The sequence below is a fragment of the Procambarus clarkii genome, chromosome 49 (assembly GCF_040958095.1).
Source record: "Procambarus clarkii isolate CNS0578487 chromosome 49, FALCON_Pclarkii_2.0, whole genome shotgun sequence".
In the NCBI taxonomy this organism is placed as follows: Eukaryota; Metazoa; Arthropoda; class Malacostraca; order Decapoda; family Cambaridae; genus Procambarus; species Procambarus clarkii.
This window is the reverse complement of record NC_091198.1, coordinates 23602616-23674704: the sequence shown is the minus strand read 5'-3', so window position 1 is coordinate 23674704 and position 72089 is coordinate 23602616. Positions and strand designations below refer to the sequence as shown.

Below are 72089 nucleotides of genomic sequence, written 5' to 3'. Positions count from 1 at the left end.
TTATCTACAATCTAAGAGAGCTAGAGGAACACACATGGCAAAATAGGAGAAAGACTACAATGAAATACAACCTCTATACGAAATTTCTATTAAAGAGGACATGTGAAGAACTCAGCAAGAGACTTCAGATCTTTACAATGGAACCAACGATGAAACCATGATTGGAAATCTGGGGGAAATTGACAACATTGTCAATTTAAGAGGGTAAAATACACCAAGACGAAGCAAATATATCAAAATCTGTCCGAGCTCCAGACATAGTCTCACCAGGTCAGGGAGGCTGCAGAAATAATCTATCACCTGCTACACCAATTTATAATAAAACTTTAAAGGCAGGAAATCTCCCACAATTTTGGAAACGACAAACACAGTCCCAATGTTTAAAATAAAGGGGGACCAACAGGAGGGTTTAAATTACAGACCAGTTTTATTGACAAATATTCCGTGTATAGTGCTGGAAAAAGTCGTGTCATCAGGTTGAGAAAGGTGGAGCACCTGGACACGACCGGATTGGTAACGAAAGGGCAGAATAGATTTAGAAATTGAAAGTCGTGTCTGACAAACTTAATTGAGTTCTATGACAGGGTTACTAAAATAAGACAGAAAAAGAGGAAAGCTGTGCACACTATATTTTCCCAAATTGTCGGAAAGCCTTCGACACTCCTCCCCATAAAAGGCTGCCGGACAAGACGGAGAACCAGGCTGCGATAACTGGAAAAAGACTGAAGTGAGTGAGGGAGAATCTGAAGGACAGAGAGCACAGAGTCACAGTCAGGAAGGAGAAGGAGGATTCGAACTGGAATCGAAACCAGTTCGATTCCAGTAACAAGTGGAAAAGCCAAACGAGTCGAAGAAATGTAAGGAAATGCTCGTATACTGTTCAACGAGAGCTCGTCAAGTGACACACACTAAATGACGTTGTAGAAGCCACCTCCATCCACAACTTTAAGGCCAGATTCGACAAAGAATTTGAACGTTAGGAAAGTTATATTATATCACTACGGGACGAGCAGGGCGGATAGCAGGCACAGGAAGAGATCTCACCTTCTCTTATACACTGTAATACACAGCTGGGAACATCCACCACCACATCACACAGCTGGGCACATCCACCACCACCACACACAGCTGGGCACATCCACCACCACCACACACAGCTGGGAACATCCACCACCACCACCACACACAGCTGGGCACATCCACCACCACCACCACACAGCTGGGAACATCCACCACCACCACCACACACAGCTGGGCACATCCACCACCACCACCACACAGCTGGGAACATCCACCACCACCACATCACACAGCTGGGAACATCCACCACCACCACATCACACAGCTGGGCACATCCACCACCACCACCACACAGCTGGGAACATCCACCACCACCACCACACACAGCTGGGCACATCCACCACCACCACCACACAGCTGGGAACATCCACCACCACCACATCACACAGCTGGGAACATCCACCACCACCACCACACACAGCTGGGAACATCCACCACCACCACCACACACAGCTGGGAACATCCACCACCACCACCACACACAGCTGGGCACATCCACCACCACCACATCACACAGCTGGGAACATCCACCACCACCACATCACACAGCTGGGCACATCCACCACCACCACACACAGCTGGGAACATCCACCACCACCACACACAGCTGGGAACATCCACCACCACCACCACACACAGCTGGGAACATCCACCACCACAACACACACAGCTGGGAACATCCACCACCACAACACACACAGCTGGGCACATCCACCACCACAACACACAGCTGGGAACATCCACCACCACACACACAGCTGGGAACATCCACCACCACCACCACACACAGCTGGGCACATCCACCACCACCACACACAGCTGGGCACATCCACCACCACCACACACAGCTGGGAACATCCACCACCACAACACACACAGCTGGGAACATCCACCACCACCACCACACACAGCTGGGAACATCCACCACCACCACCACACACAGCTGGGAACATCCACCACCACATCACACACAGCTGGGAACATCCACCACCACAACACACACAGCTGGGCACATCCACCACCACAACACACAGATGGGAACATCCACCACCACCACACACAGCTGGGAACATCCACCACCACCACCACACACAGCTGGGCACATCCACCACCACAACACACACAGCTGGGAACATCCACCACCACAACACACACAGCTGGGAACATCCACCACCACCACCACACACAGCTGGGAACATCCACCACCACAACACACACAGCTGGGAACATCCACCACCACAACACACACAGCTGGGAACATCCACCACCACAACACACACAGCTGGGCACATCCACCACCACCACCACACACACAGCTGGGCACATCCACCACCACCACACACAGCTGGGAACATCCACCACCACCACACACAGCTGGGAACATCCACCACCACCACATCACACAGCTGGGAACATCCACCACCACACACAGCTGGGAACATCCACCACCACAACACACACAGCTGGGCACATCCACCACCACAACACACACAGCTGGGAACATCCACCACCACCACCACACACACAGCTGGGCACATCCACCACCACCACACACAGCTGGGAACATCCACCACCACCACACACAGCTGGGAACATCCACCACCACCACATCACACAGCTGGGAACATCCACCACCACCACCACACACAGCTGGGAACATCCACCACCACAACACACACAGCTGGGAACATCCACCACCACCACCACACACAGCTGGGAACATCCACCACCACCACCACACACAGCTGGGAACATCCACCACCACCACCACACACAGCTGGGAACATCCACCACCACAACACACACAGCTGGGAACATCCACCACCACCACCACACACAGCTGGGAACATCCACCACCACAACACACACAGCTGGGCACATCCACCACCACAACACACAGATGGGAACATCCACCACCACCACACACAGCTGGGAACATCCACCACCACCACCACACACAGCTGGGCACATCCACCACCACAACACACACAGCTGGGAACATCCACCACCACAACACACACAGCTGGGAACATCCACCACCACCACCACACACAGCTGGGAACATCCACCACCACAACACACACAGCTGGGAACATCCACCACCACAACACACACAGCTGGGAACATCCACCACCACAACACACACAGCTGGGCACATCCACCACCACCACCACACACACAGCTGGGCACATCCACCACCACCACACACAGCTGGGAACATCCACCACCACCACACACAGCTGGGAACATCCACCACCACCACATCACACAGCTGGGAACATCCACCACCACACACAGCTGGGAACATCCACCACCACAACACACACAGCTGGGCACATCCACCACCACAACACACACAGCTGGGAACATCCACCACCACCACCACACACACAGCTGGGCACATCCACCACCACCACACACAGCTGGGAACATCCACCACCACCACACACAGCTGGGAACATCCACCACCACCACATCACACAGCTGAGAACATCCACCACCACCACCACACACAGCTGGGAACATCCACCACCACAACACACACAGCTGGGAACATCCACCACCACCACCACACACAGCTGGGAACATCCACCACCACCACCACACACAGCTGGGAACATCCACCACCACCACCACACACAGCTGGGAACATCCACCACCACAACACACACAGCTGGGAACATCCACCACCACCACCACACACAGCTGGGAACATCCACCACCACAACACACACAGCTGGGAACATCCACCACCACAACACACAGCTGGGAACATCCACCACCACCACCACACACAGCTGGGAACATCCACCACCACAACACACACAGCTGGGAACATCCACCACCACAACACACAGCTGGGAACATCCACCACCACCACCACACACAGCTGGGAACATCCACCACCACCACATCACACAGCTGGGAACATCCACCACCACATCACACAGCTTGGAACATCCACCACCACCACATCACACAGCTGGGAACATCCACCACCACCACATCACACAGCTGGGAACATCCACCACCACAACACACACAGCTGGGAACATCCACCACCACAACACACACAGCTGGGAACATCCACCACCACAACACACAGCTGGGAACATCCACCTCCACATCACACAGCTGGTAACATCCACCACCACATTACACAGCTGGGAACATCCACCACCACCACAACACACAGCTGGAAACATCCACCACCACATCACACACAGCTGGGAACATCCACCACCACACACAGCTGGGAACATCCACCACCACCACAACACACACAGCTGGGAACATCCACCACCACCACCACCACCACACACAGCTGGGAACATCCACCACCACAACACACACAGCTGGGAACATCCACCACCACCACACACAGCTGGACACATCCACCACCACCACACACAGCTGGGAACATCCACCACCACCACAACACACAGCTGGGCACATCCACCACCACCACACACAGCTGGGAACATCCACCACCACCACCACACACAGCTGGGCACATCCACCACCACCACCACACAGCTGGGAACATCCACCACCACAACACACACAGCTGGGCACATCCACCACCACAACACACACAGCTGGGAACATCCACCACCACAACACACACAGCTGGGAACATCCACCACAACACACACAGCTGGGAACATCCACCACCACCACAACACACAGCTGGGAACATCCACCACCACAACACACACAGCTGGGAGCATCCACCACCACCACCACAACACACACAGCTGGGAACATCCACCACCACAACACACACAGCTGGGAACATCCACCACAACACACACAGCTGGGAACATCCACCACCACAACACACACAGCTGGGAACATCCACCACCACAACACACACAGCTAGGAACATCCACCACCACATCACACACAGCTGGGAACATCCACCACCACATCACACACAGCTGGGAACATCCACCACCACATCACACACAGCTGGGAACATCCACCACCACAACACACACAGCTGGGAACATCCACCACCACAACACACACAGCTGGGAACATCCACCACCACAACACACAGCTGGGAACATCCACCACCACCACCACACACAGCTGGGAACATCCACCACCACCACATCACACAGCTGGGAACATCCACCACCACATCACACAGCTGGGAACATCCACCACATCACACAGCTGGGAACATCCACCACCACCACCACACACAGCTGGGAACATCCACCACCACCACCACACACAGCTGGGAACATCCACCACCACCACATCACACAGCTGGGAACATCCACCACCACATCACACAGCTGGGAACATCCACCACCACATCACACAGCTGGGAACATCCACCACCACAACACACACAGCTGGGAACATCCACCACCACAACACACAGCTGGGAACATCCACCACCACATCACACAGCTGGGAACATCCACCACCACAACACACAGCTGGGAACATCCACCACCACATCACACAGCTGGGAACATCCACCACATCACACAGCTGGGAACATCCACCACCACATCACACAGCTGGGAACATCCACCACCACAACACACACAGCTGGGAACATCCACCACCACATCACACAGCTGGGAACATCCACCACCACATCACACAGCTGGGAACATCCACCACCACATCACACAGCTGGGAACATCCACCACCACCACATCACACAGCTGGGAACATCCACCACCACATCACACAGCTGGGAACATCCACCACCACAACACTCACAGCTGGGAACATCCACCACCACAACACACAGCTGGGAACATCCACCACCACATCACACAGCTGGGAACATCCACCACCACCACATCACACAGCTGGGAACATCCACCACCACAACACACACAGCTGGGAACATCCACCACCACATCACACAGCTGGGAACATCCACCACCACAACATACACAGCTGGGAACATCCACCACCACAACACACACAGCTGGGAACATCCACCACCACATCACACACAGCTGGGAACATCCACCACCACATCACACACAGCTGGGAACATCCACCACCACATCACACAGCTGGGAACATCCACCACCACAACACACAGCTGGGAACATCCACCACCACATCACACACAGCTGGGAACATCCACCACCACATCACACAGCTGGGAACATCCACCACCACAACACACAGCTGGGAACATCCACCACCACAACACACAGCTGGGAACATCCACCACCACATCACACACAGCTGGGAACATCCACCACCACATCACACACAGCTGGGAACATCCACCACCACATCACACACAGCTGGGAACATCCACCACCACATCACACACAGCTGGGAACATCCACCACCACATCACACAGCTGGGAACATCCACCACCACATCACACACAGCTGGGAACATCCACCACCACATCACACAGCTGGGAACATCCACCACCACATCACACAGCTGGGAACATCCACCACCACATCACACAGCTGGGAACATCCACCACCACATCACACACAGCTGGGAACATCCACCACCACAACACACAGCTGGGAACATCCACCACCACATCACACACAGCTGGGAACATCCAACACCACATCACACAGCTGGGAACATCCACCACCACATCACACACAGCTGGGAACATCCACCACCACATCACACAGCTGGGAACATCCACCACCACATCACACAGCTGGGAACATCCACCACCACATCACACACAGCTGGGAACATCCACCACCACATCACACAGCTGGGAACATCCACCACCACATCACACAGCTGGGAACATCCACCACCACATCACACAGCTGGGAACATCCACCACCACATCACACAGCTGGGAACATCCACCACCACCACATCACACACAGCTGGGAACATCCACCACCACATCACACAGCTGGGAACATCCACCACCACATCACACAGCTGGGAACATCCACCACCACATCACACAGCTGGGAACATCCACCACCACATCACACAGCTGGGAACATCCACCACCACATCACACAGCTGGGAACATCCACCACCACATCACACAGCTGGGAACATCCACCACCACATCACACAGCTGGGAACATCCACCACCACATCACACAGCTGGGAACATCCACCACCACATCACACAGCTGGGAACATCCACCACCACATCACACAGCTGGGAACATCCACCACCACATCACACACAGCTGGGAACATCCACCACCACATCACACAGCTGGGAACATCCACCACCACATCACACAGCTGGGAACATCCACCACCACATCACACAGCTGGGAACATCATGACACTACAACCACTACCTTGGGACTCCAAAATATTTACATTCTTTAAGACTTTTTCAAATACTTTTATAAGTGTATTCTGTTTTGAACATTCTCGAGTGTGTAAATAACTCTTTTTATATATATATATTGAACATTCTTAAAAGTAAGTTTAACACCTGTAGTGTATGTTAATAGACAGTTGCCTGTGAATGTTCTCAATAGACATTTGTCTCTGAATAACCATCAATATGTTCAACCCAGCATCTTTTTTATTAATTAATCTGTATAAATAAAAATGTAAATGTTCGTTTGTTAAAAAATCGTTAATCTCCGAAAGTTCTTCACCGATTGGCGCGTGTTTTTATATACCTTCTATATACATGCCTCACCTATGACAGGAAAAAAGAAGTTTTTTTTTGTATACAGCGCCATCTGTTGAACGTAAGAGCAACACACGCAGTAATCTACAAAAGTTCTTCATTGATTGCTTTCAAATTTTGACAGAACGTTCCATTCTAATATGCGCGTGTTTGTATACACCTATTATACAGATGCCACCCCTGTGACAGCTATACTATATATGTTACAATTCTATTTCAATGTTTCTAATTGCATTGATAAATATAATTTTCATTGATTTTGATTTATTTTCACTTTGATTTAATTATTTTGTGTGACATTGCGTTGGAATTGAGCTGTGTTGTTTACCATACCGTTCATTTCCTGAGTATACTTTATTTGTGTATTTTTTTCATTTTTTTCATTTCGTTTTTAGCTGTTCTTATTTTTCAGTGATGGGACCATCAGATCATTTGATGTTCCCATTTTTCTGATGGGAACATCAGATCATTTGGGAACGCATCGGACGAGGGAGTGGAGAAAGGTGGGGAGGACGAGGGGACGGGGAAGTGGGGAATGATGGGAAGGACGAGGAAGTGGGGAATGATGGGAAGGACGAGGGGACGAGGGAGTGGGGAATGGTAGGGAGGACGAGGGGACGAGGGAGTGGGGAATGGTTGGGAGGACGAGGGGACGAGGGAGTGGGGAATGATGGGAAGGACGACGGGACAGGGGGAGGTGGGAATGGTTGGGATAACAGGGGGGGGGGGCAGGGGAGGGCTACTGTGGCTCAGCAACGGGCATGTATTGTTGAGTTACAGCAACACGTGCCCGGGTATAGCTAGTTTAAAATATATATGTTCAAGAGTTTAAAATTTTAGTTTAAAATAAATGTTTTCAAATAACTGAGCTATGGGTATTGTTTCATCCATAGTGTCCTTGTTATTGTTTCATTCATACTGTTCTTGTTATTGTTCCATCCATAGTGTCCTTGTTATTGTTCCATCCATAGTGTTCTTGTTATTGTTCCATCCATAGTGTTCTTGTTATTGTTCCATCCATAGTGTTCTTGTTATTGTTCCATCCATAGTGTTCTTGTTATTGTTCCATCCATAGTGTTCTTGTTATTGTTCCATCCATAGTGTTCTTGTTATTGTTCCATCCATAGTGTTCTTGTTATTGTTCCATCCATAGTGTCCTTGTTATTGTTCCATCCATAGTGTCCTTGTTATTGTTCCATCCATAGTGTCCTTGTTATTGTTCCATCCATAGTGTTCTTGTTATTGTTCCATCCATAGTGTTCTTGTTATTGTTCCATTCATAGTGTTCTTGTTATTGTTCCATCCATAGTGTCCTTGTTATTGTTCCATCCATAGTGTTCTTGTTATTGTTCCATCCATAGTGTTCTTGTTATTGTTCCATCCATAGTGTTCTTGTTATTGTTCCATCCATAGTGTCCTTGTTATTGTTCCATCCATAGTGTTCTTGTTATTGTTCCATCCATAGTGTTCTTGTTATTGTTCCATCCATAGTGTTCTTGTTATTGTTCCATCCATAGTGTCCTTGTTATTGTTCCATCCATAGTGTCCTTGTTATTGTTCCATCCATAGTGTTCTTGTTATTGTTCCATCCATAGTGTTCTTGTTATTGTTCCATTCATAGTGTTCTTGTTATTGTTCCATCCATAGTGTTCTTGTTATTGTTCCATCCATAGTGTTCTTGTTATTGTTCCATCCATAGTGTTCTTGTTATTGTTCCATCCATAGTGTTCTTGTTATTGTTCCATCCATAGTGTTCTTGTTATTGTTCCATCCATAGTGTTCTTGTTATTGTTCCATCCATAGTGTTCTTGTTATTGTTCCATCCATAGTGTCCTTGTTATTGTTCCATCCATAGTGTCCTTGTTATTGTTCCATCCATAGTGTCCTTGTTATTGTTCCATCCATAGTGTTCTTGTTATTGTTCCATCCATAGTGTTCTTGTTATTGTTCCATCCATAGTGTCCTTGTTATTGTTCCATCCATAGTGTCCTTGTTATTGTTCCATCCATAGTGTTCTTGTTATTGTTCCATCCATAGTGTTCTTGTTATTGTTCCATCCATAGTGTTCTTGTTATTGTTCCATCCATAGTGTTCTTGTTATTGTTCCATCCATAGTGTTCTTGTTATTGTTCCATCCATAGTGTTCTTGTTATTGTTCCATCCATAGTGTCCTTGTTATTGTTCCATCCATAGTGTCCTTGTTATTGTTCCATCCATAGTGTCCTTGTTATTGTTCCATCCATAGTGTTCTTGTTATTGTTCCATCCATAGTGTCCTTGTTATTGTTCCATTCATAGTGTTCTTGTTATTGTTCCATCCATAGTGTTCTTGTTATTGTTCCATCCATAGTGTTCTTGTTATTGTTCCATCCATAGTGTTCTTGTTATTGTTCCATCCATAGTGTTCTTGTTATTGTTCCATCCATAGTGTTCTTGTTATTGTTCCATCCATAGTGTTCTTGTTATTGTTCCATCCATAGTGTCCTTGTTATTGTTCCATCCATAGTGTTCTTGTTATTGTTCCATCCATAGTGTTCTTGTTATTGTTCCATCCATAGTGTTCTTGTTATTGTTCCATCCATAGTGTCCTTGTTATTGTTCCATCCATAGTGTCCTTGTTATTGTTCCATCCATAGTGTTCTTGTTATTGTTCCATCCATAGTGTCCTTGTTATTGTTCCATCCATAGTGTCCTTGTTATTGTCCTGTGGGGAATTTTCCCAGCAGAATTTTTCTTGTTCATTAATTATTGATAAAATTATTAATTTAGTAAACTTTTTTTAATTTATTATTATTAATTCAAAGCGGATTGTATATGTAAAATTGGACTGTGTATTCTGAGATAGTCCTGCCAGGACTATCATGTTCTCTTCTGTCATGTTCATAGAAAACGGCACCATCCGTTTGTAAGCGTTGCGGGTCAGACGCCAACGGTAGATACACAACAGAGAGCGTACAGGACGCCCGCCAAGCTTGGAAGTTGGTAGTCATGTATCATTATAAGTATTAAAGTCAGTAACCAAGTTATGGCTTTATATCAACCCTACAACCAAGACTTCCTCAGCAACACACAACACCACATTTTCCTGCTCACATATATGGGAAATATGTGATACATCCATATCACATGTTTGTTTTCCTGCTCACATATTTATGTATGTATACTACCTATCAAATACTTGAATTAATAGAATATATGAGTTAGTATTGTACTAAGTACTAGTACTATTGTTCCTTTTAGTACCATTGTACTAAAATGGGTTAGTACAATAGTAAATGCAGCTGTTATATAGAATATATTTGGTTATCCAGCCGTGTAGATGTACTGATATAAATTTTTTAAATTTTTCCCAGAGGGGCGAGTTTATTGGGCAGCGCCACTCATCCTGTGAGTGGACGTACCGCTTTAGCAGCATGTACTACACTCCCCAATAGGAAGAAAACCCGCTGGGTTGTTCATCTTGTCACTCCTCAGCGGGTTTACTTCCTACTGGGGAGTGTTGTTCATGCTGCTTTGGCGGTGTGTTCACTCACAGGTGTTCTGATCGTGTGCGCCGCGTGGCCTGTGGTCGAACCAATATGGCGTCAAGACAAGTTATGGACAGAACCATTATGGCGTCAAGACAAGTTATGGTCAGAACCAATATGGCGTCAAGACAAGTTATGGACAGAACCATTATGGCGTCAAGACAAGTTATGGACAGAACCAATATGGCGTCAAGACAAGTTATGGACAGAACCAATATGGAGACAAGACAAGTTATGGACAGAACCATTATGGCGTCAAGACAAGTTATGGACAGAACCAATATGGAGACAAGACAAGTTATGGTCAGAACCAATATGGCGTCAAGACAAGTTATGGTCAGAACCAATATGGCGTCAAGACAAGTTATGGACAGAACCATTATGGCGTCAAGACAAGTTATGGTCAGAACCATTATGGCGTCAAGACAAGTTATGGACAAAACCATTATGGCGTCAAGACAAGTTATGGACAGAACCATTATGGCGTCAAGACAAGTTATGGACAGAACCATTATGGCGTCAAGACAAGTTATGGTCAGAACCATTATGGCGTCAAGACAAGTTATGGTCAGAACCATTATGGCGTCAAGACAAGTTATGGACAGAACCATTATGGCGTCAAGACAAGTTATGGTCAGAACCATTATGGCGTCAAGACAAGTTATGGTCAGAACCATTATGGCGTCAAGACAAGTTATGGTCAGAACCAATATGGCGTCAAGACAAGGTATGGACAGAACCAATATGGCGGCAGGACAAGTTATGGTCAGCCTTAACATAGCAGGATACATAGCCTTAACTCTCCAAGTGGACAAACCACTTGAGTCAGCCCCTATTCGTACCCGACATAACATTCGTATCTAGACCCGTATCTTCTCGACATTTCACAACGTCCCTAAACTGATGTACTAACTTGCCCGAACCTAACCTAACAGAGGACCACACCAATAGAAAACGGGACATCACATCAATTTAGCGAGTCGCGATACTTATCAGACACACTAAGTTGTATCGGATTTATTCATTAAAATACAATGTACTATCGAAAGAGAATGTGTTGGATACTTGGTTATGATAAATTCCGTTTGGTCAGTGTGAGGGAGGTGTCACTGGTCAGTGTGAGGGTGGTGTCACTGGTCAGTGTGAGGGTGGTGTCACTGGTCAGTGTGAGGGTGGTGACACTGGTCAGTGTGAGGGTGGTGTCACTGGTCAGTGTGAGGGTGGTGACACTGGTCAGTGTGAGGGTGGTGTCACTGGTCAGTGTGAGGGTGGTGACACTGGTCAGTGTGAGGGTGGTGTCACTGGTCAGTGTGAGGGAGGTGTCACTGGTCAGTGTGAGGGTGGTGTCACTGGTCAGTGTGAGGGTGGTGACACTGGTCAGTGTGAGGGTGGTGTCACTGGTCAGTGTGAGGGAGGTGTCACTGGTCAGTGTGAGGGTGGTGACACTGGTCAGTGTGAGGGTGGTGACACTGGTCAGTGTGAGGGTGGTGACACTGGTCAGTGTGAGGGTGGTGACACTGGTCAGTGTGAGGGTGGTGACACTGGTCAGTGTGAGGGTGGTGTCACTGGTCAGTGTGAGGGAGGTGACACTGGTCAGTGTGAGGGAGGTGTCACTGGTCAGTGTGAGGGAGGTGTCACTGGTCAGTGTGAGGGAGGTGACACTGGTCAGTGTGAGGGAGGTGTCACTGGTCAGTGTGAGGGAGGTGTCACTGGTCAGTGTGAGGGAGGTGACACTGGTCAGTGTGAGGGAGGTGACACTGGTCAGTGTGAGGGTGGTGTCACTGGTCAGTGTGAGGGTGGTGACACTGGTCAGTGTGAGGGTGGTGACACTGGTCAGTGTGAGGGTGGTGACACTGGTCAGTGTGAGGGAGGTGTCACTGGTCAGTGTGAGGGAGGTGTCACTGGTCAGTGTGAGGGGAGGTGACACTGGTCAGTGTGAGGGTGGTGTCACTGGTTAGTGTGAGGGAGGTGTCACTGGTCAGTGTGAGGGAGGTGTCACTGGTCAGTGTGAGGGAGGTGTCACTGGTCAGTGTGAGGGAGGTGTCACTGGTCAGTGTGAGGGGAGGTGACACTGGTCAGTGTGAGGGTGGTGACACTGGTCAGTGAGAGGGAGGTGTCACTGGTCAGTGTGAGGGAGGTGTCACTGGTCAGTGTGAGGGTGGTGACACTGGTCAGTGTGAGGGAGGTGACACTGGTTAGTGTGAGGGAGGTGTCACTGGTCAGTGTGAGGGAGGTGACACTGGTCAGTGTGAGGGAGGTGACACTGGTCAGTGTGAGGGTGGTGTCACTGGTCAGTGTGAGGGTGGTGACACTGGTCAGTGTGAGGGAGGTGACACTGGTCAGTGTGAGGGAGGTGTCACTGGTCAGTGTGAGGGTGGTGACACTGGTCAGTGTGAGGGAGGTGTCACTGGTCAGTGTGAGGGAGGTGACACTGGTCAGTGTGAGGGAGGTGTCACTGGTCAGTGTGAGGGAGGTGTCACTGGTCAGTGTGAGGGAGGTGACACTGGTCAGTGTGAGGGAGGTGTCACTGGTCAGTGTGAGGGTGGTGACACTGGTCAGTGTGAGGGAGGTGTCACTGGTCAGTGTGAGGGGAGGTGACACACAAATACAGTACCACCACCTGACACAGAAATACAATACCACCACCTGACACAGGGATACAATACCACCACCTGACACAGGGATACAATACCACCACCTGACACAGAAATACAATACCACCACCTGACACAGAAATACAATACCACCAGTTGACACAGGGATACAATACCACCACCTGACACAGAAATACAATACCACCAGCTGACACAGAGATACAATACCACCACCTGACACAGAGATACAATACCACCACCTGACACAGGGATACAATACCACCACCTGACACAGGGATACAATACCACCAGCTGACACAGGAATACAATACCACCAGCTGACACAGGGATACAATACCACCACCTGACACAGAAATACAATACCACCAGCTGACACAGGGATACAATACCACCACCTGACACAGGGATACAATACCACAACCTGACACAGGGATACAATACCACCAGCTGACACAGGGATACAATACCACCACCTGACACAGGGATACAATACCACCACCTGACACAGGGATACAATACCACCACCTGACAGCTCGAGGCTCCACTACTATTTGTCATATATTTTTCTTACCGATTCTGAGTCTCTTCCAGAACCAATATTTATTGTAAGAGCCGTCTGTATACCACGGAACTCTGGGGCAAACACATTCACAAACAGACAAGGATATATTTGTAAATATCCACGTACACAAACCCACTAGTCTAATTGACAAACCTCCGGTTTTATATATATATATATATATATATATATATATATATATATATATATATATATATATATATATATATATATATATACATGTAACAGCAAGGAGAAACATAACAGATTTCAATCTTAACACAGCATATCTCACCCAACACTTAAAAAGGGTCAGGATAAGGATTTGGGATGGGATGGGAGGAGGGGAATGGTGGCCAACCACTTGGACGGTTGGGGGACAGAGCGTCGACCTGCATGAAGCGAGACCGTCGCTCTACCGTCCAGCCCAAGTAGCTGCGGGGGTGAGGTGAGAGGAACATGAAAAAAGACTTTAATACAGAGAAAGTATCAGCGGAGGGGAAGTTGAACGAGAGAAAAGTTCATAGTGCTGGGCGACTTAAACAACGAGATGTTTGACTGGGAAACAATGTACGAAGATGGTACACGGAGAGAAAAACAAGTGAATACTTCAGATGGGAACTTGATATAGTGAACCCAAGAAGGTAAAGGATAGAAAACGAACAATAAGTTCCATACGCGTAATTTACGCAAACCGCGATATATGAATCAGTGAACAATTGCGACACTCGGACCACTTTTCCAGAGTTTTTTGCACTACATATCAGCCGCTAAAGATGGTAACGAATGAGTACAACGAGCTAGGAATGGAGATAGTTGAGGTTAACTCCATACGTGGATGCTAATGAAGTTAAAACGAAGCAAAACTAATAAAATATAGATGCTAGCCCAGGAACTGAGGCTCAACCGCCGCGTACACACCAGAGTAAGCACACACACACACACACAGTCACACACAGTCACACACCATGATACTTAGACTGTTATGCACAAGATGCAAGCAAAGGCAACGTTTCATATAGCCGGCACTAATCCTTACAAGAATCTAATGTTGCTTGGTATAATCCTAGTAAACGTTTACTTGAAATGATTCTAACCAACGTTCGTCAAAGCTGGAAATTATTCTAATCAACGTTTGTCAAAGCTGAAAATGATTCTAACCAACGTTCGTCACAGCTGGAAATGTGTTCTAACCAACGTTAGTCACAGCTATAAATGTGTTCTAACCAACAAAGAGTCAAGGCGGAACAATCTATTCTCATCGTCAAGGGACCGGTCTATTGAACCAGAATTTTTTTCTTCAGGTGTTGCAGCCAGAAAATATTTGGAGCGGGTTTGTGAAGGTGGTTTTCGGGCGGGCGTTCGAGGCCCCGAGAGGACAGGGTCCTAAATTATCTTTTCCATTACCTGACATTTTAACCTTTAAATTTAAGAATATGGTAACGTGAGAATTAATGACACTATAAGAGGGACTTTTAGCCCATTTAAGGCAACTCAAAAAAACAAAATAAAGAATGTGCTGTAGGCCTATTGGCCCCTTACTAGGCAGCTCGTATATAAAGTTTATTTGAATTTAATATTTATAACATTGTGTATCTTCAATAGTTTGTCGGTTCAACAAGCAACAAATAAATAACTCGTGTCGTTTTTTTGTGTGAAATTTAAATAGAATGTTAAGCAATTTTTGCACCGAAGTTGGTCTTGAAATTGTAGATTAGCTTAGTTTTCAGGGCGGGGTAAAAATAGTTGGGAGTTGTTGGAGGGCAGAAATGGCTTTCTCTCGTGTGCACTCCTGCTAAATTGCCTTTGTCAACAAGTAAGGATGTGCGCCAGACTGGGGACAACGGCCCACACACACCACCTATTTATTTTAGTTACTCGTCCAGTTAGTCTGGGAATGATCGAGCCTCGGTGATCTAACTTACTCTGCGTGTGTGTGTGTGTGCGTGTGTGTGTGTGTGTGTGTGTGTGTGTGTGTGTGTGTGTGTGTGTGTGTGTGTGTGTGTGTGTGTGTGTGTGTGTGTGTGTGTGTGTGTGTGTGTGTGTGTGTGTGTGTGTGTGTGTGTGTGTACTCACCTATTTGTACTCACCTATTTGTGCTTGCGGGGGGTTGAGCTTTGGCTCTTTGGTCCCACCTCTCAACTGTCAATCAACTGGTGTACAGGTTCCTGAGCCTATTGGGCTCTATCATATCTACATTTGAAACTGTGTATGGAGTCAGCCTCCACCACATCACTTCCTAGTGCATTCCATTTATTAACTACTCTGACACTGAAAAAATTCTTTCTAACGTCTCTGTGGCTCATCTGGGTACTAAGTTTCCACCTGTGTCCCCTTGTTCGTGTCCCACCCGTGCTGAAGAGTTTGTCTTTGTCCACCCTGTCAATTCCCCTGAGAATTTTGTAGGTGGTTATCATGTCTCCCCTTACTCTTCTGTTTTCCAGGGATGTGAGGTTCAGCTCCTTTAGCCTTTCCTCGTAGCTCAATCCTCTCAGTTCCGGGACGAGCCTGGTGGCATACCACTGAATCTTCTCTAACTTTGTCTTGTGTTTAACTAGGTATGAACTCCAGGCTGGAGCTGCATACTCCAGGATTGGTCTTACATAAGTGGTATACAGGGTTCTGAAAGATTCCTTACACAAGTTTCTGAAGGCAGTTCTTATGTTGGCCAGTCTAGCATATGCCGCTGATGATATTCTTTTGATGTGGGCCTCTGGGGACAGGTTCGGTGTGATATCAACCCCCAGATCCTTCTCTCTATTTGACTCTTGCAGGATTTCCCCTCCCAGATGATACCTTGTGTTCAGCCTCCTGCTCCCTTCGCCTAATTTCATCACCTTACACTTTCCTGAGTTGAACTTTAGCAGCCATTTTCTAGACAATTCCTCCAGTTTATCCAGGTCATCCTGTAGTCTCTGTCTATCTTCATCTGTCTTGATTCTTCTCATAATTTTTGCATCATCAGCAAACATCGAGAGGAATGAGTCTATACCCTCTGGAAGATCGTTCACATATATTAGAAACAGGATGGGTCCAAGTACTGAGCCCTGTGGGACTCCGCTGGTGATATCTCGCCACTCTGATGTCTCCCCCCTCACCGTTACTCGCTGTTTCCTGTTGCTTAAGTACTCCCTTATCCACTGGAGCACCTTCCCTTTTACTCTTGCCTGTTGCTCCAACTTTTTTAACAGCCTTTTATGGGGTACTGTGTCAAAGGCTTTTTGGTAATCCAGGAAAATGCAGTCGGCCCACCCTTCTCTTTCCTGCCTAATTTTCGTTGCCTGGTCATAAAATTCTATTAAACCTGTGAGGCACGATTTACCATCTCTGAACCCATGTTGGTGGTGCGTTACACAGTTATTTCCCTCCAGATGCTCTACGAGCCTTTTCCTCACGATCTTCTCCAGCACCTTGCATGGTATACAAGTTAAGGAAACTGGCCTGTAATTCAGTGCCTCTTGCCTGTCACCCTTTTTGTATATTGGGACCACGTTAGCTGTCTTCCAACCTTCTGGTAAGTCTCCTGTTTCCAGTGACCTGTTATACACCATAGAGAGTGGCACACTTAGTGCTTCTGCACCTTCCTTTAGTATCCATGGTGAGATTCTATCAGGCCCAACAGTCTTTGTCACATCCAGCTGTGTGTGTGTGTGTGTGTGTGTGTGTGTGTGTGTGTGTGTGTGTGTGTGTGTGAGTAAGCGTGTGTGTGTGTGTGCGCGTGTGTGTGTGCGTGTGTGTGTATGTGTGTGTGTGTTTTTGCCCGCCTCTCAAATGTCAATCAACAGGTGTATAGGTTCCTGAGCCTATTGGGCTCTATCATATCTACACTTGAAACTGTGTATGGAGTCAGCCTCCACCACATCACTTCCTAATGCATTCATTTGTCAACTACTCTGCTACTGAAAAAATTCTTTCTAACGTGTCAATGGCTCATTTGGGCACTCAATTTCCACTTGTGTTCCCTAGTGCGTGTGTCCCTTGTGTTAAATAGTCTGTCTTTATCTACCTTATCAATTCCTCTGAGAATCTTGTACGTACATATGAGAGGATGGTCTTTCAAGATTATCCCATCGCTGACTTGAATGGCTTATTGCAGTGCACAGTGCACCGAGCACAAGCCCTATCTCTGTTAACCCTGGATAGTAAACTGTCATGTTGGGTATCTCCAGGATGCCCACTTAACCAGGAATACCAGGTTTATAATACGGAGGCCGCCGTATGTCCAGGCAAGAATTAGATACAGGGAAGTTAAGCATCCATGCCATAGGGTCAGAGAGATGGCTGGTGCAAAGCGAAGCGTGAGAGAGAGAGGGGGACGCCAGCGAGACGACAGATTTGACCCTAAGGTCAGCCTCAACGGGCGCGATGGAGAATAACAACTGTGACGTGGTCGTGACGTGTTCATGACGTCACCTCTGCTACTGATCATGGAATGATCACTATGATTGGTTCCCGCTGTTTAGCTGAAACGCCATTGGTCAATTGTAACCCCTTGTGTTTGTGCCCCACGAGGAGCCCTGCATTCTCTTGCAAGGGTATTCACGTGAGGAAGCCCGTATATAGGGGGCGTGTCCTGTTCTGTCTATCGGCCAATAGACAGAAGAACACCGTCTATTCCTCACCGTCACGTTAAACTCAGCTTAACTGTGTTTAAGGTCCTGGGAAGACGCATAGCGTCTCCCCAGGACCTTAACCTTAAGGACCCTTAACCCAGGACCCTTAAGGACCCCAGGACCCTTAAGGACCCCAGGACCTTAACCTTAACTTTAAGACGCACAGCTCAGCTGTGCGTCTTTTCAATATACCAACGCTCGCCCGGATTCGCTATTGTGACTGTATTATTTAGAAGCCTAGTGACAAATCACCAGAGTGAAACAGACTGGTATCAGGTAACCCCTGGTGACAAGTGGAGGTCGTTGTGAGTGACCTGGAGTGAACTAAGGCAGTGCCGCCGCCTAAGTAATCTGTGTGTGACTTTTACCACAGTGTACCTGCATGGTATCATATAATCAGCCGCCAGCCACCAGTCGGCCCAGAGCGTGTGGGTATAGCCTCAAGCAGCCACCCGCCCTGCCTCACTGTACTACATGACGTCACTACCTTACTCACCGCCAGTGCCATCAAGTGTGTGTGTGTGTCTGTTAGACATACAGCACGCCCTCCTGCGAGTACCCGCCGTGTCAAGTACGGTTTGTGGGAAAGCCTGACGCCGAAGGAAAAGCTGTGAGATCACCTACGAGTTCTTGCATAAATGTGCCTGAGTGAGTGAGTGAATAAGAGAGGTACCCTACCTGTAAGTACAAGATCATTGTTTTATTGTGTCTGTCTGTGTTGATCTGAGGGATCAACCACAGTTCTCACCTACTCATACCTGACACAGGTATAGGTGAAGACACCAGACGGTGTATGCGTGTTTATCTGTGTGGTATCATGGCATTACACTCCTCTGTGAATGTGAGCTTCACATACACCACACATTTAGTATTGTGTGATATTATGATTGTGCATGTTATTGCCTGTCCCGTTGACAGTGCCATTGTGTTTATTGTGCATCATCATTACCCGAGTATCCGGTTGGAACTCTTGTGATCCCTTTGCATACCGGCAGTTAGGTTTGCCATGTTAATGATTGGCTGTCAACTGTGTTAAGTTAGGTGTTTCGCCACGAGTGGATCATAATTGATTAGCCAGACGTCAAGAGTCTCGCTAATGCAACCATAGACTTTCTGATGTCAATCTAATATAAATCAAGCACCCTGTGTATTAGTAGTTAAGTTAGTAAATAAACTACTGTTAAGCTTTATGCGGTGTTTCCGTTGAACCACTTCTGAATACTGCCAACCATTTACTCAAGCCTTCAGCTCCAGGTGTCTCCAACACCGAGTTGCCTATATTCACTAAACTATAAATGTGATGAGGACCCTAGGAGTCCCTTAAAGTGTCTTAAGCATTGAGGAGATTCCAACGATCAACGTGGACCAGGACCAGGTGAGGCTGGTCTGAGAAGAGACCCTCAAGGACTCTAACTCGACCTTGCTCCCAGGCCCTGTACGGTTGCTCTCGTATTTTCTCTGCTGATTCCAACAGCTTCGTGAAGCGTCTGCCACATGAACATTGGCGACGTACACATTGCAGTCGGGAAAGATAAATAAAAAAAAAACACAGTAGATGTCTCATCTAACTCTTCTGTCTCCCAGTGACGCGAGATTAAATTCCCGTAGTCTCTCCTCGTAGCTCATACCCCTTAGTTTGGGTACTAGTCTGGTGGCAAACCTTTGAACCTTTTCCACTTTAGTCTAATGCTTGACTAGATATGGACTCCATGCTGGAGCCGCATACTCCAGAATTGGCCTGACATATGTGGTATATAATATTCTGAAAGATTCCTTACACAAGTTTCTAAAGACCGTTCTTATGTTAGCTAACCTGGCATATGCCGCTGATATCCTCTTGATAAGGGCTTCAAGGGACAGGTCTGGCGTGATAAAACCCCCAGGTCTTTCTCTCTCTCTGACTCTTGAAGTATTTCATCTCCCAAATGATACCAAATGAAAGTGTGTGTGTGTGTGTGTGTGTGTGTGTGTGTGTGTGTGTGTGTGTGTGTGTGTGTGTGTGTGTGTGTGTGTGTGTGTGGGGGGGGGGGGGTGTACTCGCCTAATTGTACTCACCTAATTGTGCTTACGGGGGTTGAGCTCTGGCTCTTTGGTCCCGCCTCTCAACAGTCAATCAACTGGTGTACAGGTTCCCGAGCCTACTGGGCTCTATCATATCTACACTTGAAACTGTGTATGGAGTCAGCCTCCACCACATTGCTTCCTAATGCATTCCAGCTGTTAACTTCTCTGACAATGAAAAAGTTCTTTCTAATGTCCCTGTGGCTGATTTGGGTACTCAGTTTCCACGTGTGTTCCCTTGTTCGCTTACCGCCAGTGTTAAACAGTTTATCCTTGTCTACTCTGTCAATTCCCCTGAGGATTTTGTAGGTAGTGATCATGTCTCCCCTCACTCTTCTGTCTTCCAGTGTCGTAAGGTGCATTTCCCGCAGCCTTTCCTCGTAACTCATGCCTCTTAGTTCTGGAACCAGTCTAGTGGCATACCTCTGAAATTTTTCCAGCTTCGTCTTGTGCTTGACAAGGTACGGGCTCCATGCTGGGGCCGCATACTCCAGGATTGGTCTTACATATGTGGTGTACAAGATTCTAAACGATTCCTTACACAGGTTCCTGAATGCAGTTCTGATGTTAGCCAGCCTCGCATATGCCGCAGACGTTATTCTTTTTATGTGGGCTTCAGGAGACAGGTTTGGTGTGATACCAATTCCTAGATCTTTCTCTCTTTCCGTTTCATTAAGTACTTCATCTCCAGTTCTGTATCTTGTGTCTGGCCTCTTGTTTCCACCGCCTAGTTTCATTACTTTGCATTTACTCGGGTTAAACTTTATCAGCCATTTGTTAGACCATTCAGTCTTTATAGGTCGTCTTGTAGCCTCCTACTATCATCCTCTGTTTCAAACTTCCTCAAAACTTTTGCATCATCAGCAAACATTCAAAGAAACGTTTCTGTACACTCTGGTAGATCATTTACATATATCAGAAACAGTATTGGTTCAAGGACTGACCCCTGCGGGACTCCACTGTACTCACCTAGTTGTACTCACCTAGTTGTGTTTGCGGGGGTTGAGCTCTGGCTCTTTGGTCCCGCCTCTCAACCGTCAATCAACAGGTGTACAGATTCATGAGCCTATCGGGCTCTGTCATATCTACACTTGAAACTGTGTATGGAGTCAGCCTCCACCACATCACTTCCTAATGCATTCCATTTGTCAACCACTCTGACACTAAAAAAGTTCTTTCTAATATCTCTGTGGCTCATTTGGGCACTCAGTTTCCACCTGTGTCCCCTTGTGCGTGTTCCCCTTGTGTTAAATAGACTGTCTTTATCTACCCTATCAATCCCCTTCAGAATCTTGAATGTGGTGATCATGTCCCCCCTAACTCTTCTGTCTTCCAGCGAAGTGAGGTTTAATTCCCGTAGTCTCTCCTCGTAGCTCATACCTCTCAGCTCGGGTACTAGTCTGGTGGCAAACCTTTGAACCTTTTCCAGTTTAGTCTTATCCTTGACTAGATATGGACTCCATGCTGGGGCTGCATACTCCAGGATTGGCCTGACATATGTGGTATACAAAGTTCTGAATGATTCTTTACACAAGTTTCTGAATGCCGTTCGTATGTTGGCCAGCCTGGAATATGCCGCTGATGTTATCCGCTTGATATGAGCTGCAGGAGACAGGTCTGGCGTGATATCAACCCCCAAGTCTTTTTCCTTCTCTGACTCCTGAAGAATTTCCTCTCCCAGATGATACCTTGTATCTGGCCTCCTGCTCCCTACACCTATCTTCATTACATTACATTTGGTTGGGTTAAACTCTAACAACCATTTGTTCGACCATTCCTTCAGCTTGTCTAGGTCTTCTTGAAGCCTCAAACAGTCCTCTTCTGTTTTAATCCTTCTCATAATTTTAGCATCGTCCGCAAACATTGAGAGAAATGAATCGATACCCTCCGGGAGATCATTTACATATATCAGAAACAAGATAGGACCGAGTACAGAGCCCTGCGGGACTCCACTGGTGACTTCACGCCAATCGGAGGTCTCACCCCTCACCGTAACTCTCTGCTTCCTATTGCTTAGATACTCCCTTATCCACTGGAGCACCTTACCAGCTACACCTGCCTGTCTCTCCAGCTTATGTACCAGCCTCTTATGCGGTACTGTGTCAAAGGCTTTCCGACAATCCAAGAAAATGCAGTCCGCCCAGCCCTCTCTTTCTTGCTTAATCTGTGTTACCTGATCGTAGAATTCTATCAAGCCTGTAAGGCAAGATTTACCCTCCCTGAATCCATGTTGGCGATTTGTCACGAAGTCCCTTCTCTCCAGATGTGTTACCAGGTTTTTTCTCACGATCTTCTCCATCACCTTGCATGGTATACAAGTCAAGGACACTGGCCTTGACTTGTATACCTGAGAGGTATGAGTTCAGTGCCTCTTGTCTGTCGCCTTTTTTGTATATTGGGACCACATTCGCCGTCTTCCATATTTCTGGTAGGTCTCCCGTCTCTAGTGACTTACTATACACTATGGAGAGTAGCAGGCAAAGTGCCTCTGCACACTCTTTCAGTACCCATGGTGAGATCCCATCTGGACCAACAGCCTTTCTAACATCCAGATCCAGCAGGTGTCTCTTGACCTCCTCTCTCGTAATTTCGAACTCCTCCAAGGCCGCCTGGTTTACCTCCCTTTCTCCTAGCACAGTGACCTCACCCTGTTCTATTGTGAAGACCTCCTGGAACCTCTTGTTAAGTTCCTCACACACCTCTCTGTCATTCTCTGTATACCTGTCCTCGCCTGTTCTAAGTTTCAATACCTGTTCTTTCACTGTTGTTTTCCTTCTGATGTGACTGTGGAGTAGCTTTGGTTCGGTCTTGGCTTTGTTTGCTATATCATTTTCAAAATTTTTCTCTGCTTCTCTTCTCACCCAGACGTACTCATTCCTGGTTCTCTGGTATCTCTCTCTGCTTTCTGGTGTTCTGTTATTCCGGAAGTTCCTCCACGCCTTTTTGTTCAGTTTCTTCGCTTCCATACATGCCCTATTATACCATGGATTCTTCTGTTGCTTCTCGGATTTTTCCCTTTGGGCCGGGATGAACCTGTTTACTGCCTCCTGACACTTTTGGGTAACATAGTCCATCATACCCTGTACAGACTTATCTCTGAGGTCTGTGTCCCAAGGTATTTCACTTAGGAAACTTCTCATCTGTTCATAATTCCCCTTTCGGTATGCCAGCCTTTTGATTCCTAGTTCTTTTTGGGGGGAGATAAGTCCTAGCTCTACCAGGTACTCAAAGTTCAATACACTGTGATCACTCATTCCCAAGGGCGCTTCCATCTTAACTTCCCTTATATCCCATTCATTTAGGGTAAATATCAAATCAAGCATTGCTGGTTCATCTTCTCCTCTCATTCTTGTTGGTTCTTGTGTGTGTGTGTGTGTGTGTGTGTGTGTGTGTGTGTGTGTGTGTGTGTGTGTGTGTGTGTGTGTGTGTGTGTATCTTTGTATTCACCTAGCTGTATTCACCTAGTTGTGTTTGCGGGGGTTGAGCTTTGCTCTTTCGGCCCGCCTCTCAACCGTCAATCAACTGTTTACTAACTACTTTTTTATTTTTCCACACTACACACACACACACACACACACACACACACACACACACACACACACACACACACACACACACACACACACACACACACACACACACACACACACACACACACACACACACACACACACACACACACACACACACACACACACACCAGAAAGCAGCCCATGACAGCTGACTAACTCCTAGGTACCTATTTACTGCTAGGTAACAGGGGCATTCAGGGTGAAAGAAACTTTGCCCATTTGTTTCTGCCTGGTGCGGGAATCGAACCCGTCAAAGGCTTTCTGACAGTCCAAGAAAATGCAGTCGGCCCACCCTTCTCTTTCCTGCCTAATTTGTGTTGCTTGGTCATATATTTCTATTAGGCCTGTGAGGCACGATTTACCATCTCTGAACCCATGTTAGTGGTGTGTTACAAAGCTGTTTTCCTCCAGATGCTCTACGAGCCTTTTCCTCACGATCTTCTCCATCACCTTGCATGGTATACAAGTTAGGGAAACTGGCCTGTAATTCAGTGCCTCTTGCCTGTCACCCTTTTTTGTAAATTGGGACTACATTAGCTGTCTTCCAGCTTTCCGGAAGTTCCCCCGTTTCCAGTGACCTGTTATACACCATACAGAGTGGCACACTTAGTGCTTCTGCACCTTCTTGTAGAATCCACGGTGAGATTCTGTCAGGCCCAACAGCCTTTGACACATTCAGCTCCAACAGATTCCTTTTGACCTCATCACTGGTGATGTAAAATTCCTCCAAGGTTGTTCGGTTTGCCTCCTCATTTAGTGCAGGGACCTCTCTTTGTTCTATTGTGAAGACCTCGTGGAATCTCTTGTTGTGTTCTTCACACACCTCTTTGTCGTTCTCTGTGCATCTGTTCTCCCCTTTTCTAAGTTTCATCACTTGTTCCTTCACTGCTGTTTTCCTCCTGTGTGTGTGTGTGTAATTACCTAAGTGTAATTACCTAAGTGTAGTTACAGGATGAGAGCTACGCTCGTGGTGTCCCGTCTTCCCAGCACTCTTTGTCATATAACGCTTTGAAACTACTGACGGTCTTGGCCTCCACCACCTTCTCCCCTAACTTGTTCCAACCGTCTACCACTCTGTTTGCGAAAGTGAATTTTCTTATATTTCTTCGGCATCTGTGTTTAGCTAGTTTATATCTATGACCTCTTGTTCTTAGAGATCCAGGTCTCAGGAAATCTTCCCTATCGATTTTATCAACTCCTGTTACTATTTTGTATGTAGTGATCATATCACCTCTTTTTCTTCTGTCTTCTAGTTTTGGCATATTTAATGCCTCTAACCTCTCCTCGTAGCTCTTGCCCTTCAGTTCTGGGAGCCACTTAGTTGCATGTCTTTGCACCTTTTCCAGTTTGTTGATGTGCTTCTTAAGATATGGGCACCACACAACCGCTGCATATTCCTGCTTTGGCCTAACAAAAGTCGTGAACAATTTCTTTAGTATATCGCCATCCATGTATTTAAAAGCAATTCTGAAGTTAGAAAGTGTGGCATAGGCTCCTCGCACAATATTCTTTATATGGTCCTCAGGTGATAGTTTTCTATCTAGAACCACCCCTAGATCTCTTTCTTTATCAGAATTCTTTAAAGGTTTCTCACATAATATATAGGTTGTGTGGGGTCTATGTTCTCCTATTCCACATTCCATAACATGGCATTTATTAACATTAAATTCCATTTGCCAAGTGGCGCTCCATGTACTTATTTTGTCCAGGTCTTCTTGAAGGGCATGACAATCATCTAAGTTTCTTATCCTTCCTATTATCTTAGCATCATCAGCAAACATGTTCATATAATTCTATATACCAACTGGTAGATCATTTATGTAGACAATAAACATCACTGGTGTGTGTGTGTGTGTGTGTGTGTGTGTGTGTGTGTGTGTGTGTGTGTGTGTGTGTGTGTGTGTGTGTGTGTGTGTGTTTACCAGTCAAAGGGGATGACTGTGTACCTAACTCACACAGCTATTACCCTTCTCTCTGAATACACCAATAATTATTAGTAAGTCTCGTGTGTGTGAGTGTCCTGCCGGACTGACAAGACCGGCCAGTGAGCGCCGCGCTGTATGCCCGCTACAAACTATTGACTAAGCTGCTTCCTTTGTTACCAATGATATATTCCACTGTCTTTGTCATTGTGAACTCGCCTCCCCATCATGGGTCATCAGCGAGTGCTTGTAGCTTCAGAGTCTACAGCGCCTGGGACTTGTTGTATTTACCATAAGCCATGTTCACACAGTAGTTTGACCTGTGCGCTGCAGAGGGCCCAGTCGTTAAGACTTAAACTATTCTTCTACGTTTAGTTAATGTCGTACAGACGAATGAGAGACAGCTTCTCACGAATTTTACTTATTTGTTTCAGAAGTAAAGGATGAAGTATCAGATTGCTTTGAGATTTAATTGTATTTCGATGTATATACTTTACCACCTTTACCACTACTACCAGGGACGCCTGACAGCTGGGTGGACAGCGCTTCGGATTCGTTGTCCTGAGGTCCCGGGTTTGATCCGCGGTGGAGGCGGAGACAAATGGGCAAAATGTTTCTTTCACCCCTGACGCCCCCTATTACCTAGTAGTAAATAGGTTCCTGGGAGTTGGCTGCTACGGGCTGCTTCCTGGGGGATGTGTAACAAAAAGGAGGCCTGGTTGAGGACCGGGCCGCGGGGATGCTAAGCCCCGAAATCATTTCAAGCTAACCTCAAGATACCAAGCTCAGGATCATGCAGGTGATGGCTCAGCTGTTGAGAGGGATATATATATGGTTCTCTAGATACTCCAAACAAATGTTCCATGTGTGAGAAGGGTCTCGCTTCATGCAGGTCAGCGTTCAATCCCTTACCGTTCAAGAGGTTGGGCACCATTCCTTCCCGCAGTCCCATCCCAAATCCTTATCCTGACCCCTTCCCAGTGATATAGAGTCGTAATGGCTTGGCGCTTTCCCCTGAAAATTTCCTCCCCCTTCCTGGCACTGCACTAACAACACAAGCACTAACAACTGGCCACCAACAACCCATAAAATGGATTGTTGTGTTTGAGAATGCTTTCCCGCGCTCGCGTCTCATTGGTCAAGACTCTGTTGACATACATTGCAACATCCAATCACAGGAAAGGACGAACTCAAAGCTCCGCCCATTTAATAACGTCGTTCTGTGTCTTGGCCGAACTAGCCACTCTCATAGTTGTTGCTTTCGGCTCATCTCTTCCTGTGATTGGATGTTGTGGTGAATGTCAACCAATGAGATGAGTGAGGAAAGCATCCTTCATCACAACAACCCGCCTTATTGGCTGCTGGTGGGCTGCTGGTAGTGACATTTTCTGCCCATAGATGGCACCAGCAGTTAATTCTGCACATGTACATCGGAATATTCTATAAACATCAAAATCATCTTCTCCTATCTCCTATATTTATGGCCTAAATGCCCATTTAATACAAATCTATAACACACGGCCTGAAATGATATTTTGTGAATAGACACGAAAGTTGAATAGATAACTTGATATATGTTGATAACGTGATGAAGTGATATATATGTTGATATCTTAATGAGGTGATATATGTTCCCCTCATCCCCCTTAGTTGTGAGACAAATGAATTATCCTGGTTATCCTGCCGGGGTTTCAGTCGTTTGTCAACATGATATCGAGCTGCTTCCTATGTTTATTTTCAGTCAGCAGCACAGGCAGGAGGGAGTGTGGAGTGTGCACTCTCCGTGCAAGCCGGGCTCAACTGTATAGCTAAAGTGCTTTCACCTGTCTTGGGGCCTTTCTCAACAGCAGACTGATAAACGCCACGAGAGGAATGAAAGCACTTCAACTATATACTTCACTTTTCAAATGTAGAAGCTCTGTATATATATATATATATATATATATATATATATATATATATATATATATATATATATATATATATATATATATATATATATATATATATATATATATATATATTTTTGTAGCAGTCTTTCATGTAAACATATATTATTGAATATGACCGAATGGGTAAGATTAATGATTCTAACACGAATCTTCTCAATATTTCTTACGTTTTTCTTCACTGTCGAGGGTAATTGAAAAATTATCTCTCCAAAGTTCATTTTCACATTTTTATATATGGTTTGACGCCAAGAAACGTTTCGCTAGAGACTTCTCACATTAACAAAGACAAATTTTTATGTACTCCATAAAAATTATGTACTGAAGTACATAAAAAGAAATCATCTCATCCTCATGTATTTTGACTACTCAAAGTTGCTAGTGTAAGCTAGTATATAAGATGAATACTCAACCGTCCGGCGAGACGAGGCTTACACTCTACAACTCATCACAAGAGTAGTCTTGAGTGATGAGTTACACGCACTTAGATATGAATGATACAAATAAAACACGCATTAAAGAAGAACCATAACACAATAACCCTCCACAAAGGTTTCAACTTTACCAAGAATTAAAATTACAATGGCCAAGTTCCATGACGCCTCAACACCAAAGTAGTAAAGTTACTCTTGCAAAAACAATAGTGCAATAAAGCTCAAAAGTTTTATGAAGAGGAAATATTCAGCCAGTTGATGGATGACGAGGCCGCCGAGACGGTAAACAAGAACAGCAAAAACAAAAACAAAACAAAAAAAAACACCCGCAAAAAAAGTATAAAAATCCAGCAGGAAAGTGAGGTCAGAGTTGGAATTATGAGTAATTGGGTGGCGGGCGGCGCCGAGTTAAAAGTTGATCTGCATCATCTATCATACTTACTGTGGTCCACTGTGTTCCCTCTCCCCCCACCACCACCACCACCTTCCCTCTGCTAAGTGTGAGCGACGGTAGCAACCACCTCCACGGCTACCACAACTACCACCAACCAGCCCCCCCCCTACCACTTTGCTGCCCCTGACGGTGGGAGGGGGGGGGGAAGGGAATAGGGAATCAACCACCTCTACGGCTACCACAACTACCACCAACCATCTCCACCACCTCCCTGTTGACAGTGGTAGCGGGCCAACCAATAATGTGGTGGTGGTTGTCATACTAACAAACATCATTACCACCACTTCAACAATTATGACAGCTAAAGCGCTATAACTATAATCACCCCCAACAACCAGTACCACAACTACCACAATTCCCCGTATCCAGTGTCACTAGAGTCACCACAGTTACCACTATCACCGATAATCCTATTTTTTTCTTTATTAAATTCAGTCCTTTCACTTTAACCTACGACACTTCTTCAGTGATCCAATTTTTAATACTTCTCTAAGGAACTGGGACGATCATATTCTATTCTCATCAAGAACAATTATCTTAGGCAGAGGTTGAGTGGTGTGTCGTCTTGTGACTCAAGAGGTGTTGCTGGTCTCTTGATGAAGTCACTCGTAAAATCTGAGTCTATTTTTTTCTATTTTACTTTATATTTACAAAGATTGGAATATTTGCCCTATATAGAACTTATTTCAGTCTTTGGTTCACCTCTATAAAATTTACTCATAAACGTGAAATTGATAAATGTTTGCTATTTTTAAATATACTTATTCTAGGGAATGGTTTTCACTAAAGTTTAGTGTTTACAGAAAACCTACGAATAATTGATGTATGTTCAATGTTTCTCAGGACATAGATACAATGTGAAACAATAATTTTTTTTTCCTCTGTATCTAAGAGCTCTTAGGGTTGTTAGTTCAGCATTCCTGGATAAAGAGTTTAAGAATATTGATTCTATTGGTGTCAAGCTTTGTTATCCACTACGGTTGTTGGAAATTTGCCGTAGTAAAGCACGTCGTACATATTATAATAATATATTGTTATATAATAATATATTACTAGCTGTACCCGGCCACAGCAAACTTTCCGTCCCCCAGGCTTCCCCCATCATTCCTCCTTCCCCCGTCCCCCAGGCCTCCCCCATCATTCCTCCCTCCCCCGTCCCCCAGGCCTCCCCCATCATTCCTCCCTCCCCCGTCCCCCAGGCCTCCCCCATCATTCCTCCCTCCCCCGTCCCCCAGGCCTCCCCCATCATTCCTCCCTCCCCCATCCCCCAGGCCTCCCCCATCATTCCTCCCTCCCCCGTCCCCCAGGCCTCCCCCATCATTCTTCCCTCCCCCGTCCCCCAGGCCTCCCCCATCATTCCTCCCTCCCCCGTCCCCTCGTCCTCCCCATTATTCCTCCCTCCCCCGTCCCCCAGGCCTCCCCATCATTCCTCCCTCCCCCGTCCCCCAGGCCTCCCCCATCATTCCTCCCTCCCCCATCCCCCAGGCCTCCCCCATCATTCCTCCCTCCCCCGTCCCCTCGTCCTCCCCATCATTCCTCCCTCCCCCGTCCCCCAGGCCTCCCCCATCATTCCTCCCTCCCCCGTCCCCCAGGCCTCCCCCATCATTCCTCCCTCCCCCGTCCCCCAGGCCTCCCCCATCATTCCTCCCTCCCCCGTCCCCTCGTCCTCCCCATCATTCCTCCCTCCCCCGTCCCCCAGGCCTCCCCCATCATTCCTCCCTCCCCCGTCCCCCAGGCCTCCCCCATCATTCCTCCCTCCCCCGTCCCCCAGGCCTCCCCCATCATTCCTCCCTCCCCCGTCCCCCAGGCCTCCCCCATCATTCTTCCCTCCCCCGTCCCCCAGGCCTCCCCCATCATTCCTCCCTCCCCCGTCCCCCAGGCCTCCCCCATCATTCTTCCCTCCCCCGTCCCCCAGGCCTCCCCCATCATTCCTCCCTCCCCCGTCCCCCAGGCCTCCCCCATCATCCCTCCCTCCCCCGTCCCCCAGGCCTCCCCCATCATTCCTCCTTCCCCCGTCCCCCAGGCTTCCCCCATCATTCCTCCTTCCCCCGTCCCCCAGGCCTCCCCCATCATTCCTCCTTCCCCTGTCCCCCAGGCCTCCCCCATCATTCCTCCCTCCCCCGTCCCCCAGGCCTCCCCCATCATTCCTCCCTCCCCCGTCCCCCAGGCCTCCCCCATCATTCCTCCCTCCCCCGTCCCCCAGGCCTCCCCCATCATTCCTCCTTCCCCCGTCCCCCAGGCTTCCCCCATCATTCCTCCCTCCCCCGTCCCCCAGGCCTCCCCCATCATTCCTCCCTCCCCCATCATTCCTCCCTCCCCCGTCCCCCAGGCCTCCCCCATCATTCCTCCCTCCCCCGTCCCCCAGGCCTCCCCCATCATTCCTCCTTCCCGCGTCCCCCAGACTTCCCCCATCATTCCTCCCTCCCCCGTCCCCTCGTCCTCCCCGTCATTCCTCCCTCCCCCGTCCCCCAGGCCTCCCCCATCATTCCTCCCTCCCCCGTCCCCCAGGCCTCCCCCATCATTCCTCCTTCCCCCGTCCCCCAGGCCTCCCCCATCATTCCTCCCTCCCCCGTCCCCCAGGCCTCCCCCATCATTCCTCCCTCCCCCGTCCCCCAGGCCTCCCCCATCATTCCTCCCTCCCCCGTCCCCTCGTCCTCCCCATCATTTCCCACTCCCTCAACTGATGCATTCCCAAATGATCTGATGTTCCCTTCACCGAAAAATAATAAGAACAGTTAAAAACGAAATAAAAAACAACGAAAAACTAAAAAAAAAAAAACTATACTCACGAAATGAACGGTATGGTAAACAACACAGCTCAATTCCAACGCAATATAACACAAATTAATTAAATCAAAATGAAAATCAATCGAAATTTATGAAAATTCAATTTATCAATGCTGTCGGAAACATTGAGATGGAATCGTAACATATTTAGTATAGTGAGTGTTGCTCATATGTGCAACAGATGGCGCAGTTTAATTAAAAGGCATGATTTTACCTGTCACAAGTGAGGCATGTATATAGTAGGTATATAAAAACACGCACCTTTTCGAATGCAACGTTTGTCTAAATTTCAAAGCAATCTGTAAAGATGTTTCGAAGATTTCCCTGACATGAAAAACACAGTTTTTCAACAAAGCATTTTTTTCCCACCACAAACGTGACATCTATATATTAAGTATATAAAAACCCGCTCAGATGAGAATGGAACATTGTGTAAAAATTTATAAGCAATCGGTGAAGAACTTTCGGAGATTAGCGATTTTGAAGAAACGAACATTTACATTTTTATTCATATAGATATGTTAGCTGTGCCCGGCCACACGTTGCTGTGGTTCAGCAACGTACATGCGTTGCTGAGCCACAGCAATCTTTCCCTGTCTCCCAGTCCACCCCACAATTTTCCCCTCCCCCTGTCCCCTCATCCCCCCAACTATTCCTTACTTCCCTGTCCCCTTGTCCTCCCAACTATTCCCCACTCCCCCGTCCCCCTCGTCCTCTCCACCATTCCCCACTCCCTCGTCCTATGCATTCACAAATGATCGGATGCTCCCTTCAGAAAATTGGCAACATCAAATGATCTGATGTTCCCTGATGATTGCATTGATCAATTCAATCTATCAATGCAATCGGAAAATTTGAAATAGAATCATAACATATTTAGTATAGCGTGTGTTGCTATTACATGCAACAGATGGTGCTGTTTAAAAAACAGCATGTTTTTACCTGTCACAGGTGAGGCATGTATATAGTAGGTATATAAAAACACGCGCCTATTCAAATGCAACGTTATGTCAAAATTTCAAAGTAATCGGTATAGAGGTTTCGAAGATTTCCCTCACCCGAAAAACACATAAAAAGGCAGTTTTTCAAAAACAGCAAGTTTTCCCCATCACAGACGTGACTTCTGTATAGTATGTATATAAAAACTCGCTCAGATGCGAATGAAACGTTGTGTGAAAATTTCAAAGCAATCGGTGGAGAACTTTCGGACTTGAGAATGGTCTAGGACGGACCGAAACGTCGTAGTCCCTTCACCTTCTAGTGCGTAGTCTGGTCAACTTTCGGAGATTAGCGGTCATGCACAAACGAACATTTCCATCTTTATTTATATAGATTGGCCGCTGGAAATGGCGCGAACATTAAAATCATGATAACTCTACGGTAAACTATAGCCACGTTTTACTATCTTTGGTTTAGACGTTTTTGCGATTTAATATATTATAGTTCTGGAGGCCACAGGAAGGTGAAGTAACGTTTCTGTATTTGTATAACTAAGCGACCTTCCTACTGCGTTTCATTTTGATTCCCATGCTAGCATGTTTGTCTTACAATGTGATCAAGCAAGCGGGAGTGTTGGAGGGTGTGTGGGTGTGTGAGCAGGTGACCAGTGGCTCTTGCTGGAGCAGATGTTCTGCTCGTGGGTGGGTGTGTAGATGTGTGTAAGTGTGGGTGGGTGTGTAGATGTGTGTAAGTGTGGGTGGGTGTGTAGATGTGTGTAAGTGTGGGTGGGTGTGTAGATGTGTGTAAGTGTGGGTGGGTGTGTAGATGTGTGTAAGTGTGGGTGGGTGTGTAGATGTGTGTAAGTGTGGGTGGGTGTGTAGATGTGTGTAAGTGTGGGTGGGTGTGTAGATGTGTGTAAGTGTGGGTGGGTGTGTAGATGTGTGTAAGTGTGGGTGGGTGTGTAGATGTGTGTAAGTGTGGGTGGGTGTGTAGATGTGTGTAAGTGTGGGTGGGTGTGTAGATGTGTGTAAGTGTGGGTGGGTGTGTAGATGTGTGTAAGTGTGGGTGGGTGTGTAGATGTGTGTAAGTGTGGGTGGGTGTGTAGATGTGTGTAAGTGTGGGTGGGTGTGTAGATGTGTGTAAGTGTGGGTGGGTGTGTAGATGTGTGTAAGTGTGGGTGGGTGTGTAGATGTGTGTAAGTGTGGGTGGGTGTGTAGATGTGTGTAAGTGTGGGTGGGTGTGTAGATGTGTGTAAGTGTGGGTGGGTGTGTAGATGTGTGTAAGTGTGGGTGGGTGTGTAGATGTGTGTAAGTGTGTGTGGGTGTGTAGATGTGTGTAAGTGTGGGTGGGTGTGTAGATGTGTGTAAGTGTGGGTGGGTGTGTAGATGTGTGTAAGTGTGGGTGGGTGTGTAGATGTGTGTAAGTGTGGGTGGGTGTGTAGATGTGTGTAAGTGTGGGTGGGTGTGTAGATGTGTGTAAGTGTGGGTGGGTGCGTAGGTATGTGGGTGTTGATGTGTGAGTGTGGATGTGTGGGTGTGGGTGTGTATTCATCTAGTTGTATTCACCTAGATGTGCTTGAGGGGGTTAAGCTTTGCTCTTTCGGCCTGCCTCTCAACTGTCAATCAACTGTTACTAACTAATTATTTTTGGTTTCACACACACACACACACAAAAAGCAGCTTCGTAACAGCTGTCTAACACCCGGGTATCTATTTATTGCTAGGTAACAGGAGCATTCAAGGGGGAAAGAAACTTTGCCCATTTATTTCTGCCTGGTGCGGGAATCGAACCCGGGCCACAGAATTACGAGTGCTGCGGGCTGTCTGCTTAGCTACCAGGGGTGTGGATGTGTGGGTGGGGATGTGTGGATGTGTTATTGTGTGTGTGTGTGTGAGTGTGTGGGTGTTCGTGGGGTATGTAGGGTGTGGGTGTGTGTGAGTGTGTGGGTGTGCGTGGGGTATGTAAGGTGTGGGTGTGCGGGTGTGAGTGTGTAGGTGTGGGAGTGGAGGACAGATAGACACAGCCCCCAACTATGTCAGACACAGTCCCAACTGTGTCAGACACAGCCCCCAATCGTGTCAGACACAGCCCCCAACTGTGTCAGACACAGTCCCAACTGTGTCAGACACAGCCCCAACTGTGTCAGACACAGCCCCCAACTGTGCCAGATACAGCCCCCAACTGTGTCAGACACAGCCCTACTGTGTCAGACACAGCCCCAACTGTGCCAGATACAGCCCCCAACTGTGTCAGACACAGCCCCCAACTGTGTCAGACACAGCCCCCAACTGTATCAGACACAGCCCCCAACTGTGTCAGACACAGCCCGAACTGTGTCAGACACAGCCCCAATAACTGTGTCAGACACAGCCCCAACTGTGTCAGACACAGCCCCAACTGTGCCAGATACAGCCCCCAACTGTGTCAGACACAGTCCCAACTGTGTCAGACACAGCCCCAACTGTGCCAGATACAGCCCCCAACTGTGTCAGACACAGCCCCCAACTGTGTCAGACACAGCCCCCAACTGTATCAGACACAGCCCCCAACTGTGTCAGACACAGCCCGAACTGTGTCAGACACAGCCCCAATAACTGTGTCAGACACAGCCCCAACTGTGTCAGACACAGCCCCAACTGTGCCAGATACAGCCCCCAACTGTGTCAGACACAGTCCCAACTGTGTCAGACACAGCCCCAACTGTGCCAGATACAGCCCCCAACTGTATCAGACACAGCCCCCAACTGTGTCAGACACAGCCCGAACTGTGTCAGATACAGCCCCCAACTGTGTCAGACACAGCCCCCAACTGTGTCAGACAGCCCCCAACTGTGTCAGACACAGCCCATACAGACACAGCCCCAACTGTGTCGGACACAGCCCCCAACTGTGTCAGACACAGCCCCCAACAGACACAGCCCCTAACTGTGTCAGACAAAGCCCCAACTGTGTCAGACACAGCCCCCAACTGTGTCAGACACAGCCCCCAACAGTGTCAGACACAGCCCCCAACAGTGTCAGACACAGCCCCAACTGTGTCAGACACAGCCCCCAACAGTGTCAGACACAGCCCCCAACTGTGTCAGACACAGCCCCCAACTGTGTCAGACACAGCCCCCAACTGTGTCAGACACAGCCCCAACTGTGTCAGACACAGCCCCCAACTGTGTCAGACACAGCCCCCAACTGTGTCAGACACAGCCCCCAACAGTGTCAGACACAGCCCCAACTGTGTCAGACACAGCCCCCAACTGTGTCAGACACAGCCCCCAACTGTGTCAGACACAGCCCCCAACTGTGTCAGACACAGCCCCCAACAGTGTCAGACACAGCCCCAACTGTGTCAGACACAGCCCCCAACTGTGTCAGACACAGCCCCAAACTGTGTCAGACACAGCCCCCAACTGTGTCAGACACAGCCCCCAACTGTGTCAGACACAGCCCCCAACAGTGTCAGACACAGCCCCAACTGTGTCAGACACAGCCCCCAACTGTGTCAGACACAGCCCCCAACTGTGTCAGACACAGCCCCCAACTGTGTCAGACACAGCCCCCAACTGTGTCAGACACAGCCCCCAACAGTGTCAGACACAGCCCCAACTGTGTCAGACACAGCCCCCAACTGTGTCAGACACAGCCCCCAACTGTGTCAGACACAGCCCCCAACTGTGTCAGACACAGCCCCAACTGTGTCAGACACAGCCCCCAACAGACACAGCCCCCAACAGACACAGCCCCCAACTGTGTCAGACACAGCCCCCAACAGTGTCAGACACAGCCCCCAACAGTGTCAGACACAGCCCCAACTGTGTCAGACACAGCCCCCAACTGTGTCAGACACAGCCCCCAACTGTGTCAGACACAGCCCCAACTGTGTCAGACACAGCCCCAACTGTGTCAGACACAGCCCCCAACAGACACAGCCCCCAACTGTGTCAGACACAGCCCCCAACAGTGTCAGACACAGCCCCCAACTGTGTCAGACACAGCCCCCAACAGACACAGCCCCCAACTGTGTCAGACAGAGCCCTCTGTGTCAGACACAGCCCCCAACTGTGTCAGACACAGCCCCCAACTGTGTCAGACACAGCCCCCACTGTGTCAGACACTGCCACTGTCAGCACTCCACATCTCCGCCACCATTACCCGCTCTTTGCTTCACCTTGAAGAAGTTTCTCTCAAGCTTTTCACAGGACAGACAACATAAAGCGTCCCTCCATCTTGTAAGTCCTCGGCAAAAAGGACGTAAACTCCTTCATAATAGTGAAGGTGAAGACGCCGTCACTCGCTCCGTTTTGCTGCCACAGCATTTCTTGAGACAGTTAAAGTCGCTGGATTTACAGAGGTATAGCTGGAGTCGGTGGATTTACAGAGGTACAGTTGCAGTCGGTGGATTTACTGAGACACGATTGAAGTCGGTGGATTTACAGAGACACAGCTGGAGTCGGTGGATTTACAGAGACACGGTTGAAGTCGGTGGATTTACAGAGACACGGTTGAAGTCGGTGGATTTACAGAGACACAGCTGGAGTCGGTGGATTTACAGAGACACGGTTGAAGTCGGTGGATTTACAGAGACACGGTTGAAGTCAGTGGATTTACAGAGACACGGTTGAAGTCGGTGGATTTACAGAGACACGGTTGAAGTCAGTGGATTTACAGAGACACGGTTGAAGTCGGTGGATTTACAGAGACACGGTTGAAGTCAGTGGATTTACAGAGACACAGCTGGAGTCGGTGGATTTACAGAGGTTCAGCTGGAGTCGGTGGATTTACACAGATAAAGTCGGTGGATTTGTCAGCATAGATAAAGTGGCAAGACCTGCGCTAAAGCTTGGTGCGGTGTGTGGGGGGAACATATAACCTGTATAAGCGGGTGAAAGACGGGTGTGAGCCAGCGGGACATTTACCCTCGGTTCAGCGTTGACTTTTAGTATTTGGATTCCAGTTTATTAGGGCAGTCAGCCCTCAGTATGAAAGTGTAGAGCGCCGTGTTATAACTTCCCTGGCAACTGAGCGTTCTGTTGCCTGTAAATAGTATTCTGTCGGGCGCCGTATACATTAGAGCGAGGACTTTGGGATCGTTGTAGCGGGCGTTTTATCTGAGGCAAGTAGAGGGTATAGGCTGGGGGGGGGCCCAAGGAGGAAATAACGTCCTGAAGATGGAGATAAAGTTCCTTGATGGACATTCTCTCTTCAGGTCTGCTGGCGCGTTTTCTATGCGTTATGCCCCTAAAATGAGATAATGGGGTACTTGTCTGAAATGACTGGTAATCCATCTGGGCCGGACTGGGAAAGCGCCTCAAGGAAATACTCCATTGTTAAAACGCTATACTCTTTCCTCAGAATTATTCCTATGAGGGTTTTCTCTCGCACTCTCCCCCCAGAGCTTAGAGGGCCCTACACACAGGGAATCGAGAGCAATGATGAGCATCTCTGAAAGGAATGCTTCTTGAATGCCAAAAGTTCCTAAAACAGTTACAAAAAGTTGGGAACTTTAGAGAGGAGGACGAGGGCCGGGCGAGGCATAAGGGAAAGGCATTATCCTTTAATGCCGGTCAGTGAATGATAAAAGCCTCTATTAGTCCCGCTCTGACAACGTCTGAGTGTATCACAACGACGTCAGAGTGCACTTCCCAAGATATTATCCAGGCACTAGGACAACAGAGCAAAGACTTAAGGGTGTGATTGTTGCTCGCTTTATGGCACTCTGGGTTGCAAACTCGTGAGGGCCTCAACATGGGCAGAAGTGCACTCGAGGCCTCGAGTGTTGACTCACACTCTCGTGAAGTTAATCGCAGTTTTCAGCGGGTGGCCTTCGCTTGCATCAACATTTGCTTTGTGTCAACTCACAAGGACAGCGACCACGTATGTATGCGTACATCCACGCGTGTATGCATACATTCCGATATTCGTGCGCGAATACATACTTATTCATACATACAAAATTATATTATTATTATTATTATTATTACGTTAATATCTTAAACTAGAGTGATATTGACGAAAGGATTTTACATACAGAGCTACAACATTTTTCTAGGTGTACAATACATGGAAACATACACACACACACACACATACACACACACACACACACACACACACACACATACACACACACACACGCACGCACGCACGCACGCACACACACACACACACACACACACACACACACACACACACACACACACACACACACACACACACACACACACACACACACACACACACACACACACACACGCAAACTCTCACACACATGCCTAAAAGGATTAATTGAATTCTACGACCAGGCAACAAAAATCAGGCAAGAAAGAGAGGGGTGGGCAGACTGCCTATTTTTGGACTGCCAGAAAGCCTTTGACACACAACCACACAAGGGACTAATGTACAAGCTGGAGACGAAGGCTGGAATGAAAGGGAAAGTACTCCGTTTGATAAGGGAGTACCCAAGCAACAGAAGACAGCGAGCCACTGAGAGGGGTGAGGTCTCAGATTTGCGAGGCGTCACCAGTGGAGTCCCACAAGGATCAGTCCCTGAACCTATACTGTTTCTGGTATATATAAATGATCTCCCAGAGGGAACAGGCTCGTTCCTCTCATTCTTTGCTGATGAGTCAAAAATTATGAGGAGAATTAACGCAGAGGAATATAGTATGAGGCTACAAGATGACCTAGACAGACTGCATGAATGGTCCAACAAATGGCTACTAAAGTTCAACCCGAATAAATGTAAGATAATAAAACTAGGCGGAGGAAGCAAGAGGCCAGACACAGGATACAGAATGGGAGATGAAGTCCTTCATGAAACGGACAGAGAGAAAGATCAAGGAGTTGATATCACACCAAACCTGTCTCCTGAAGCCCACATAAAAAGAATCACATCTGCGGTGCATGCGAGGCTGGCTAACATCAGAACTGCTTTCAGGAACCTGTGTAAGGAATCATTTAGAACCTTGTATACCACATATGTAAGACCAGTCTTGGAGTATGCGGCCTCAGCATGGAGCCCGTACCTAGTCAAGCATAAGATTAAGCTGACTAGTCACATAACTAAGAGGCATGAGTTACGAGGAAAGGCTGCGGAAAATGCACCTCACGACACTGGAAGACAGACGAGTAAGGGGAGACATGATCACTACCTACAAAATCCTCAGGGGAATTGACAGAGTAGACAAGGATAAACAGTTTAACACTGGAGGTACGCGAACAAGAGGACACAGGTGGGAACTTAGTCCCAAATGAGCCACAGGGACCTACATTATGGAGTGGAATGATGAACAAATGGAATTCATTAGGCAGTGATGTGGTGGAGGCTGACTCCATACACAGTTTCAAATGTAGATATGATAGAGCCCAATAGGCTCAGGATCCTGAACACCAGTTGATTAACAGTTGCGAGGCGGAACCAAAGAGCCAGAGCTCAAACCCCGCAAGCACAACTATATGAGTAGAACTAGGTGAGTATACACACACACACACACACACACACGCAAAGTTGATGAGTAGAGTTGTGACAGATGAAAATTGCAGGATCTTCCAAGAGGACTTGAACAGGTTGTAGTGATGGTCAGAGAAATGGCTACTGGAGTTCATCACGACAAATGTAAAGTTATGGAAATGGGAATAGGTGACAGGAGACCAACATTGACAAAAGATAGAACATCATTCAGAAACCTAAATAAGGAGGCATTTAGGGCGCTTTATACTGCCTACGTGAGGCCAGTCTTAGAGTGTGCCGCCTCATCATGGAGTCCCCATCTGAAGAAGCATATAAGGAAATTGGAAAAGGTTCAGAGGTTTGCAACGAGAATCATCTCAGAGTTACGAAGGATGGGGTATGAGGAGCGCCTAAAGGAATTGTGCCTTACGACACTAGAATGAAGAAGGGAGAGGAATGACATGATAGGAACGTATAAAATACTCAGGGGGATTGACAGAGTGGACATAGACGAAATGTTCACACGGAATAGTAACAGAACGAGGGAACATGTGTGGAGGCTGGAAACTCAGATGAGTCACAGGGATGTTAGGAAGTTTTTTTTTAGCGTGAGAGTAGAGGAAAAATGGAATGCACTTAAGGAACAGGTTGTGGAAGCAAATACTATTTATAATTTTAAAACTAGGTATGATAAGAAAATAGGACCGTAGTCATTACTGTAAATAACCGATGGTCGAAAGGCGGGATCCAAGAGTTAATGCTCGATCCTGCAGACACAAATAGGTGAGTACACACACAGCGACCTCCCATCACATGCCCCAACTAACCCCCAACCCCGGACCCCCTCAGCCGCATCACGTCAGAACCCCCCCCCCCTGTTCCAGATCCTCCCAGCCCCCTAACACCCCAGACCCCCCAGGTCCTCCTTCCTAGGCTCACTCATCCCAGACATCCCTTGCCCCCTAACTCCAGTGGAATCAACTGAAACTGAGAACAGACAGAAGAGAGTCAGCTTCATGGTCATGTACTCGAACATAGATGGGATTACAAACAAGACTAGTGAACGTAGGGAAAGAACACACGAAGTAAACCCAGATGTTGTAATTGGACTCACAGAAACTAAACTCTCAAGAATCATAACGAATGCAGTATTTCCCCAGGACTACATTGTAATAAGGAAAGAGAGGGAAGGAAGGGGAGGAGGCGGAGTGGCTCTACTGATAAGAAAGGAATGTAGTTTTGAGGAGATGGTTGTTCCGGACTGTGAAGGGTTCAGAGACTTCGTCACAGGCACCATGACGATGGGAGGACCAAGAGTAGTAGTAGCAGTGATATATAACCCACCACCAAATGAAAGAAGACCCAGACAAGAGTACGACAGAAACAACATGGCAGTTAACATTATCATTGAGAGAGCAGCCGCTGCTGCCTGTAGAAATCGATCCCACCTGCTCATAATGGGGGACTTTAATCATGGAAGAATAGACTGGGAAAACAGAGAACCACATGGAGGTGAGGAAACATGGAGAGCAATACTGTTGGAGGTGGCGACTAGAAACTTTTTAAGTCAGCATGTCAAGGGTCCCACAATAATGAGAGGCAATGATGAACCAGCAAGGCTCGACCTAGTATTCACTCTGAACGATTCAGACATAAAGGAAATCGGTCTTGAAGCCCCCGTGGGTGTGAGTTATCACAGTGTACTGTTGTTTGAGTATCTGGTCGAAGAAGGGTTAATGTACTCAAGGAAGGGACCAGAAAGCAAGAGGCCAGCATTCCGGAAGGGAAACTATGAGGAGATGAGAAAGTTCCTAACTGAAATAGCTTGGGAAATAGAGCTCAGAGGAAAGATGGTTCAAGACATGATGGACTACATCACACAGAAGTGTAAGGAGGCAGCAGACAAGTTCGTCCCAGTTCAAAATGAAAAAAATGAAATGGAGATGAGAACCCCATGGTTTAATCAGAGTTGTAAGCTAGCAAAGCAGCTAAGTAGAAGGGCGTGGAGAAACTATAGAAACAACAACACACTAGAGAGCAGAGAAAGATACCAGAGCGTCAGGAATGAATACGTCAGGGTGAGAAGAGAGGTAGAGAGGCGAAATGAAAATGACATAGCGAGCAAGGCAATGACCCAACCCAAACCTTATGTGGCATGTGCCGCATGTCACATAAGAATTAAAACAACAGTGAATGAACAGATAAGGAAACTGAGGATAGGGGCAGAAAGATTCACTACAAATGACAAGAAAGTGTGCGAAGAACTCAATAACAAATTTCATGAAGTCTCCACCTCAGAGAAAGTAGTAGTCCCAGAGATAAGGAAGGTAACATCAACCCAGACACCACTAGAGGAGTTTGTGATTACCAGTGGGGAAGTGAGGAAGCATCTGCTAGAGTTGGACGTGACAAAGGCTATAGGCCCGGATGGAATCTCACCATGGATTCTAAACGAAGGAGCAGAGGCTCTGTTCCTACCACTCTCTACGATGTACAACAAGTCACTGGTAACAGGTGAACTGCCAAAAATTTGGAAGACGGCCAATGTAGTCCGAATATACAAGAACGGTGATAGGCAGGAGGCTCTGAACTACAGGCCAGTGTCCCTAACTTGCATTCCATGCAAGATGATGGAAAAGATTGTGCGTAAATAACTAGTAGAACATCTGGAGCGAAAGAACTTTGTAAGACAACATCAACATGGGTTCAGAGATGGCAAATCATTCCTAACAGAATTAATTGAGTACTATGACCAGGCAACAAAAATCAGGCAAGAGAGAGAGGGCTGGGCAGACTGCATATTTCTGGACTGCCAGAAAGCTTTTGACACAGTACCACATAAGAGACTAGTGCACAAACTGGAGATCCAGGCAGGAGTGAAAGGGAAGGTACTCCACAGCATGAGAGTACCTAAGCAACAGGACACAGCGAGTCACCGTGAGGGGTGAGGTCTCGGAGTAGAGGGGAGTCACCAGTGGAGTCCCACAGGGATCAGTCCTTGGACCTATACTGTTTCTGATATACGTAAATGATCTCCCAGAAGGAATTGACTCGTTCCTCTCGATGTTTGCTGATGACGCGAAAATTATGAGGAGGATCAAGACAGAGGAGGATAGGTGAGGCTACAAGAAGACCTGGACAAACTGAAGGAATAGTCCGACAAGTGGTTACTAAAGTTCAACCCAAGTAAAATTAAGGTAATGAAATTAAGAAGAGGAACTAGGAGGCCAGTCACTGGATACCGAATGGGAGATGAAGTCCTTCACGAAACGGACAGAGATAAAGATCTAGGAGTTGATATCGCACCAAATCTGTCTCCTGAAGCCCACATCAAAAGAATAACATCAGCGGCCTATGCGAGGCTGACTAACATCAGAACTGCTTTCAGAAACCTGTGCAAGGAATCCTTCAGAACCTTGTATTCCACATATGTAAGATCAATCCTGGAGTATGCGGCCCCAGCATGGAGGCCGTATCTAGTCAAGCACAAGACAAAGCTGGAAAAAGTTCTGAGGTATGCCACTAGGTTAGTCCCAGAACTAAGAGGCATGAGTTATGAGGACAGACTACGTGAACTGCACCTCACGTCGCTGGAAGACAGAAGAGCTAGGGGAGACATGATCACCACATACAAAATTCTCAGGGGAATTGACAGGGTAGACAAGAATGGATTATTTAACACGGGTGGCACACGCACAAGGGGACACAAGTGGAAGCTGAGTACCCACATGAGCCACAGAGACGTTAGAAAGAACTTTGTCAGTGTCAGAGTAGTTAATAAATGGAATGCATTAGGCAGTGACGTGGTGGAGGCTGACTCCATACACAGTTTCAAATGTAGATATGATAGAGCCCAGTAGGCTCAGGAACCTGTACACCAGTTGATTGACAGTTGAGAGGCGGGACCAAAGAGCCAAAACTCAACCCCCGCAAGCACACGTAGGTGAATACATCTACTTGATGAGTGACACATGGACCTCAGAGAAGGACACAGTGTTCTATATCATTGTCTGACCCTCCTCACTCCTTCCCTCCTCACTCCTTCCCTCCTCACTCCTTCCCTCCTCACTCCTTCCCTCCTCACTCCTTCCCTCCTCACTCCTTCCCTCCTCACTCCTTCCCTCCTCACTCCTTCCCTCCTCACTCCTTCCCTCTCCTCTTCCGGTGTCACATCTCTTTCCCAGAAACCGATTTTATATTTGTTCCCCATAAATTAGCTTCATATATCCCTAGAAACCGGTTTTCATATAAGTATAAGAAACAGGTTTCCCAGATCATCAGAAACAAGTTTTATATAATCCCGGAAACGGGTTTTATATCCTTATCCAGGTTGTCATGTTCAGTGATCACTCACCGTCACTATCCTTCTCTTAGAAGGCGAAGACACGAGGATAGAGAGAGAGAAAGGGATATGAGAGAGAGAAAGAAATCATCAACAATTTCCCATCCAATTACGAAACCGCTTCATCTTTCAACAAATCATGGCGAGTATTTATTAAATAGTTTGCTAGAGCTGCAAAGCACTTTACGAGCTTAGACGAACAAGCAAAATGGTTGAAAGATGAAATTTTTAAGTGAATTTGTAAATCCCAGATGATTCCCGGCCCAAGATGGGTATATAGAATTAGGCAGATATAGGAAAATTAAGATATTGAAGTATAGATGTAGGAAGAGGGAGATGGGGCAATAGAAGGAGGAGAAATGCATGAAAAGGGATGGAGATAAAGGCACAAAGGGGCAGAATAGATAGAAAAGAGGGAAAGTTGCTTGTAGCAATAGAATATTATGTCATTATATATTGTGTATCATTTATTTTTTATTCCTGGTTAGTTTTATTATTTGATGGCTTATGCCTTCAAAACATAGATGCCGAACAGCTTAGGGAACACGTCTTGAAGGCAGCTGAAGGCAGTAGAGGACAGCTGAAGGGCAGCCAACGTATGGAACACGGAGTGAGCAGCCTTCAGGTACCATCAACACGTCGTTCCTAAGCGGTCTTAGGCAAAGGTTAAAGGAAAGGTTGAGAGGCATAATAGACATTTCCAATATTTTAGAGGCTTAAGGAGAGAGAGAGAGAGAGAGAGAGAGAGAGAGAGAGAGAGAGAGAGAGAGAGAGAGAGAGAGAGAGAGAGAGAGAGAGAAAGAGAGAGAGAGAGGGAGGGAGAGAGAGAGAGAGAGAGAGAGAGAGAGAGAGAGAGAGAGAGAGAGAGAGAGAGAGAGAGAGAGAGAGAGAGAGAGAGAGAGAGAGAGAGAGAGAGAGAGAGAGAGAGAGAGAGAGAGAAAGCGAGAGAGAGAGAGAGAGAGAGAGAGAGAGAGAGAGAGAGAGAGAGAGAGAGAGAGAGAGAGAGAGAGAGAGAGAGAGAGAGAGAGAGAGAGAGAGAGAGAGAGAGAGAGAGAGAGAGAGAAGAGGAAGCATCACAACACACCCAATCTGTCTGGTCGCAGCATCTCACAGTGTCAACACAAGCCCCAGTCATCTTCCTTAGCCTCGGGGACGCTTCTCATTGATTCCTTCTGAAGCTCTTAAACTGTCCTTTAGTAGCTGTTTACTTCCAGTCTTTCACTGTGATTCTGGCCATCAATGTATTATATTTATATACATCCTTCACTGAATTCCTGAATGAACTGGACAAGGATTCTTGACATGAATCTTTATTAACACCAAAATTCCTTTAATTAATTACATTATGTGTTCTGGTAAATTACTAAGGATTTCTCTAAAGTTCATTTTCCATTTTACCTTGAAAGTATGGGCCAATAAGCCTTCTGCAGCCCCTATGTTTATCCCTTATGTATCCCCCCATGTTTTCACCTTCATTGTATTATCACCTGACCTAATGCGGGTATAAAATCAACTAGTATTGTAAGATCTGTTCACTTGAGAATGAACCATGGAGGTTCGAAACGTCGTGCAAATTATACAAATAAGTGTAATACACTCTATAGTAAATCACTTCTTTTCTTCACCTTAAAAGTACGAAAATGAGTTTTGGAGAACTCCTATTCCATTTAAGCCCTGATGCTAAGAAAATAGTTAGAGGGATAGAAGCCCTAAACCAGAAAATAATAAATACAGAATATGCGGTCATATTCAATGAAACATGTTTGAAAGAAAACCTGCTGCCAGTATACACCAATATATATATACATATATATATATATGTAATATATATAAATATACAGTAATAATTCCATAATCCACACTAGAAGAGTTAGCGTGAGCGTATGAGAGATCATTATTTCCTTCTTAATGACAAAAAATTAAATCTATTCCTATTGTTTTAAAATTCATTTATTTTCTTGGAAGAAGTATTCGTAAAGGAAATGCCTCAATACCCCAGTGAAGAAAACCGGAAGCGATGAACAGCGGCAATACCCAGACAATTATGCAAATTAGGGATATTGGAATATATATTGCACAGTTTTCTCAGTTCCACCAACTCTCCTCAACTCATTTTCCTTTTCAGCTTTCCTCGATACTGAGTCTTTTTTTTTTTGCAGGGAAACCCCCTGCTAGAAGGGAAAACATTTCTGCCTTGTAAATGTCATAATTTCATGATCGTACTTATTGTAAGTGTATATGTATGTATGTATGTATGTATGTATGTATGTATGTATGTATGTATGTATGTATGTATTTATGTATATATATATATATATATATATATATATATATATATATATATATATATATATATATATATATATATATATATATATATATATATACATACATTGTGACGATAATCTCTTTCAAGAGAGATTGAGCCTGCTCTTCCCTCCAAAGCACGTTACATTAACAGATAATATAGAAGATATATCCAGCAAGTATCTCCAAAACGTTTTGCCCAGAGAGCAAAACGTATCCAGCACACCGGCACACCTGCTCGCCTCCGCCACTGTTAACCGGCAAACTGCTTGTCCATCACCTGCCTGTCGCTGATTGGCTGGTGTCGCACCTGCCCCACCACCCTCCACCACAAGTTGATGTCTGGGCTGCAGCGACCCAGAGAAGGCAGAATATCTCAGTGCTCCTTGCAGTTGACACGTCTCATTGGTAGACTAAGCCTTGGCTTTCGTGTACTAAGGGAGGTGGCAGCTCGAAGCCAATATTCCGGCATCATCATTCTTATTTACTTTGCTATTACTCATTTGTCTTAACGTAACTTTTCATTTTCCAGTGATTATTTTTATTATTTTGTTTGTTGACTTGTCTGTTATATTTTATACTCAATTTTATTCATGTCTTGTTTTTCTAACGTAATTAAAATTTCATTGTTAAATTTACTTGTGTTTTGTGTGTCTTCCCATTACCTTACCACAGACGAAGGTTCCAGCTTTTCTCTTTTTTTTTTCTTTATGTGACGAGGCCCTGCCCCTAGCTTTTGAAACAGCCGAACACCAACGCTTTACCGTCACATAAAGTGGGGGCCTGCCCTAGGAGCTTCACTCAGGTACTGGTGCCAAGTAGTAATTTATGGTAAGCGTATTTGGCTTTGGTAACGTAGCTTTTACTATTTTTCATATTCAATTTTATTTTTATATGGTGCTGTGTGTATTGTGCATTCCGAGAGTAGCATATGGTGAAGGTGAGACAACTTTGGATTACGTGGTGACTGTAGGCCTCAGTCATACTCTTAATTGGTCATCTCTCCCTCCGTGTTATTACTCGTGTTTACCATCTTTTGTCCCTTGGATATTTCTCATATTTTCGACAGATCATCATATTGGTACCCTGGTACTGTGGTCTGCCCCCGGGTCAAGTGCACCTAATCTTCTGCAATCTGACAGTAGGAGGATAAAGAGGGCCATAGTTCCTCTAGCACGAACTTTAGTTGCTGAATTGGGACCTCAGCAGCAGTTCTCGTCACCAGTTGACACCTCGCACCCCTACACGTCGGTCAGAGATGATGATACATACATTGGTAGGGAATTAGCTTTCTTTTTTCAGAGCACAAAAGTTCGTTAATTCTGTAAGTATCATATTAATTTCAGTGGGAAAACTTGCTTATGTCCTATAGAGACTCGGCAAGGTATGCCTACATTCTTGGATTACCAATTTTACTTTTGAGGCAATTAACTGTTTCATTTGTTTTAGAAACACAGTTTCACTTGTTTAGTAGGATTTTCTTGCCCTTATCCTCTTACATGAGTACCGGGTACAAGATTTCCTGCGACCTTGATTTAATTAATCATTTAACTAACTTTCATTGTTAAAGATTCCACAGGATAGGTACCAGTTGCCACGTTGTCCTGTTTCTGACATTCACTATATCACAACAGTATATTCGTTGTGCATTTATTTGCTAATTTCACAATGTTTCGTCTCCAAGCTTTCCGTGCAGATCCAGCAGGTGAAATAAGGACTTTAAGTCGTGCCAAGAGGACTGAATTACACACTCTTGCACATGAGTATCAACTAGAAGTTCCCTACCAAGCCAACAAATATGAGATACACAACCTGTTACTGGATCATTTCTTAGAGCAAGGTAAGATAGACTCTGAAACTCACGAAACTTACTTTATTGCAGATAAAACTGATTTGGCAACGATGAAACTCAAAGTAGAGCTGGCCAAGATTGAACGCGAGCAGCAAAGGGAAGCCCTCGAGCAACAAGAACGAGCAGCTGCCATACGAAGGGAAGTACAAGAACGTGAAATCGCCCTCAAGGAACGTGAAGCTACCTTGAGGAAAGAAGAACACGAACGTGAGGTTGCAATGCTCCGTGAGCGGGAACGAGTACAGCTCGAAACAAAACAACGCCAGTTGGAGATGCAACACGAACATGACAAACAACAAGCGACTCTGGCTATGGAATGTCGTCAACGAGAATTCGCGTTGGAAACTACACACCTCGCTCAACGCCAGCAAGCTACTGCCAATCTTCCCGTCAGTTTTAATATATCACATGCAAGTAAGTTAATGCCATCATTTGTAGAAACAGAAGTTGACGTGTTTTTCACCACTTTTGAAACCCTTGCTAATCAACTCAGTTGGCCTGCCGACCAATGGGCCACCCTTCTCAGAGTACATCTTACAGGTAGAGCTGCAGTCACACTCAGTACTTTGGCGTCTGAGAATGACTACCAGACTCTGAAACAAGCAGTGTTGGACGCCTACCTCCTCTCCACAGAAAGTTATCGAAGAAAATTCCGTGACTACCTGACCTGAAGGCAAGTACCACTACCTTTCTCGAGTTTGCTAACACCAAAAGGAGATATTTTATGAAATGGCTGGAAGCAGCACATGTCTCTACCTTTGCAGAACTCGTCAACCTGATGCTAGTTGAAGAATTCTTGAGGCGTGTGCCGCCTCCTGTCCGTCTATATTTAGCAGATAAAGAAGAAACCGACTACCTGAAGTGTGCTAAGTCGGCTGACACTTACAGCCTCATCCACCGGCTGACACCCGAACCATCCTCCAGTAAGAAGTCGTGGTACAGTTACGAGAAAGTGAGTACCGATCAAGCTGGCTCGCAATTGTACTGTAAGTATTGTAGACTCTATGGACATACCATAGACAAGTGTGGTAAGTCTCAATACAAGGGAACCACTGACCAACAAAGACCCAAACCAACTCCTCCTAAGTCCGGTAAGCCTGTGATGAATGTTGGTGTTCATGTTAATGATCTTTCTCTTTTCAGTAACCACCTGTATACTGGAACTGTCTCTGCCAACGGTTCAAATCCGGAGGGACGTTTCAAATTGAAGATCTTGAGGGACACAGCGGCTCTTCAATCGATCATCTTGAGGTCGGCTGTGCCCAACATCGCCTACACCGGAGAAACTGTCTTCATCACTGACCTCACTGCTACCACTCCTTATCCTCTCGCCAGAGTCCACCTGGATTGTCCCTTCGTGACCGGAGAAGTCCAAGTCGCCATCAGGGAAAAGCCTTTTCCCATGCCTGGAGTGCAATTTCTCCTGGGCAACGACTTGGCAGAAGACCTGCAACCGACCAACCTGATCATCACGGACAAACCCCAGGTGTGTACCTCTGTGACGGATAATCCTATATTTGAGTATGTTCCAGCAAAGGTTCAAGAGAGTGATGAAGTTTCTCCTCCGGTTCTAGTGACCACCCTTGCACAAGCTGCACGACCACAGCCAGCTGACTCTACTGCTACCGCTGTCCCTCAAGACCCTCAGAAACTACCCCCGAATCTGACCAAGTTGGAGTTCCATAAGTTACAGAGGGAAGATCTTACTTTAACACCATTGTTTTTCCAGGCTGAGACTCAACCCGACAGTATTCCTGGGTTCTTCCTAGAGAACGACTTGCTCTACCGCAGATATAGACCCAGTAAACTGAAGGAGGACGCGTATCATGTCGCTTATAGAGACATGATACGCGACGGAGGTCAATATAGCCAATACTGACACACATAAGCAAGGCCCAGGACAGTACTGACCGCCTATAGAGACATGATACGCGACGCAGGTCAATATAGCCAATACTGACACACATAAGCAAGGCCCCGGACAGTACTGACCGCTTATAGAGACATGATACGCGACGCAGGTCAATATAGCCAATACTGACACACATAAGCAAGGCCCCGGACAGTACTAACCGCTTATAGGGACATGGTACGCGACATAGGTCAATATAGCCAATACTGACACACATAAGCCAGGCCCAGGACAGTACTGACCGCTTATAGAGACATGATACGCGACGCAGGTCAATATTGCTAGTTTACGCGGCCCAAACTGCGTTAGTGTTTCCCTTGAACACAAAACGTCAGCAAAGTCCGCGGAGCAAACATGTTTTGACGGCTCTCTGCTGCCATCACAAGCCTCCAGGTGGGTGGAGCGTGGCTTACAGGTGGGTGGAGCGTGGCTTACAGGTCGGTGGAGCGTGGCTTACAGGTGGGTGGAGCGTGGTTTACTGGTGGGTGGAGCGTGGTTTACAGGTGGGTGGAGCGTGGCTTACAGGTGTATGGAGCGTGGCTTACAGGTGGGTGGAGCGTGGCTTACTGGTGGGTGGAGCGTGGCTTACTGGTGGGTGGAGCGTGGCTTACAGGTGGGTGGAGCGTGGCTTACAGATGGGTGGAGCGTGGCTTACAGGTGGGTGGAGCGTGGTTTACTGGTGGGTGGAGCGTGGTTTACAGGTGGGTGGAGCGTGGCTTACAGGTGGGAGGAGCATGGCTTACTGGTGGGTGGAGCGTGGCTTACAGGTGGGTGGAGCGTGGATTACAGGTGGGTGGAGCGTGGCTTACAGGTGGGTGGAGCGTGGCTTACTGGTGGGTGGAGCGTGGCTTACTGGTGGGTGGAGCGTGGCTTACAGGTGGGTGGAGCGTGGCTTACAGATGGGTGGAGCGTGGCTTACAGGTGGGTGGAGCGTGGTTTACTGGTGGGTGGAGCGTGGTTTACAGGTGGGTGGAGCGTGGCTTACAGGTGGGAGGAGCATGGCTTACTGGTGGGTGGAGCGTGGCTTACAGGTGGGTGGAGCGTGGCTTACAGGTGGGTGGAGCGTGGCTTACAGGTGGGTGGAGAGTGGTTTACTGGTGGGTGGAGCGTGGTTTACAGGTGGGTGGAGCGTGGCTTACAGGTGTATGGAGCGTGGCTTACAGGTGGGTGGAGCGTGGCTTACAGGTGGGTGGAGCGTGGCTTACTGGTGGGTGGAGCGTGGCTTACAGGTGGGTGGAGCGTGGCTTACTGGTGGGTGGAGCGTGGCTTACAGGTGGGTGGAGCGTGGCTTACAGGTGGGTGGAGCGTGGTTTACTGGTGGGTGGAGCGTGGCTTACAGGTGGGTGGAGCGTGGCTTACAGGTGGGTGGAGCGTGGCTTACAGGTGGGAGGAGCATGGCTTACTGGTGGGTGGAGCGTGGCTTACAGGTGGGTGGAGCGTGGCTTACAGGTGGGTGGAGCGTGGCTTACAGGTGGGAGGAGCATGGCTTACTGGTGGGTGGAGCGTGGCTTACATGTGGGTGGAGCGTGGCTTATAGGTGGGTGGAGCGTGGCTTACAGGTGGGAGGAGCATGGCTTACTGGTGGGTGGAGCGTGGCTTACAGGTGGGTGGAGCGTGGCTTACTGGTGGGTGGAGCGTGGCTTATAGGTGGGTGGAGCGTTGCTTACAGGTGGGTGGAGCGTTGCTTACAGGTGGGTGGAGCGTGGCTTACAGGTGGGTGGAGCGTGGCTTACTGGTGGGTGGAGCGTGGCTTACTGGTGGGTGGAGCGTGGCTTACAGGTGGGTGGAGCGTGGCTTACTGGTGGGTGGAGCGTGGCTTATAGGTGGGTGGAGCGTTGCTTACAGGTGGGTGGAGCGTGGCTTACTGGTGGGTGGAGCGTGGCTTACTGGTGGGTGGAGCGTGGCTTACAGGTGGGTGGAGCGTGGCTTACTGGTGGGTGGAGCGTGGCTTATAGGTGGGTGGAGCGTTGCTTACAGGTGGGTGGAGCGTTGCTTACAGGTGGGTGGAGCGTGGCTTACAGGTGGGTGGAGCGTGGCTTACTGGTGGGTGGAGCGTTGCTTACAGGTGGGTGGAGCGTGGCTTACAGGTGGATGGAGCGTGACTTACAGATAGGTGTAGCGTGACTTACAGGTGGGTGGAGCGTGGCTTACAGGTTGGTGGAGCATGACTTACAGATGGGTAGAGCATGACTTACAGGTGGGTGGAGCATGACTTACAGATGGGTGGAGCATGACTTACAGATGGGTGGAGCATGACTTACAGATGGGTGGAGCATGACTTACAGATGGGTGGAGCATGGCTTACAGGTTGGTGGAGCATGACTTACAGATGGGTGGAGCATGGCTTACAGGTTGGTGGAGCATGACTTACAGATGGGTGGAGCATGACTTACAGATGGGTGGAGCATGGCTTACAGATGGGTGGAGCATGGCTTACAGATGGGTGGAGCATGACTTACAGATGGGTGGAGCATGGCTTACAGGTGGGTGGAGCATGACACGTGGAGGGAACGACATGACTGAAAGACCAGAATGGATCATTAAGAGATATTTGCATATTTAATTGTCTATTGAGCCAAATGAATTGTAAATAATAAATAAACTTCAAATATATCTCAGGTAATTCAGAACTGTCTGAGGCAGTAACTGTCTGAGACAGTAACTGTTTGAGGCAGTAACTGTTTGAGGCAGTAACTGTTTGAGGCAGTAACTGTCTGAGACAGTAACTGTCTGAGACAGTAACTGTCTGAGGCAGTAACTGTTTGAGGCAGTAACTGTCTGAGGCAGTAACTGTTTGAGGCAGTAACTGTCTGAGGCAGTAACTGTCTGAGACAGTAACTGTTTGAGGCAGTAACTGTTTGAGGCAGTAACTGTTTGAGGCAGTAACTGTCTGAGGCAGTAACTGTCTGAGACAGTAACTGTTTGAGGCAGTAACTGTTTGAGGCAGTAACTGTCTGAGACAGTAACTGTCTGAGGCAGTAACTGTCTGAGGCAGTAACTGTTTGAGGCAGTAACTGTGTGAGGCAGTAACTGTCTGAGGCAGTAACTGTCTGAGGCAGTAACTGTTTGAGGCAGTAACTGTGTGAGGCAGTAACTGTGTGAGGCAGTAACTGTCTGAGACAGTAACTGTTTGAGGCAGTAACTGTTTGAGGCAGTAACTGTCTGAGACAGTAACTGTCTGAGGCAGTAACTGTCTGAGGCAGTAACTGTCTGAGGCAGTAACTGTGTGAGGCAGTAACTGTCTGAGGCAGTAACTGTGTGAGGCAGTAACTGTCTGAGGCAGTAACTGTCTGAGGCAGTAACTGTTTGAGGCAGTAACTGTGTGAGGCAGTAACTGTCTGAGGCAGTAACTGTCTGAGGCAGTAACTGTCTGAGGCAGTAACTGTCTGAGGCAGTAACTGTCTGAGGCAGTAACTGTCTGAGGCAGGAACTGTCTGAGGCAGTAACTGTCTGAGGCAGGAACTGTTTGAGGCAGTAACTGTCTGAGACAGGAACTGTCTGAGGCAGTAACTGTCTGAGGCAGTAACTGTCTGAGGCAGTAACTGTCTGAGGCAGTAACTGTCTGAGGCAGTAACTGTCTGAGGCAGTAACTGTGTGAGGCAGTAACTGTGTGAGGCAGTAACTGTGTGAGGCAGTAACTGTGTGAGGCAGTAACTGTCTGAGGCAGTAACTGTCTGAGGCAGTAACTGTCTGAGGCAGTAACTGTCTGAGGCAGTAACTGTCTGAGGCAGGAACTGTCTGAGGCTGTAACTGTTTGAGGCAGGAACTGTCTGAGGCAGTAACTGTCTGAGGCAGGAACTGTCTGAGACAGTAACTGTCTGAGGCAGTAACTGTCTGAGGCAGTAACTGTCTGAGGCAGGAACTGTCTGAGACAGTAACTGTCTGAGACAGTAACTGTCTGAAGCTGTAACTGTCTGAGACAGTAACTGTCTGAGGCAGGAACTGTCTGAGGCAGTAACTGTCTGAGGCAGTAACTGTCTGAGGCAGTAACTGTCTGAGACAGGAACTGTCTGAGGCAGTAACTGTCTGAGGCAGTAACTGTGTGAGGCAGTAACTGTTTGAGGCAGTAACTGTCTGAGGCAGTAACTGTCTGAGGGAGTAACTGTCTGAGGCAGGAACTGTCTAAGGCAGTAACTGTCTGAGGCAGTAACTGTGTGAGGCAGTAACTGTCTGAGACAGTAACTGTCTGAGACAGTAACTGTCTGAGGCAGTAACTGTTTGAGGCAGTAACTGTCTGAGGCAGTAACTGTCTGAGACAGTAACTGTTTGAGGCAGTAACTGTTTGAGGCAGTAACTGTTTGAGGCAGTAACTGTCTGAGGCAGTAACTGTCTGAGACAGTAACTGTTTGAGGCAGTAACTGTTTGAGGCAGTAACTGTCTGAGACAGTAACTGTCTGAGGCAGTAACTGTCTGAGGCAGTAACTGTTTGAGGCAGTAACTGTGTGAGGCAGTAACTGTCTGAGGCAGTAACTGTCTGAGGCAGTAACTGTTTGAGGCAGTAACTGTGTGAGGCAGTAACTGTGTGAGGCAGTAACTGTCTGAGACAGTAACTGTTTGAGGCAGTAACTGTTTGAGGCAGTAACTGTCTGAGACAGTAACTGTCTGAGGCAGTAACTGTCTGAGGCAGTAACTGTGTGAGGCAGTAACTGTGTGAGGCAGTAACTGTGTGAGGCAGTAACTGTGTGAGGCAGTAACTGTCTGAGGCAGTAACTGTCTGAGGCAGTAACTGTTTGAGGCAGTAACTGTGTGAGGCAGTAACTGTCTGAGGCAGTAACTGTCTGAGGCAGTAACTGTCTGAGGCAGTAACTGTCTGAGGCAGTAACTGTCTGAGGCAGGAACTGTCTGAGGCAGTAACTGTCTGAGGCAGGAACTGTTTGAGGCAGTAACTGTCTGAGACAGGAACTGTCTGAGGCAGTAACTGTCTGAGACAGTAACTGTCTGAGGCAGTAACTGTCTGAGGCAGTAACTGTCTGAGGCAGTAACTGTCTGAGGCAGTAACTGTGTGAGGCAGTAACTGTGTGAGGCAGTAACTGTCTGAGGCAGTAACTGTCTGAGGCAGTAACTGTCTGAGGCAGTAACTGTCTGAGGCAGTAACTGTCTGAGGCAGTAACTGTCTGAGGCAGGAACTGTCTGAGGCAGTAATTGTCTGAGGCAGTAACTGTCTGAGGCTGTAACTGTCTGAGGCAGGAACTGTCTGAGGCTGTAACTGTTTGAGGCAGGAACTGTCTGAGGCAGTAACTGTCTGAGGCAGGAACTGTCTGAGACAGTAACTGTCTGAGGCAGTAACTGTCTGAGGCAGTAACTGTCTGAGGCAGGAACTGTCTGAGACAGTAACTGTCTGAGGCTGTAACTGTCTGAGACAGTAACTGTCTGAGGCAGGAACTGTCTGAGGCAGTAACTGTCTGAGGCAGTAACTGTCTGAGGCAGTAACTGTCTGAGGCAGTAACTATCTGAGGCAGTAACTGTCTGAGGCAGGAACTGTCTAAGGCAGTAACTGTCTGAGGCAGTAACTGTCTGAGGCAGTAACTGTCTGAGGCAGTAACTGTCTGAGGCAGTAACTGTCTGAGGCAGTAACTGTCTGAGGCAGTAATTGTCTGAGGCAGGAACTGTCTGAGGCAAGAACTGTCTGAGGCAGTAACTGTCTGAGGCAGTAACTGTCTGAGGCAGGAACTGTCTGAGGCAGTAACTGTCTGAGGCAGTAACTGTCTGAGGCAGGAACTGTCTGAGGCAGTAACTGTCTGAGGCAGTAACTGTCTGAGGCAGTAACTGTCTGAGGCAGTAACTGTCTGAGGCAGTAACTGTCTGAGGCAGTAACTGTCTGAGACAGGAACTGTCTGAGGCAGTAACGACAAGGTAATAATTGCGGAAAAGGTTTAAAAACCTCAATTAGTTTCCTTTGAGACAAACAAAACCATTCTTTGTGAATGATAAAATCATTCTCTAATCATCCTTTGATAAGGATAAAACGGGGTGACTTTCGACAACCTAAACACTGTCTTTTTCTATCCGGCCGGAGAGCTTTCAATCCGGCCCGCTCCTTTCTATCCGGCCGGAGAGCTTACAATCAAACGTGTGTCACGTCCAGAGTGGTCCGAAACGTCCTCGTTCCGTCATCGTCTAATGTGTGGTTTGGTCATCGTATATATGTGGTCCTCCCCCCTCTCTCTCCCTCCTGTTCCCGTGTTCGTACGTGGCGTACTAGTGATGAGTGTAACTGATGAATCATGCTCCTGATGCAACCATCATCAGTGTGAAAATCAAGTATCACTTCACAACCTTTCATGGCACCATTGATCAACAATAAGACCTCTAAACTACCTCATTACACCTACGCAATCCTTATTTCCCTTCTTCCTGGTTATCTTGAGGTTATCTTGAGGTGATTTCGGGGCTTAGTGTCCCCGCGGCCCGGTCTTCGACCAGGCCTTCACCCCTAGGAAGCAACTCGTAGCAGCTGTGTAACTGCTAGGTACCTATTTAATGCTAGGTAACAGGAGCATAAGGGTGAAAGAAACACTGCCCATTTGTTTCCTCTTCCACCGGGGATCGAACCCGATACCTCAGGGCTACGAATCCGTAGCGTTGTCCACTCAGCTCTCTGGCTCCCTGTCTGAAGGAGCTTGAAATTATCATGATCTGAGGATCTGATCTCAGATCATGATCTGAGGATTTGATCTAAGATCATGATCTGAGAATCTGATCTAAGATCATGATCTGAGGATCTGATCTAAGATCATGATCTGAGGATCTGAGGATCTGATCTCAGATCATGATCTGAGGATCTTGAAATTATTCATTCCGACGAGTCTCAAAATCAGGCTCGCAAATACCCGATGCACACACAAACAAGAAGATGAAACAAAAGAGAGAATCAAGAAAACAATTCTCCCTGACGCGACTGCTGACGTGGGATCAAGAATCACTCACATGTAATATTCTTTAAACGGATAACACAAAAATGAGAAAAGAAAATGAAACACAGGCACTCACTGTCTAGTATAAATTAGGCTCTTTAAGAAGTAGAAGAGACGAATTCAAGCGCCCACCCAAACAATTGAGAGGCGGACCCAAAGAGCCAGAGCTCAACCCCTGCAAGCACAACTAGGTGAGTACAGACTACATTACTTTCACCAGTTGATTGGCAGTTGAGAGGCGGAACCAAAGAGCCAAAGCTCAACCCCTGCAAGCACAACTAGGTGAGTACAGACTACATTACTTTCACCAGTTGATTGGCAGTTGAGAGGCGGAACCAAAGAGCCAAAGCCCAACTCCGGCAAGCACAACTTGGTGAGTGCAACTAGTTGAGTACTTTGACTGACAGTAGATGGAAAAATATAATAGCGCTGTGATATACAACCCTCCCCCCCCCTAACCCCCCTACCACCGCCTACCCCCCCTACCACCGCCTACCCCCCCCCCCATACCCCCCCCATACCCCCCCCCGCCATACCCCCCCCATAACCCCCCCCACCCCCAGTAAGCAACACCAGACCCTGTCCAACACAGCAATACGAGGACACCAAAGGGAACTATCAAGGGGAAAGCGCCAAGCCATTACGACTATATAGCACTAGGAAGGAATCAGGATAAGGATTTGGGATGGGACGGGGGAAAGGAATGGTGCCCAACCACTTGGACGGTCGGGGATCGAACACCGACCTGCGTGAAGCAATACCGTCTCACTAGTGGTTGAGGTACAACGCACAGAAGAACAAAATAACAGATAAAAATGTATCTCATTGCAAAACATTCAAGTTATCAGTCGAGGGTTAAAATGGCGGGGAAGAAACGTGGAAGAACATTGATAAAAGTTTTATATACACCAATATCCACAAAAATCACAATGGCGTGATATATCAAAATGAATAAATCCACAAGGGAAGTATTGAGGGTTCGAACCTTCGTCCAGGATGATCCCAGACGCGTCCTAGTCGACTACGGCGCGTCTGGGATCATCCTGGACGTAAGTTCGAACCCTCATCACCGCCCTTGTGGATTTATTAATTTTATACATAACAACTTCCCAACACAGCAGGACAGGAAGAACAACTCCCCAACACAGCAGGACAGGAAGGTCAACTTCCCAACACAGCAGGACAGGAAGGACAACTCCCCAACACAGCAGGACAGGAAGGACAACTCCCCAACACAGCAGGACAGGAAGGACAACTCCCCAACACAGCAGGACAGGAAGAACAACTCCCCAACACAGCAGGACAGGAAGGTCAACTTCCCAACACAGCAGGACAGGAAGAACAACTCCCCAACACAGCAGGACAGGAAGAACAACTCCCCAACACAGCAGGACAGGATGAACAACTTCCCAACACAGCAGGACAGGAAGGACAACTCCCCAACACAGCAGGACAGGAAGGACAACTCCCCAACACAGCAGGACAGGAAGGACAACTCCCCAACACAGCAGGACAGGAAGAACAACTCCCCAACACAGCAGGACAGGAAGAACAACTTCCCAACACAGCAGGACAGGAAGAACAACTCCCCAACACAGTAGGACAGGAAGGACAACTCCCCAACACAGCAGGACAGGAAGAACAACTCCCCAACACAGCAGGACAGGAAGGACAACTCCCCAACACAGCAGGACAGGAAGAACAACTCCCCAACACAGCAGGACAGGAAGGACAACTCCCCAACACAGCAGGACAGGAAGGACAACTCCCCAACACAGCAGGATACGAGACAATGGAGAGAGAGGCGGAGAAACATGTAATATTCTCGACCAGACCATAACCTAAAGTGAGGCGGAGAGTGAGGACACGAGGCGCGAGACCTCAGTATAACCCACCAACTGTGGCGCCGAGATCTTCCACTACATGATGGAAATCCAAGCCAAGATCTCGCCGGAGAGTTGTCCATCTGGCAACAAGAACAGATTAGAAACAAAAATTACATGGGTTGAAAACCTTTGGGAAAGCCAATTACAGTGTGGTCCATGGTTCAGCTGTGTCCTGAGTAGTCTCTGGTACAGTTGTATCCTGAGTAGTCCATGGTACAGCTGTATCCTGAGTAGTCCATGGTACAGTTGTATCCTGAGTAGTCCATGGTACAGCTGTATCCTGAGTAGTCCATGGTACAGCTGTATCCTGAGTAGTCCATGGTACAGTTGTATCCTGAGTAGTCCATAGTACAGTTGTATCCTGAGTAGTCCATGGTACAGCTGTATCCTGAATAGTCCATGGTACAGTTGTATCCTGAGTAGTTCATGGTACAGCTGTATCCTGAGTAGTCCATGGTACAGTTGTATCCTGAGTAGTCCATGGTACAGCTGTATCCTGAGTAGTCCATGGTACAGCTGTATCCTGAGTAGTCCATGGTACAGTTGTATCCTGAGTAGTCCATGGTACAGTTGTATCCTGAGTAGTCCATGGTACAGCTGTATCCTGAGTAGTCCATGGTACAGTTGTATCCTGAGTAGTCCATGGTACAGTTGTATCCTGAGTAGTCCATGGTACAGCTGTATCCTGAGTAGTCCATGGTACAGCTGTATCCTGAGTAGTCCACGGTACAGCTGTATCCTGAGTAGTTCATGGTACAGCTGTATCCTGAGTAGTCCATGGTACAGCTGTATCCTGAGTAGTCCATGGTACAACTGTATCCTGAGTAGTCCATGGTACAGCTGTATCCTGAGTAGTTCATGGTACAGCTGTATCCTGAGTAGTCCATGGTACAGCTGTATCCTGAGTAGTTCATGGTACAGCTGTGTCCTGAGTAGTCCATTGTACAGCTGTATCCTGAGTAGTCCATGGTACAGCTGTATCCTGAGTAGTTCATGGTACAGCTGTATCCTGAGTAGTCCATGGTACAGCTGTATCCTGAGTAGTTCATGGTACAGCTGTGTTCTGAGTAGTCCATGCTACAGCTGTATCCTGTCGGCATCCCATGGTTGACACGGGAGATTGTTCACGTGTTCTAGATCATTAGCAAATAAACATCCGTTGTACCTTGATGGGGTTCTGGGAGTTCTTCTACTCGCCAAGCCCGGCCCGAGGCCAGGCTGGACTTGTGAGAGCTTGGTCCACCAGGCCGTTGCTTGGAGCGGCCCGCAGGCCCCACGTACCCACCACAACCCTCTCTTACGTTCTTTTAGCCATGAATAGAGCAACTCTTCCATCTGGTTCATCCCATTAGTGAATGAATCGTCTTGAGGCTACAGTTGAATCATCTGGTCATGCAGAATGAATAGTGTAAAATGTTTCAAATACAAATGATTTGGCTTCACATTAATGGTAAAATTCATTCTGTTTAATATACACAAACACACATTTAAACATGATATACAATTCTTTTTGTTGCCACTGGCATAAGGAGCTCAAGGCACTATGAACTGTAGTGGACTGAGTGATTTTCTTTGGATTAAATTAAATCCCTCTGAACGTTATTTAAACTTTTATATTGTTAATCACCGTTCAGCGAGCCCCGGGTCTTCCCGCGCGAAGGAAGTGAACGAAGCCAAGCGGGAAGGGCGTAGATACGTCTCTTTATTGACGTTGTGGTTCCCGCTACACTCTCTGGGCGTCTCAGGACGGCGGGAGAGAAAACGGAATGATGATTTCACCGTCGGTACTGTCTTCCCTGCAAGTGACACTACCATGTACCATATATATATATATATATATATATATATATATATATATATATATATATATATATATATATATATATATATATATATATATATATATATATGCAAACAAGCCTGAATGGTCCCCAGGACTATATACAACTGAAAACTCACACCCCAGAAGTGACTCGAACCCATACTCCCACAACTGGTATGTACAGGGACGCCTTAATCCGCTTGACCATCACGACCGGACATAAGGAAGTGATAGCCGAGGCTATATGAACCACTTCCCCGCCGGCACTCGGATGGTAATCTTGGGCATAGCATTTTATCAAATCACCTCATTCTTTGGGGCACACGTGAGGAACACAAATGCAAACAAGCCTGAATGGTCCCCTGGACTATATACAACTGAAAACTCACACCCCAGAAGTGACTCGAACCCATACTCCCACAACTGGTATGTACAGGGACGCCTTAATCCGCTTGACCATCACGACCGGACATAAGGAAGTGATAGCCGAGGCTATATGAACCACTTCCCCGCCGGCACTCGGATGGTAATCTTGGGCATAGCATTTTATCAAATCACCTCATTCTTTGGGGCACACGTGAGGAACACAAATGCAAACAAGCCTGAATGGTCCCCAGGACTATATATTCAGGCTATATTCAGGACTAGACCATTCAGGCTTGTTTGCATTTGTGTTCCTCACGTGTGCCCCAAAGAATGAGGTGATTTGATAAAATGCTATGCCCAAGATTACCATCCGAGTGCCGGCGGGGAAGTGGTTCATATAGCCTCGGCTATCACTTCCTTATGTCCGGTCGTGATGGTCAAGCGGATTAAGGCGTCCCTGTACATACCAGTTGTGGGAGTATGGGTTCGAGTCACTTCTGGGGTGTGAGTTTTCAGTTGTATATAGTCCTGGGGACCAGTCAGGCTTGTTTGCATTTGTGTTCCTCACGTGTGCCAGAAAGAATGAGGTGATTTGATAAAATGCTATGCCCAAGATTACCATCCGAGTGCCGGCGGGGAAGTGGTTCATATAGCCTCGGCTATCACTTCCTTATGTCCGGTCGTGATGGTCAAGCGGATTAAGGCGTCCCTGTACATACCAGTTGTGGGAGTATGGGTTCGAGTCACTTCTGGGGTGTGAGTTTTCAGTTATATATATATATATATATATATATATATATATATATATATATATATATATATATATATATATATATATATATATATATGTATATATATATTTTTTTTTTATAGGGGTACCACCACTGGTTTAATTAAAGGGACCCACATCCTCGAAGAAGAAAATAAATAGTGTTCAGAGAAAACCTTGTGGATTCTCACTGAATTCTTTAATCTTTTCCTCTCCTACCACCCCTATTATTTTTTTTTATTTGATTTTATTACAATGCTACAGTTTACAGAAAACACACACTTATATAACAATATACCAATCAGTGTTCGAAGACCTCGTCCATCTCCTCGGGGGTCGGGTGCGTACCCAAAATACAGCACGCATTTCCCCTCTGAACAGCGACACTGAGGCGCTGGAACATAAAACTGGCCGCTCTTGGGTCTCTAGTCTTCCCAATGAGTTCCTCGCCCAGCTCCTTCAGGAACTTAAGTGCACATTTACCCCAGGCGCCCAGAGTCTCAGAGCCTATTGGCACAAACCTGTAACAACGTTCTAGGTCCCTGTATTTGTTAGTTTTCTGGGTCTCCCTGAAGGTGGCCGCCCCGCCTCCCTCAGCTGCGCTGTAAGGTAGATAGGTATCAGCCAATGTAGATGCACACGTGTAGTCCCACACGACCTGTTTACCTTCCCTCCACGGCTGCAGGGTGACCCCATCTGGGCGTTTTTGGCTGTTGTCAGGTCTGCACAACTGAGGTTCCCTTTGTGCTGGACACCCAGCTGAAGCCAAACTTCTCTTGATGATGTCATTGACTGCTTCATGTCTGGCAATCTTTCCCTGTGTCTTACGACAGATGAGACCATGGCTGCCGTATTGGTCTGCCCGTGCATGACCGCAAATACACCGGTGCTCGGTGGAGATAGGGGCGGCAAGGCGCAGAGCAACACCAATACTTAGGGTCCGATGGCCCAGGCGGGTGCCCAAGGCGGAATCTGGGACTGCCAACAGGAAGTCCCCGGCATGGGGCGCATGCACAGCTAGAAGACGCGCTTTGTCCTTCCTGGAAGCTGCCTCCAGCAATGATGTGGAGATGTTCTCCACTATGGGGCTATCCCATTTGGACTGTTTGCAGTCATTTGGAAAAGTCGGATGAGAGTTGACGAGAGTGTACCTTCTCCTTGTACCGTCTTGTACCCTAAGGTACCTTGTACCAAGGTACAAGGTCCAAGGTAAAATATATATATATATATATATATATATATATATATATATATATATATATATACCTTTGGTTTTTTGTTTGGTAACTATACTCATGCACGCAGGATGTTCACTAGTGTGTCTTATTCTTCAACTGTTTTTCTAATCATTGTAGTGGCTGTGGAGTGTGCATCTAATGCAGCTGCTGTCGTTGGATTAATGTTGAGTTTGATGCTCAGGGCTTCAGTAGCTTCACATTCCAGTAAGTAGTGCAATAGTGGCGCCTCTGCTTCTGTTCCACAGATATGACACACTTTAACTATTGGGTTCATTACCTCCCAGCAGCACTTGTAACCAAGTCTGAGTCTGTGTATGGCTACTGCAATGTCTCTGGATATCTTTTTATCAGGCTTGAAAGAGTAGTATCCATAGTGGCTTGTTCGTACCATATCGCAGTGGATCTTCCTTCCACTACTTTGGCTCTGTGGCGACTTTAGATATGCAGACGATGAGTCCCATAACGTGGCGGAGGACGTGATGACCACACCACACACCACGACGACGTTTCGGTCCGTCCTGGACCGTTATCAAGTTGATTGTGATGGGAGCGAGAGAGTTTACAATGATGATTGATTGATTGATAAGGATTAAGTCACCCAAGAGGTGGCACGGGCATGAATAGCCCGTAAGTGGTACAATTTTTTGTTCAGTAAATATTTTCACTGTTCTGAGGTCGCATTTAATCGTCAAGCTGCTACCTGCCACTCTTCTCAACCTGACATATTCATTCCTGGCATTCTGGTATCTTTCTCTGCTCTCAAGTGTCCTGTTATTCCTATAGTTTCTCCATGCCCTTTTACTTTGCTGCATAGGTAGCCTACATCTCTGATTAAACCATGGCTTTCTCATCTGCATTCCACTCTTTTCCTTTTGGGCTGGGACAAGCTTGTTTGCTGCTGCCTTGTACTTCTGCGTGATGTAGTCCATCATGTCTTGGGCCGTCTTTCCCCTAAGCTCTGTTTCCCATGTTAGGAATTTTCTTATCTTCTCATAGTTTCCCTTTCGGAATGTCAGCCTTTTGTTTACCGTATCCCTCCTCGAGTTCAATAACCCTTATTCAATCAGGTACTCAAACGCCAGTACACTGTGGTCGACGGCTAATGTACTGTACTCACCTATGTATTATGTGGATGTACTGTACTCCCTTATCCACTGGAGCGCCCTACCAGTTACTCCTGCCTGTTTCTCCAGCTTATGCATCAACCTTTTATGGGGTACTGTGTCAAAGGCTTTTCGACAGTCCAAATGTGTGTGAGCCCTCTTGTGTTAAATAGACTGTCTTTGTCTACCTTATTAATTAATTTGAAAATCTTGTATGTGGTGATCATGTTCCCCTTAGATCTTCTGTTTTCCAGCGACGTTAGGTTAATTTCCCGTAGTTTCTCCTCATGGCTCATGTCCCTCAGTTCGGGTACTAGTCTGGTGGCAAACCTCTGAACCTTCGCTAATTTATTCTTATGCTTGACGAGATATGGACTCCATGCTGGAGCTGCATACTCCAGGACTGGTCTGACATACGTGGTATACACGGTTCCAAATAATTCCTTACACAATTTTCTAAAGGCCGTTCTTATATTGGCCAGCCTAGCATATGCTGCTGATGTTATCCTCTTGAAATGAGCTTCAGGGGACAGGTCTGGCGTGATATCAACCCCCAGGTCTTTCTCTCTCTCTGACTCTTGAAGTATTTCATCTCCCAAATGATACCTTGTATCTGGCCTCCAGGTCCCATCACCTATCTTCATTACATTACATTTGTCCGGATTAAACTCTAACAACCATTTGTTGGACCATTCCTTCAGCTTGTCCAGGTCTTCTTGAAGCCTCATGCTGTCCTTCTCTGTCTTAATCCTTTTCATAATTTTGGCATCATCAGTAAACATTGAGAGGAATGAGTCTATACCCTCTGGGAGATCATTTACGTGTATCAGAAACAGGTTAGGTCCGAGTACAGAGCCCTGTGGGACTCCACTGGTGACTTCACGCCAATCGGAGGTCTCACCCATCAATGTAACTCTCTGCTTCGTATTGCTTATATACTCCCTTATCCACTGGAGCACCTTACCAGTTACTTCTGCCTGTTTCTCCAACGCATGCACCAGCCTCTTATTGGGTACTGTGTCAAAGGCTTTCCGACAGTCCAAGAAAATGCGGTCTGCCAACCCATCTTTCTCTTTTTCCCAAATCTTCGTCGTCTGACTGTAAAATTCTATTAAACCATTGAGGGAAGATTTACCCTCCCTGAACCCATGTTGATGGGTTGTCACGAAGTCCCTTCTCTCCAGATGTGTTACTAGTTTTGTTTCTTACGATCTTCTCCATCACCTTGCATGGTATACAAGTTAAGGTCACTGGCCTGTAGTTCAGTGCCTCTTGTCTGTTACTCTTTTTGTTTATTGGGACCACATTCGCCGTCTTCCATATTTCTGGTAGGTCTCCCGTCTCCAGTGACCTACTATACACTATGGAGAGTGGCAAGCTAAGTGCCTCTGCACACTCTTTCAATACCCATGGTGAAATCCCGTCTGGACCAGCAGCCTGTCTCACGTCCAAATCCAACAGGTGTCTCTAGAGCTCGTCTCTGGTAATTTTGAACCCTTCCATGGCCTCCAAGTTTACTGCAACCTCTCCTAGCTATACGATGTCACCTTGTTCTATTGGGAAAACCTCCTGGGATTTCTTGTTGAGTTCTTCGCACATCTCTTTGTCATTCTCTGTGTACCTGTCCTCACCTGTTCTGAGTTCCATCACCCGTTCTTTCACTGTTATTTTCCTCCTGATGTAACTGTGGAGCAGGTTTGGTTCTGTCGTAGTTTTCTCTGCTTCTCTTCTGCCACTAACATACTCGATTCTGGCTCTATGGTATCCTTCTCTGCTTTCTGGTGTTCTGTTATTGCAGAAGTTCCACCACGCCCGTTTGTTCAGTTCCTTTGCTTTCATACATGCCCTATTAAACCACGAATTCTTCTTTTGCTTCTCATTTTGTTTTTCTTTTGGGCCGGGATAAACGTGTTTACTGCCTCCTGACACTTTTAGGTGACAAAGTCCATCATGTCTTGTACAGACTTAGTTCAGAGTTCTGTCTCCCATAGTATATTCCTTAGGAATTTTCTCATCTCCTCATAATTTCCCTTTCGGTACACCAGCCCCTTAGTTTCTAGTTCTTTTTTTTTGGGGGGGGGGGGGAGAGGAGATAACTCCTAACTCTACCAGGTACTCAAAAATCAGTACACTCTGATTACTTATTCCCAAGGGGGCTTCCAACTTAACTTCCCTTATATTCGACTCATTTAGGGTTAATTATCAGATCAAGCATGACTGGTTCATCTTCCCATCTCATTCTTGTCGGTCCCTTGATGTATTGGCTTAGAAAGTTTCTTGTTGCCACGTCCAGCAGCTTAGCTCTATATGTGTCTGGCCCTCCATGTGGGTCTCTGTTCTTCCAATCTATCTTCCCTAGTTAAAGTCTCCCATGATTTGGAGTCTGGATCCGTTCTTGCTAGCCACAGAAGCTGCTCTCTCTATTATATTGATGGTGGCCAAGTTGTTTCTATCATATTCCTGTCTGGGTCTTCTGTCATTTGGTGGTTAGTTATATATATGACTATTACCAGAAGTTTTTGTCTCCAAATTGCTATGGTACCTGTTATGTAGTCACTGAAACCTTCACATCCCTGTATAACCATCTCCTCAAAACTCCAGCCTTTTCTTATCAGCTGAGCTGAGCTGCATTTGTTATGATTTTCGTTAGTTTTTTTATGTGAGTGATATTATGTCTGGGGGTTTTCTTCTAGCACCCATTCTCCAAGCTCAATGAATTTATTTGTAATCCCATCTATGATTGTGTACATTGCCTTGAAGCTCACTTTCTTCTGACCTATCTCATTTCCTCTTCTTGGTGGGCTTACTGCTGATGCAGGAAGTTGTTCCATTGGTGTGGAGATTTGAGGGGTAGTCAACTGGGTCTCAGAGGATTCTAGGGTGAGGGGTGGGGGGTCATGGGAAGGGGGGACTGGGAGGGTATGGGATGAGGAGGGAAGGGCAACAGGAAGGGTATGGGGATGGAGGGTATGGGGAGGAAGGGTATGGGGAGGGAGGGTATGGGGAGGAAGGGTATGGGGAGGGAGGGTATGGGGAGGAAGGGTATGGGGAGGAAGGGTATGGGGAGGGAGGGTATGGGGAGGGGAGGGAGGGAGGGAATGGGGAGAGGAGGGGAGGGTTGAATGAGCATTTGAGTGGGAACAGGGAGAGTTCAGGGTACGGACGATTTGTATGGGGAGGAGGGTGGGGTGTTACCCTACCCTCTGGGGTTGCTGGGGTGCTGGTAGGGGGTTTACTCCCCCCCCCCCACCTGTTAAAATATTGTATTCGGTGCTATGATATCCTGGTTCTCTCCTCTTTCCCTGCACTTCTATCTTGCATCTGCTGCCATTGCTCTTTCTTCTCTCGACATGCCCCTCTGGAGGAATACTTTCTTGTATCCTCTCACATTTATTAGTGTGCTCTTCCTTGCTAGAATTTCCTTCACCGTGGTGTCGTTTGCAAACACATTCTTTATAAGGCGGTCTTTGTCCTCGTTGTATCAGCCTAGCCTGGAAAACCTTCTCTACGTTTTGTTCAGACCCTTTCATCTGTAATCCCTTTAGGATCTCTCTCATTGCCACTCTGTCCTTGTCTTTTCATTCTGTCTTACTGGAGCCTTATTGATCCTTAATGCCCACTGTTGCCATTAATCTTTTCCTCTCCAGCAGCTGACTAGTGCACCATGTTGCTTCCTGTGAGGAAGCTGCTTTTATGGCTACTTCCTTCTCTGTGAACATTGCTTCTGAACTCTTTTTTACCATTTCTGCAAATGTTGCATGTACAGTGGCAGTCCCTTCCATTGATATGCTAGTACTGATGTACTAATGTAGTGTATCAATACAAATGCTGCTCTGGAGACTGCGCTCCAAAATATATGCTACATTGGACATACTACGAGAACACTGAGTAAACGTCTTACGCTTCCTTGCAAGAGGGAGTTATTAAGAAACGTCATTCTTGTTACGGTATTGACACCGTCGCGTGAGTGCGGAATGGCGATTTCGGCGCCATCTATGAGTCTGCACTCCAACTCTCCGGTATTGGGTGCTACACAGACAACGCCATCTGTTGGTGGTGGCGTAGTATCGATGAAAGGCTCCGGTTTCCTGCCTCAGTTAGAAGAGGAGGTCGATGATGATGACCTCGGGCGGGTGACGTATCGAGATCAACGCCATCTAGAGTGTGGCTACAATTTACTAGGTAAATTCCCCGGTGGAAGGATGTTATCCTAAGGTCACCCTGTGGATGGTCTGTCTAGCTAATGACGTTGTATGTTCACAGAGGTGACATAAGACAGCGATTGCATCAAGGAGCGCAGTTCACCTTGGACAGTCCAAGAACTCTTGACTTGGTCCTGTGAGAGGGCAAAGTGGCCACCGTCGGTTAAAGCAGTAAGTTAGCTGCTGGGTTATACAGTGCTAGTTGGGTCGACGTACCCGTCGGATTGGCCAGGAAGAGTTAAGCGACTACAGTGGTGCGTCTGTTGAGAAGTGTTGCTACCGAGCTGCTAGAGACTCCTGCCGGGGTGTTAGCTACCCCTGTATGTGAGTGTTTGAGACCGCTGTGAGTGTGTTGCTGAAACTCTGTGCCAGTGTGAATCTGGAGAGTGGAGGTGGAGTATTGACACTTGGTGAAGACACAGTGTGTGTGGACTGGCACATGTTGCAGACGGTGAACTCACTGGTGCTGTGCCCCTACGTGTGGAAGACGTGTACCTGGAAAGGGGGATTCACCGGGATTGATGAACACTGCCGATGTATTGTGTCCTGAGTGAAAGCGACATTTTATAAATATGTGTAGTAATACTTTAATATATATATATATATATAGTAGCGAAGATGTTAATACATTGGTGAAGGTGCAATTGTGTGTTGTTTATCCCATTTTTATTCTTTGCACTAATACTTTCCACAGCCAGGTATTAAAAGCTTCCCACCGACTTGGGGTCGGATATAGACGAAGAGCTTATAACAGCAAGAACCCGGTTACTGGCCCAGAGTGGCCGTAACAATTCTCAGTACCACAACATCATCCTGAACCGCCAAGACATAGTGAAAGATACGATAATAATAACACACACCGACGACTGTAGGAGGCTTCGTATGCTTGAGGCTGTGAACACTCGGGAGGTGACACCGGTAATCAACATCCAGTTGAATTCGACTTCGAGCATTCAACTGTTTGATGGTCCCACATTGACCCAGAGGGACGATGGAAGATCTGGGATACACCAACCTAACCAACCCTACCTAACCTAACCTACCCTATCTTTATAGGTTAGGTTAGGTTAGGTTGCCAAAAAAGTTAGGTTAGGTTAGGTTAGGTAGGTTAGGTAGTCGAAAAACAATTAATTCATGAATACTTGGCTTACTAGGCAAATCGGGCCTTGCATAGTAGGCTGATAAGTGCGTTCTGGCTACTAGGTACGACATATATATTATATATATATATATATATATATATATATATATATATATATATATATATATATATATATATATATATATATATATATATATATATATATAATATATATGTCGTACCTAGTAGCCAGAACGCACTTATCAGCCTACTATGCAAGGCCCGATTTGCCTAGTAAGCCAAGTATTCATGAATTAATTGTTTTTCGACTACCTAACCTACCTAACCTAACCTAACCTAACTTTTTTGGCAACCTAACCTAACCTAACCTATAAAGATAGGTTAGGTTAGGTTAGGTAGGGTTGGTTAGGTTCGGTCATATATCTACGTTAATTTTAACTCCAATAAAAAAAATTGACCTCATACATAATGAAATGGGTAGTTTTATCATTTTATAAGAAAAAAATTAGAGAAAATATATTAATTCAGGAAAACTTGGCTTATTAGGCAAATCGGGCCTTGCATAGTAGGCTGAGAAGTGCGTTCTGGCTACTAGGTACGACATATATATATATATATATATATATATATATATATATATATATATATATATATATATATATATATATATATGAGTTTGAGGACACAGCACAAACTGACAAACTAGTTTTTTTTTCTGAAAGCCTGACATTTAAATCCAATACTGTACTCATCTCTGTATCACAATATATTATATTGTATTTATATCATATCACATGAACGAATATTTTTGCAATACTGTGATGTCAAAACTCTGTAGTCGCAATTTTAATTCAAGAAAACTTTGTGTTGCTGCCAGACAAAATCCGACAACAAGAAATGGGAGCGAGATTTCTCAGGAGAAAAGCAAAACTTGAAGGATAAAATTATTTGGTGTTTGTGTCTTAAGAAAAGTAGACGTTGTATGCGCTGAGGCGGCAGTCGGCACAGTCAGTGTATATATATATATATATATATATATATATATATATATATATATATATATATATATATATATATATATATACATATATATATACACACATAAACATTATATATATCTATATAATTAAAAACGGAAATGTTCGTTTGTTCATAATCGCTAATCTCCGAAAGTTCTTTACGGAATGTTTTGAAATTTTCACACAACGTTCCATTCGCATCCGGCCAAGTTTTTATATTCATACTATATAGATATCACGTCTGTGACGGTAAAAAAGAAACATGTTTTTTCTGAAAAACTGTGTTTTTCATGTGTTTTTTCAGGTGAAGGAAATCTTCGAAACCTCTTTACGGATTGCTTTGAAATTTTGACACAACGTTGCATTGGAATAGGCGCGTCTTTTTATATATCTACTATATACATGTTTCACCTATGACAGGAAAAAACATGTTTTTTTTTTTTAAACAGCGCCATCTATTGCAGATAATAGCAACATGTCGCTATACTAAATATGTCATGAATTCCATTTCAGTGATTCCGACTGAATTGATAAATTTTATTTTCATAGATTTCGATTTATTTAATTTTTTATTTAATTATTTTGTGTGACATTGTGTTGGAATTGAGCTGTGTTGTTTACCATTCCGTTCATATCGTAAGTATAAGTATGAATGCCAC

General features: G+C 46.7%; 4 protein-coding genes across 4 annotated transcripts in view; 3 read left to right on the top strand and 1 right to left on the bottom strand.

Moving 5' to 3' along the window:
- Nucleotides 1–12023, top strand: part of LOC123751194 (streptococcal hemagglutinin-like) — a 16943-nt gene extending 4920 nt beyond the window's left edge. Inside the window, exon 5 of the mRNA XM_069303270.1 lies at nt 11348–12023. Coding sequence (XP_069159371.1) covers nt 11348–12023 — 676 coding nt within the window. The remainder of the gene's footprint in view (nt 1–11347) is intronic.
- Nucleotides 12024–35184: 23161 nt separating this feature from the next.
- Nucleotides 35185–37359, top strand: LOC123751195 (mucin-2-like). The gene has a single exon (XM_045733295.2). The coding sequence runs from the start codon at nt 35185–35187 to the stop codon at nt 37357–37359; it is 2175 nt and encodes a 724-aa protein (XP_045589251.2).
- A 21511-nt stretch (nt 37360–58870) lies between these two features.
- LOC123751196 (uncharacterized abhydrolase domain-containing protein DDB_G0269086-like) lies at nt 58871–59524 on the top strand. The gene has a single exon (XM_045733296.2). It carries the CDS (start codon nt 58871–58873, stop codon nt 59522–59524), a length of 654 nt encoding a protein of 217 aa, XP_045589252.2.
- A 446-nt stretch (nt 59525–59970) lies between these two features.
- On the bottom strand, nt 59971–60909 carry LOC123751197 (fibropellin-1-like). Its single transcript, XM_045733297.2, has one exon. The coding sequence runs from the start codon at nt 60907–60909 to the stop codon at nt 59971–59973; it is 939 nt and encodes a 312-aa protein (XP_045589253.2).
- Nucleotides 60910–72089: the final 11180 nt, after the last annotated feature.

What these genes read in the sequence shown, in the direction of transcription:
- LOC123751195 (XM_045733295.2), top strand. Translation starts at nt 35,185, where the DNA reads ATGTCAGACACAGTCCCAACTGTGTCAGACACAGCCCCCAATCGTGTC.
- LOC123751197 (XM_045733297.2), bottom strand. Translation starts at nt 60,909, where the DNA reads ATGCCGACAGGATACAGCTGTAGCATGGACTACTCAGAACACAGCTGT.
- LOC123751196 (XM_045733296.2), top strand. Translation starts at nt 58,871, where the DNA reads ATGAATAAATCCACAAGGGAAGTATTGAGGGTTCGAACCTTCGTCCAG.